Raw genomic sequence first — 72089 nt, 5'->3', positions numbered from 1 at the left:
TCTGGGCTGATTCCTCACCGTTCTCATGATCATTGCAACTCCCGAGGTGAGATCTTGCATGGAGCCCCAGGCCGAGGGAGATTGACAGTTATTTTGTGTTTCTTCCATTTGCGAATAATCGCACCAACTGTTGTTACCTTCTCACCAAGCTGCTTGGCGATGGTCTTGTAGCCCATTCCAGCCTTGTGTAGGTCTACAATCTTGTCCCTGACATCCTTGGAGAGCTCTTTGGTCTTGGCCATGGTGGAGAGTTTGGAATCTGATTGATTGATTGCTTCTGTGGACAGGTGTCTTTTATACAGGAAACAAGGTGAGATTAGGAGCACTCCCTTTAAGAGTGTGCTCCTAATCTCAGCTCGTTACCTGTATAAAAGACACCTGGGAGCCAGAAATCTTTGTGATTGAGAGGGGGTCAAATACTTATTTCCCTCATTTAAAATGCAAATCAGTTTATAACATTTTTGACATGCGTTTTTCTGGATTTTTTTGTTGTTATTCTGTCTGTCACTGTTCAAATAAACCTGCCATTAAAATTATAGACTGATCATGTCTTTGTCAGTGGGCAAACGTACAAAATCAGCAGGGGATCAAATACTTTTTTCCCTCACTGTAGGTATTCCTATATGATTAATTTAGAGTTATTAATGTAATTTTAGTTGTTCTACAAACATTGGGCTAAATGTTTTGATTTTTAATACATTGTAAGGCTGCATGATGCGACTGATGATTTGAAAAAAGTTGCTTGAAAGGCATGAGCTCTGCTTTATTTTTTGCGCAGGCTGTACACTCTACACCATTCACAATTTGACAAGCAACTAGAAGTTCACGGCGGCATCCCCATTTGTGTGGCTGTAATGCATATTGAAGATATTGGAAGTACTGTCCACATTTACTTTTCATCAGCCAACAAGATGAGTAGGCCTGTCAATCTACTATAGTACAAAGGTCGACCTATTCTGTGCGAGAAATAAATATTCCAAACATAGTCTGGGACAGTTGTGGGATGCGATAGATCCCAAATTAATACAACCACTAGCATCAAAAAAATTTTTTTACGCAATGTGGCTGACGCAACAGATCAGAACGTTTAGCTTAAAATGTTAATAAACCTTTAGGCTATTTCTTCACATTATAAGCGCAGCAATGCGCACATGGTAGTAGGCTATAAGCGCAAATGTTCCATTAGCGGAAAACACCATTATCAAAAGTGACCGCAATTTATGCATGTAATGCTTTTATTATAAAGGTGCATTTTTATGGTGAATATTATCTTCCCCAAACTTGAAACTCACGCTCTGTCTATGTATGCCAGTTAGGCAATACACCCCTTGTAAATCAGATTAATGTGCTTAATAAAAAAAAAATATTTGGCCACTTAAGTTGTGATATAAACCTTATTAAAACATATAGGCCTATGGGCTAGGCTACATAAGGTGTGCGACTATGATTTGAAAAAAAGACATTGTTTCTTATGCTGGGCATCATTCACAAGTGATAGGCTAATATTGTCACCCATCAGACTATTCTTGATTTAATCATGTCTTTACGTATACTAAATAATATGTGTGAAATTTGTTTTGATTTAGAATGGACCATTATCATACCCCTGAATCGAAACAGGGGCAGCGGGAAAAAATACATGTAATCTATGCACTTAAATAGCGAATGGAGGACGCTTTTCCCCGTGGTTTATTTTCATGCCAGCCAGGTAGGCTATACTCCTGTTGTAAATATACGCAATGTGCTTAATATTAGGAAAGTTGAAAAATAAATATAGTAGGCCTAGCCTATAGAAAGCTGATCCTCCTCTTTTTAGTAGAGGCCAACACTCTGTTTTCTCGCGCAGTTGCATAGCCTACTGAAATGTTGCGCAACATGAGCTCATGGGCTCTCATTAAGTATTTGATTTAGATTTTCGAATACATTTGTATTGATGTCAGAGTGATTAGAGGGACGATAGCGTGCTGAGTACTAGGCAGTTAGCAAGTTTGGTAGGCTACTAATGACCATCAGCAGCATCATAGCTTGGAGAAGCCTAATTACCGTGACTAAACGGTCACGTGGAATTTGACAGCCTTCATGACTTGTGACCGCCAGTGTGGCGGTAATACTGTCACCGCAACAGCCCTAGTCATACCTTCACACATTGCATTGAATTGTTAAAAGATGACACAATTTCTCATGGAGATTTTCCTGTGTTTCATAAGGGGATGGCTTGTACTGTATGGTGAATGGTTCATTGTTCTTTATTGTGCCTTGTCTGATTAGCCTGACGGATCACCAAGGACCCCAGCTGTGTTTGGGGCCATCCTCGCCTACATCAGGGAAACCTTTGAGGTCCTGGGGGTCGACCTGCTAGACAGAAAGGTCAGAGATTAAAGTTCATAGTTAACACATAGCTGACTGACATTATGACAACACCATGACAACACAATAGGAGTGTATCACCTCAAATACTCAGCGCAGCACCAGGGCCGGGGTTCAATCCGATCGGGCTTTGCACCTTTTTATAGGCAATGTTCCCTCGTTCGCGGAGACTGTATTCACAGTAAACGCTGTATATGTCGGCTCAATCAGAAATCTATTTAAAACCTCTTAAGGATCGGACCCTTTTTTTCAATTTTCGCCTAAAATGACATACACAAATCTAACTGTTTGTAGCTTAGGACCTGAAGCAAGGATATGCATATCCTTGATATCATTTGAAAGGAAACACTTTGAAGTTTGTGGAAATGTGAAATTAATGTAGGAGAATATAACACATTAGATCTGGTAAAAGATAATACAAACCAAAAAACTTTTTTTTTCATCTTTGAAATGCAAGAGAAAGGCCAGACAGTGATGTAGGATTCTAGATGTAATTTAGATGTTGTCCAACAGATGGCAGCAGTGTGTGTGCAAAGTTTCAGACTGATCCAGTGAATAATTACATCACTACACAATATTTTGTATGAAGTCTGCCAGGAGTTTTCCCAAATGTGCCGAATTGGTTTTCAAGTACATAACTATAGAGAACATACAAAAATGCTATGGTAATACAAAATGTAAGTTTGCACACTCCAAGGAATGTCATAAATGATGGATCATTAGCTTCCCTACAGAAAAGACACTAACCTTCACACATCTAGATGGCCGGGCGGGGTGGGTGTGGAGTCAAACAAAACTACACTACATTTCTATCTCTGGGACCCTCAGGATGACAAATCAGAGCAAGATTACTGAATGTAAGTACATTATTTACCTTCAGAGGTGAATGTACCAAACCAGTTGCCGTGATAAGTGTTTTGTTGTTGTGCACTATCCTCAAACAATAGCATGGTCTTTTTTAGCTGTAATAGCTACTGTAAATTGGACACTGCAGTTAGATTAACAAGAATTTAAGCTTTCTGCCCATATAAGATATTTATATGTCCTGGAAAGTTGGCTGTTGTTTACAACACCATTTTAGTCACATATCGCATATTGAGCAACAACCGTCGATTCGATTCCCTAGAGGTTAAATATCAAGAAGCACTATTACGCGGATCTACCACTTGATTGGATTGAATCCGGCCTTATTTCAGTGCAACATATGATTGTGTACATTGTGTGTCTGCACCATTTTAATGGTAAATGTCCATAAACGATTGCCACCATCTCATTGAAGTAAATGCCAGCTCTATTGGTAGTATGGGGTAGTATGTTGTCTTTTTGATGCAAGTGACACTTTTCTTCTGTGGTTAAAATGGCACCTATTATGGGCCTAAAATCAGGTTAATTATAACCATTTTACGTTACTTTTGACATACTTTAGTCATTTAGCAGACGCTTTTATCCAGAGCGACTTACAGTAGTAAGTACATACATTTTCGTGGCAATCCAAGCCACAACCCTGGCGTTGCAACCGCCATGCATGACCAACTGAGCCATAAGGGACCATAACCCTAACTGGTTTACTTGTTCCCATATCTCACCTCTCTTCATCTTCAGGAGGCTCATTCTGTAGATTCTTCGGGGACCCTAGAGAACGTGGTGGAGCAGTTGGCTCGTTTCCGTAGCGACGTGCGGGCCTTCGCTTTGTCCGTGGAAGACACGCCCCCTGGAGAGCCTGTCCCTGCCAGTCAAAGACCACGCTCAGAAAGGTTACCCCTCCTCAAGGCCTGCGACACCCTGCGGAAAGACCTTGCACCTTTGGGAGTGCACATAAGGGTTAGTGTGTGTAGGTCGGTGGAGGCTCCTCAAAGGATTAAGACCATCCTAATCAGTGAATTTCATAAAAATAGTGAAACATTAAGAAAGTTATCCTTTTTAGATAAAACTATACTAAATATATTTACACCAAATAGCTGATTAAAACACACTGTTTTGCAATTAAGGTCTACAGTAGCCTCAACAGCACTCTCTCGGGGAGCACCATGGTGTAGCCGGAGGACAGCTATTTTCAGTCCTCCTCTGGGTACATTGACTTCAATACAAAACCTAGGAGGCTCATGGTTCTCACCCCCTTCCATAGATTTACACAGTAATTATGACAACATATCAGAGCTCTTGCAACATGAACTGACATGTTATCCTACCAATCAAAGAAGTGTGGACATTTACAAGCGAAAGTGAACAAGAGAAATTGTGCAAATTACTTGTGCTAATTTTGTTGGCATTTTGGTAATAGACGCCCAATGTTCTTTTTGCATTTTTAGCGCCCCCTTGCATGCTAAGCTTGTGATAACGTAAATCCCGGAATGGAAATCTAGATAACGCCCAAGCTTACTGTACTGCGTGATTGTAGCGGGTTTACTAACGCGTTACTTCTAGTAGCTATGTTGACTATGACATTAGCTAATATGGTGACAATGATGTAGACTGTGTGTAGCGGTTAGCGGGTATGTTATGAAAGTTTGTCTTGGAGTTTTTTTTGCTGTGTCACAGACAGCTGTTGTGCACTGAAGTCCACAAGCAAAGAAGAAAGGTGAGAGAAGGAGAGCTCATAGATGCGAGAAGGAATTATACATCGAGCAAAGTGATGATGCTGTTTGAATGTGGCTGCTATGAAAGTGAAGTGTGTGTGTGGGTGATCAGGGGTGTATTCGTTCTGCCGATTCTGTTGCAAAACATTTCTTAAACGTAAGTAAAGACCGACCGACAATAAACTCTTGTTTTGGTTGCAAAACGGAACAACTGTTTGGACTAATGATTACAACCTAGATCAGCTAGGTGCAGGCAAGAGTGTGCGATACATTATTGAATGTGTCACTGTCACCTTTGTCGCTCAACCTCCTATGCACCTAAGTTAATACGTTATAAACTTACATACAGTACCTTCGGAAAGTATTCAGACCCCTTGACTTTTTCCACACTTTGTTAGGTTACAGCCTTATTCTAAAATTGATTCAATTGTTTTTTTCCCTCATCAATTTACACACAATACCCCATAATGACAAAGCAAAAACAGGTTTTTAGAAATGTTTGCGTTTAAATAAGTATTCAGACCCTTTACTCAGTCCTTTGTTGAAGTACCTATGGCAGCGATTACAGCTTCGAGTCTTCTTGGGTATGATGCTAGAAGCTTGGCACACCTGTATTTGGGGAGTTTCTCCCATTCTTCTCTGCAGATCCTCTCAAGCTCTGTCAGGTTAGATGGGGAGCGTCGCTGCACAGCTATTTTCAGGTCTCTCCAGAGATGTTACATCGGGTTCAAGTCCGGGCTCTTGCTGGGCCACTCAAGGACATTCAGAGACTTGTTCTTCGCCCCAGTCTGAGGTCCTGAACGCTTTGGAGCAGGTTTTCATCAAGGATCTCTCTGTACTTTGCTCCGTTCATCTTTGCGTCGATCCTGACTAGTCTACCAGTCCATGCCGCTGAAAAACATCCCCACAGCATGATGCTGCCACCACCATGCTTCACCGTAGGGATGGTGCCAGGTTTCCTCCAGACCTGACGCTTGGCATTCAGCCCAAAGAGTTAAATCTTGTTTCTCATGGTCTGAGAGTCTTTCGGTGCCTTTGGCAAACTCCAAGCGGGCTGTCATGTGCCTTTTACTGAGGAGTGGCTTCTGTCTGGTCACTCTACCATAAACGCCTGATTGGTGGAGTGCTGCAGAGATGGTTATCCTTCTGGAAGGTTCTCCCATCTCCATAGAGGAACTCTAGAGCTCTGTCAGAGTGACCATCAGGTTCTTGGTCACCTCCCTGACTAAGGCCCTCCTCCCCCGATTGCTCAGTTTGGCCGGACGGCCAGCTCTAGGAATAGTCTTGGCGGTTCCAAACTTCTTCCATTTAAGAATGGAGGCCACTGTGTTCTTGGGGACCTTCATTGCTGCATACATTTTTTTGTACCCTTCCCCAGATCTGTGACTCAAGAAAATCCTGTCTCGGAGCTCTACGGACAATTCCTTCTACCTCATGGCTAGGTATTTGCTCTGACATGCACTGTCAACTGTGGGGCCTTTATATAGGCAGGTGTGTGCCTTTCCAAATCATGTCCAATCAATTGAATTTACCACAGGTGGACTCCAATCAAGTTCTAGAAACATCTGAAGGATGATCAATGGAAACCAGATGAGCTCAATTTCGAGTCTCATAGCAAAGGGTCTGAATACTTATGCAAATAAGGTATCTTTTTTTATTTGTAATACATTTGCAAAAATGTTTAAAAACCGGTTTTCGCTTTGTCATTATGGGGTATTGTGTGTAGATTGCTGAGGATGTTATTCATTTTTTTTAATAAGGCTGTAACGTAACAAAATATGGAAAAAGTCAAGGGGTCTGAATGTTTTCCGAAGGTTGTAGCAATGATGGGTATAAGGCAAATTTGAGTATCATGTTGTAGCCTAAACCTATCGATGTTACATTGAGCTGTTTGAATGGAATGTGAATGACAGTCATCCAATATGCTGTAATAGAAATATGGCCATGCTCGTAAAAAAATTAGCATTTAATAGTCAGAGTTCCTTTAGGCAAGTAATATTTGAATGAAAAAAACAACAAAACATTTAACACTTGAAATATTTTTCCTCAAAGGTTGCAGCATAGGATAAAACTAACCCAAGTAGTGGGCGGGAGGTAGCTTAGTGGTTAAGAGCATTGTGCCAGTAACCGAAAGGTCGCTGGTTCTAATCCCCGAGCCGACTAGGTGAAAAATCTGTCTGTGCCCTTGAGAAAGGCACTTAACCCTAATTGCTCCTGTAAGTCGCTCTGGATAAGAGTGTCTGCTAAATTACTCAAATGTAAAACATTTAAACACTTGGATACTTTATGCCATCTAGTGTCCAAAAATACATCCTGCATCAATGAAGCACATTCATCTAATAAAGCCTTATTATACATTAAATTAACATATTTAGCTATGTACTGATATTGCAAAATAAACCATACTGTTATAGCTTGCTTGGAAGACGTGAGTGTTTGTAGTATGAAGAGGTCTAACTGGGTGACATTCCTTCATCATATTACTCAAGTTGTTCTTTTTTTCTGGATTCAGGACAGAGGCCCCAACTCCACTTGGGAGATTTCTCAGAAGAGGTCAGCTGGCCAGGACAAGGAAAAGTAGAACAGAATTGCAAACAGAATGTGCTTAGATTTTGAGTTTTGTATGTCCTGGTTTGGATGAAGATTGAGGACTACCACAAAGACTGAGAGACATGGAATTGTGGGTTGGAGCTGCTATTATGTTGTTGACGATTTACTCAAGACTTTGGAAGGATTGGTATAATGGAATTTCAGTCATAGGGCAGGTTGGACTATGACACTGGCAATGGATATGATACGATCGCATTGTTTTCTTAAATGGACATTCAAGTCATCATAAATGATACTGAGGTCTGCAGAAAGTTCTTGATAGAATTGTGTATTAACTATTGTGTTCATGTAAAATATTTTTCACCTTAAGCTATTTGATTCAAAGTACAATGTATTTCAGGGGAATGACTATCAAATATGTACATATTTTTAAATCAGAATTGTCACATTATTCCTGTGCAAAATGCCATTTAAATTATTACACACAAAAAATATATATAAACGCAACATGTAAAGTGTTGGTCCCATGTTTCATGAGCTGAAGAAGAAAATTCAAGAAAAATTCCATACGCACAAAAGGCTTATTTGCTCTAAAATGTTGTGCACAAATTTGTTTGCATCCCTGTTAGTGAGCATTTCACCTTTGCCAAGATAATATATCCGCTTGACAGGGTTGGCGTATCAAGAGGCTGATTAAACAGCATGGTTATTACACAGGTGCACCTTGTGCTGGGGACAAAAGGCCACTTTAAAATGTGCAGTTTTGAGGGAGTGTGTAATTGGCATGCTGACTACAGTTATGTCCACCAAAGCATTTGCCAGATAATTGAATGTTCATTTCTCTACCATAAGCTGCCTCCAAAATTGTCCAGTGGATGGCTTTTGCCTGCTATGTTTGTTCAGTATTTGTCTTTCTGTTGTTGCTACATTATACAATTTGCTACTGATTTCATAATTAGAGGGGGTGGAAATATAGAAGTAAAAGGATGCCAACCTTTGTGATTACATTTCTCAGTTTATTAATTGTTATCAAATAAAGGTCACAAGACTAAAATGTAGCAAAACAAATACAATAGCTACACACATGCATATATAAAGGGAAAACCCTTTTTGGCTTGGTGGAGTACATTTACATTTTCCAATCAAATCTCAGTTATTTGATTGATCCTGCATGCTCGTTGGCCAGATACTATAAAACGTCCAGCAGTCTTTCGCACAAGTTTCCCCAGTCGTCATTTTCTGAGTGAACTCTGAGCATTGAGCAAGCTGTGTCACAATTTCATTGATATATCCGTTCATGTAGAAACAAGTCATATGCCTTTTATTCTGCGGGGGATGCTAAATGGGTAGAAGTTGACTCACGGTTGGTTTGGTCAATCCTATGCATTCATTCACTTTAGACCTACACATGTTATATGCATGTCAAAACCGAAGGCCACATGACAGACTGTAACAGTAGTGAAGCTTAATTTGCGTTCTGACAATTTTATCAAACAGGTTTTTAATGAAAGTCAATTGCACTTTTGAGATATTGTCGCCTGTTCGGGTAACCAGACAGAGAATGAAAAGAACCATGCCTGAAACGAAAAGGGCGAGGAGGCCCGACGTGAAACTGGTTATATTGGGGGACATGAACGTTGGAAAGACCTCCCTGTTACACAGGTACATGGATAAAAAGTTAAGTGATACCATTAGTACTGTCGGCGGTGCGTTCTACTTAAAGCAGTGGGGACCCTACAACATATCGCTTTGGGACACCGCAGGTAGGTATTTTTTATGATAAAATCTATTATTTCTATTTTCATTACTAGTATAGCAAATGGGGAAAGTGCAGTGTGAATTTCTACCTTTATTTTGCATTTTTAAATGCACAGGCAGACTAATTGCAACAAATTAGGCTATACACATCAAGAGTTATTTGTTGACAGAACCAAGCTTCAATATATATTTTCCAAATTCACAGTAGGGTTTCAAGAAAATATTTTTGGAACTTATTTTATGTCTAAGTTTGGGGGGGATTTGTTTTCAGTGGGGGAATGAATGGGGCGGGGGGGGGGGGGGGTTAGTGCTTGACATAGTAGTTAGGCCTACTTTGCATACAGAGCTACACTGAAGATAACCTTCTCTTATCTTGAGTGACAAACCTCACTAGACCCTGCTCCTCAATCCCAAACTGGATTTTTCCATTCAATACAGCAATCAGTAGGTTTTGTGTGTGGAATACCCACAGCATAATGAAAATGGGTATATATGGTAAAAGTTTCTGACTGCCCATGTGTATATCTCTGTTGGTTTATGTCTGTTCTTACTGTATTGTAGAGTGACCCTGCGTTCATAAACACGTATATTGACTCCCCCAAGGGAGATCGGTGTCTTGGAGCAGTTGACAGCGTGCAGGTCTTTCGACCAGAAGGTTGAGGGTTCGCAGACCACCTTGGACAAGCATAATCTCCCTTCTTGTTTCATTACACTATGTAACCATCTAAACATGATTAATGTTTCACTACCAGGTCGGGAGCAGTTCCACGGGCTCGGCTCCATGTACTGCCGGGGCGCGTCCGCTGTCATCCTCACCTACGACGTGACCAACTGGCAGAGCCTGGCCGAGCTGGAGGAGCGCTTCCTGTCTCTCACCGACACGGCCAATCATGACTGCATCTACGCCGTGGTGGGTAACAAGGCTGACCTTACTGACCCCCCCAATGAAGAAGAAGACTATGAGGGGGGTTGCCCCATCCACAAACCGCACTATGCCTCCCACCTCACCCCTCCAGTCTCCCCCACTACGGGCTCCCCCGTGGCCAACCGAGAGGTTTGAAAGGAGGATGCCGTGGCACTCTACCAGCGTATCCTCCGGTACAAGGTGCTGGATGAGCGTTCGAGCCCACCTGCAGAGAAGATGTGCTTTGAGACGAGCGCCAAGACGGGTGCCAACGTGGACGTGTTATTCGAGACGCTGTTCGACATGGTGCTGCCGTCCATCCTGAGGATGAGGTCAGAGAGCGAGGCCTCACCCACCGTAGACCTGGAGGACTATGGGCCGGTGTCCAGCAAGCAGACCAAGGGGGGCTGCTGCTGAACGGAGTAGGGTGAAGTTGCCCCAAGACGCTGATCTTGGGTCTATTTTGCATTTCCCCACAAATGGGTAAGGTTAGGATTGGGGAGGGGAAACTGATCCTAGATCTGTACCTTGGGGAAAGTTTACCCCAGAGCCTGCTGAAGATGACAAGGAAGCCGTCTTGGGGAGAATCTCAATTGTATACTCCTCGCCTCCTCTCTCCTCATCTTCTTCTCATAACCCATTGGATGAGAAAGCCAGAGGTCCCTCCCCTCTGACCATCTCCTCCAATAGGTTTTGAGATGGAGGCGAGGACTATGTAATTGAGAATCTCCCCTGGGGTTGGGGGTTGGTTTTCACAGACACACACACACACACACGTATGTACACCCACATAGTTTCTACTTTAATACAGAGGGATTCCTCATCAAGTGAGCTCAACTGTTCAGCAGGGCCGGATGACCAAACAGGCACTCTGGGCACGTGCCCCGGGGCCCCCAACTCATGTTTTTGTTGCATATGATACCAAAATGTGTAGAATTTTAGGAAATTAACTTTAAAACTGCAAAATTATCTTAGCCTTATGGCAAAATGTGAACAAAATGAGATGAGCTATAAAATACCAAAAAGTAATCTCTGCCCAATGGCAAAAAGTGTAGAATTGCAGGAAATGTAAAACTGTATATGTCCACATATTCTCTTAGCCTCATGACAAAATTCGTAGAATAGCATTATAAAACGTTATCTTTGTTTACAATCTGCCTAAATTAAACACATTCTACCTCAATAATGGTTATTGAATTTCAGCTTTCTGTGAATAACATGGTTTTTAATTTTGAAGGCACAATGTTGTTATTCTACATAATGGTGTAGAATGCTACCACCAGGGGGTAGTGTAGAGACTGTTTTTATTCAGCTCCCATTGAATATGGAGGACTAAGAATATGGCCAAAGAACCAAAAGATCCTCTTTACCCCCAAGACATTCTGTTGCCACCATGATTAAGAAATAGAACAGAATTAATGTACTGGTGAGACCGAGTGACTGATGAGATTTCAAACTACTGTCCGTCATTTAACCAACATTTTCACACATACGCTTCTCAATAATGTTCTTAGAGCATTTTGATTCTCTGGGAATTTAGAACGCAAACATTTTGATATGTTCAGAATCCCAACGAGGGCTGAGTGACTTGTTATTGGGGCCACTTTACTCACCTGTCACCTTAGACATTGGAACAAGTGTTCTAGTAAGAGGTTTACGTGGCCGAGTGTCTGTCTAAAACTGTGCCATGGATATGATGGTGTTTGTTTCAGTGTCTTGAGCCGATTAAACTAAGCTCCCTACCTGACAATCTGGGGCGGACTGGGACCAAAAACAAACAACACTGTGAAGCATTTATTTGGGCTGCAATCTGAGGTGCAGTTAACGCTATTAAACGTATCCTCTGCAGCAGAGGTAACTCTGGGTCTTCCTTTCCTAAAGGAGGATTTTTAAGCCTTGAGACAATTGAGACATGGATTGTGTATGTGTGCCATTCAGAGGGTGACTGGGCAAGACCAAATATTTAAGTGCCTTTGAACAGGGTATGGTAGGTAGTACGCACATGTTGTGTCAAGAACTGCAACTCTGCTGGGTTTTTCAGCCTCAACAGTGGTCCACCTCCAAAGGACATCCAGCCAACTTGACACAACTGTGGGAAGCATTGGAGTCAACATGGGCCAGCATCCCTGTGGAACACTTTTGACCCCATGAATTGAGGCTGTTCTGAGGGTAAAAGGGAGAGTGCAACTCAATATTAGGAAGGTGTTCCTAATGTTTGGTATACTCAGTGGATGTCACATAGCCAAAGAAATGGTTCCTATTTACACAGTCAGCAATGACAGCTTCAAGAAGATGATAAACAAGCTGGACAGGACAGATACAAGATTCCATCTCGCACATATTTCTCCCAAGTCACCATCCCAACACTGTAAAACAAAATTAAGGGAGAAGTTCAAACAGAGCTCACACGTTGATAATTAAGCTATGAGACTACAACAGACCTTTGGTCTAGGAAAACAACAGAGCCCTACTGTACATTAGTTTGACAGTAGACTTCATTGATGAGGTGTTTCAACTGAACGGTCGGTGCTTGCAAACGTCATAGGCTACTTCCCCGGAGATCACACGGGAGAAAACATTGCTCTTGGGTTGAGAGAATGCCTGGGACCTGAATGAGGAGCAACAAGTGTGCATAAGGATAACGGCGCAAACGTTTTAAAGGCCATCACATTGAATGGACCAGACTCCATGTTTTGGACACAGGCTGCACCTTGCAATCGGTAGGCTACGTGTTACATGTTTTTAAGGCATTTAGATTCGTAATTTCAATTATAATAATGATTGAGCCTACACATACAGGGTAATTACACAATCATAAGCTTCCTATTCCATCTGATGCATATGGCTGCCTGAATAAATAACTGGTTATTTAAGAACTCATAATGGTAAAATAGGAAATATGAACTCAATGTTATTTGTTAATTAATGAACAAGTGCTGCGCCTATGGCACACTATATTTTGATGATCATGTTTGTTAATATGTACAGTACCAGTCAAAAGTTTGGACACACCTACTAATTCCAGGGTTTTTCTTTATTTTTACTATTTTCTACATTGTAGAATAATAGTGAAGACATCAAAACTATGAAATAACACATATGGAATCATGTAGTAACCCAAAAAGTGTTCAACAAATCAAAATATATGTTATATTTGAGATTCTTCAAATAGCCACCCTTTGCCTTGATGACAGCTTTGCACACTCTTGGCATTCTCTCAACCAGCTTCACCTGGAATGCTTTTCCAACAGTCTTGAAGGAGTTCCCACATATGTTGAGCACTTGTTGGCTGCTTTTCCTTCACTCTGCGGTCCGACTCATCCCAAACCATCTCAATTTGGTTGATGTCGGGGGATTGTGGAGGCCATGTCTTCTGATGCAGCACTCCATCACTCTCCTTCTTGGTAAAATAGCCCTTACACAGCCTGGAGGTGTGTTGGGTCATTGTCCTGTTGAAAAACAAATGATAGTCCCACTAAGCCCAAACCAGATGGGATGGCGTATCACTGCAGAATGCTGTGGTAGCCATGCTGGTTAAGTGTGACTTGAATTCTAAATAAATCACAGACAATGTCACCAGCAAAGCACCCCCACACCATAACACCTCCTCCATGCTTTACGGTGGGAAATACACATGCGGAGATCATCCGTTCACCCACACCGCGCCTCACAAAGCAACGGCGGTTGGAACCAAAAATCTCAAATTTGGACTCATTAGACCAAAGGACAGATTTCCACCGGTCTAATATCCATTGCTCGTGTTTCTTGGCCCCAGCAAGACTCTTCTTCTTATTGGTGTCCTTTAGTAGAGGTTTCTTTGCAGAAATTCGACCATGAAGGCCTGATTCACACAGTCTCCTCTGAACAGTTGATGTTGAGATGTGTCTGTTACTTGAACTCTGTGAAGCATTTATTTGTGCTGCAGTTTCTGAGGCTGGTAACTCTAATACACTTATCCTCTGCAGCAGAGGTAACTCTGGGTCTTCCATTCCTGTGATGGTCCTCATGAGAGCCAGTTTTATCATAGCGCTTGATGGTTTTTGCGACTGCACTTGAAGAAACGTTCAAAGTTCTTGAAATGTTCCGTATTGACTGACCTTCATGTCTTAAAGTAATGATGGACTTTGCTTATTTGAGCTGTTCTTGGACTTGGTCTTTTACCAAATAGGGCTATCTTCTGTATACCCCCCCCCCCCCTCCCCATAGACCAATCCCAGAGGTTTGCAGGAAGAGGGAGTTATGGTCGGGGGTCAAGTGTCTAGCACTGGCCCTATAATTCCTCAGTAGGATTATACAGAGCGAAATGGCCCAAGAGTAGCATGGTCCCAGATATGTTTGGTGTCACAATGACCATAGGAGTTGGCAAGGCAACACAAACAGATCTTCGACTACGCTAGCTCAAGGGTCCCCTTAAAACCAAATTATGTCATAGGGTCCCCATGGACTTGTGTCAAATGGCCACCCCCCTTGACGCCCTCTCTCGCTCTCTCTCTGGGTGAAGTCCCTTGTTCTGATCACAGTGTGGATTTAAGCCCACCCCACACTGGCACTATGTTCGGGCACCATATGGATGAATGAGGGGGTCAGTATCCTCAGATTGTATGATTAAAGCACAAGGGGTTAAACTTTTGTCTCCGTTGCGCTCCGCGATTACTGACGTTGAATAACCTTAGTAGGACTTCGCCTTAAACAAGCCGAGATTCGGTGTCCCGGACTGACCCCGTAAGTATGACCTGCTAGCAGGGCCATTGATTGCCCGGGCACTTGTTTACCACTGGGCCCCGGCCAAAGCCTCTGCTGGTGTGGACCTGGCATCCTGGCAGCCGAAAGCCACCACCCTGAAGGATACTTTCCTTCTCCCCCTTCCCCCCTGGTCCGTAGATCTAGTAGGGTTTTCAGCCCCTAAGCCTAACAGAGGTTAGTTCGGGTCACCCTCACCCATAAAACTCTCCTCCCAAATCATTGTGGTTGCCTTAAAATTAGATGGTTGGTGCTTAAGGCTTACAGTACGGGATGAATTGGATATTTATTATTTGGTTCTTCTTTGGTGTCTAGTAATTTGAGATCTCATGGTTCTCTGTGTCGTTGGATCTTGATTGCTGTGCAAGTTTGACAATCAGTAGAGTTGAGAGTGAGCTGATCTTCTCTGGTAATCTGTGACCACTCACCAGAAATGGGATAACATGCACAGAAATGTGTCTAGTCATAAGATATACAGTATATACAGAAATATGTATGCAAAAATATGCATGCAAAAATGTAAAATTTGGCACTCTGAGAAACACATTTTCACGAAATAAATACATAAGACGAGAACCACACAAACAACAGAATGTACATTCGGAAATATTTGGATTTTGCGTGCTCGTCCTCACTTAGCATATGCCCTCGACAGCTCCCCCATGGATCTCCTAACCTTACCCCAAACAACAACCCCCTCAACCCGCCCTCCCCCTCTCACCCCTCTGTGGTTTCTACCCTCCAAGCCGATCTCTGTCACGAACGCTTCACCATCAACCCCGCAGGAGAGAAGCAGCATACAGCAGCAGGCTAATTGGGAGGATGGAAAGGGAAGCCGGCATATAGGCAGCTCTCTGTATTTATGGTATTGAATGGAGAACTGGAGATATAAATTTATTTATCAATTGTTGGCTATTTGTAGTATTGCTTTAGATATTGTGTGTGTGTGTGTGTGTGTGTGCGTGTGTGCCTGTGTGTTTCTGTGTACGTGTGCCCCTGCATGTGCATGCATGTGGCGGAAAGTAACAGAATATTTTTAGATCAGTGGGACAAGGTTACACACACTGCCTGAAAATAACTGCTGTAACTTGATAGCATGTAAACAAAGTGGTGATTCCTAAATACTCTGCTGCTCTTGCTAACACGTCCAGTCACCTCCAGAACAGCTGGCTAGCCTCTCAATCACTGACCAGTCACTGAGCTGTCCTTCATCTGACATAGCCAGTGACGGCCTCTTTGTCTTTCCTTAACATTATCAATAAGGGCCTATAGATAGAGATACAACCCACAACAGAGACCCACAGCAGCAGGGACATGGATGATTGACAGTTAAGGGGGTGGTGGACCATCCTTGATACACATGGGAAACTTTTGAGCATGAAAAACTCAGCATCGTTGCAGTTCCCGACACACTCAAACCGGTGCGCCTGGCACCTACTACCATAGCCCGTTCAAAGGCACCTAAATATTTTGTCTTGCCCATCTGTCTCAAGGCTTAAAAATCCTTCTTTAACCTGTATCTTCCCCTTCATCTACACTGATTGAAGTGGATTTAACAGGTGACATAAATAAGGGATCATAGCTTTCACCTGGATTCACCTGGTCCGTCTATGTCATGGAAAGAGCAGGTGTTCATAATGCTTTGTACACTCAGTGTAGAAACATAGAGGAGGAGAGGAAATAGAGGAAGACAGGTGAGGAGAGTGAAGGGGATCAGAATTGTCACGAAATGAGTTGTGAGGTCAAAAAGGCAAGCCATGAACAAAGACAAGACAAGACAATGACTATGTCCCAAATGGCACTCTATTCCCTATATAGTGCACTACTTCTGACCTGGGGCTCTGGTCAAAACTAATACACTATGTAGGGAATCAGGTGACAGGTGTGTTGAATCCATCATCATATAGGTAATCGTAAACTCAGTTCACACTCAACTAACGGTTTTTGGAATTGATGTGTACTTAATGTGTTCTGGAACCATTCCAGCACTCTACATCTACATACTGTGCATACAAACTCACACATGCACGCACTCACCCCTCCTGTGGGCATGGCAGCATCTTCCTGTGATGAAGATTGATCTCAGTCTTATCTCAGTTAGTGTAAATCTCTTTATTTCATCACGGTTTATGTAAATGTATTTATGGTGGTGTCCAATACCCTCCTTACCAAACACGGGTCGGTGCTTCTGCCAAGTTACGCTAACAACCTTAGCTAAACTTCTGGCTGATAAAAAGAGGGTTAGAGCATGAACAAGGATCTTTGTCTTACATCCTAAATGGCACCCTATTCCCTATATAGTGCACTACTTTTGACCAGGGCCCATTGGGCTCTGGTCAAAAGTAGTGAACTATATAGGTAATAGGGTGCCATTTGGGACACCATCCATATTGCCAGCGGTATCCCTTAGCGGCTTAGCTGACGTCTCTTCATACAGTATGTATCTCGTGGACAGATGCACGTAACACAAATGGTAGTAGCATCTGTCGACAGACTAACAGACTGTGGGATGCGACAACTAACGAGGAACTTTGTTCTGGTACGCAGATTTTTCATTACTGTTCATTTTGACAAATCACGATTTCGCAGATACTCGCATCTTTAGAATTTCGGCCCATAACTTTACCCAAAACTGTCTCTGAGTTTTTGTTCAGAGGGTTGGAGACTTTGCTAGTCTCGTTAGTACATTTTCTAACACGTCTCCCCCCAGATCTTAATCGAGCATCTGACGCAATTACACAAGATTACTTCATATGAAGCTGATAATGAGTACGGGGTGATTCTCATTCAAATCAATCTGTTTAGAAGTCCATCACTGAGGACCTATACTCCCATCTGCTACCCTGAGCATGGGCTACCCAACCCAGACACAGTACATGTATGGCTGGGGTAGCTACCTAGGGATGACATGGGTTTCCAATGTTAAGCTGTGAGGCAGTGTGTGCCCCACATAACCTTTTAGAGAGTTATAGTAGAGATATTGTAGATGCACCAAAGTCACTCACTCACTCACTCACTCACCCAACCATGCCTCTCGGCACACAAGGCCTTGACAAAAGATGACCAATGCTTTGTGGACTGCTGGTGTCTCCAGCCTTCCTCTCTACCTATCCTCCACCACGTCTCTCTTTTCCCTTCAGTGCCTCTCTTTTCCCTTCAGAGGTGAGGAGAAAGGAAGCAAGGAATCAAGGAAAGGGTAATGAGATTGACCCAGAAGAGGCTGCAGACACTGCATATGGCTGCCGTACACACTTTAATCCCCATCCCAGTCACGTCCCAGCCAGGCCAGATGTACACCTGACATCAATACACGCTAATCAGACATGAAAGCAAATATGTAAATGACCCCAACCACCCACTTGAAGAGGTAATGCAGGCTGATTGGCACTGATGCATCCATGTGTGAGTCATGTCTTACAGTGAGTAACTGTGAATAATTAAGTAATTATGGTGCTGTGATTCACTGTTTGCGGTGACCCTGTCGTCATGCTGTGCCCGAACTCTCATTTGCGTCACAAGTCTGTTATGATTTGACTGTTCTTTTAAAAGCTTCATAATCATTTAAGAAACATTAGTTGGACGGGTTAAGTGTTTCTCAGCAGCAGTTCTAACTTGCGCCACCATCTTGTCCATGCTGATTGGTCCTTGGCTAAAGTAGAATGCTGTTTCTACTTATGCCCCAAATACTGCATCTCTTATGAGTCCACACCAGATGGGTGCAACACTGTGAGGAAAGGGGGCCTTCTGATTTGAATTTCAGACGGGATGGCCTGGCATAAACAAAATACTTGTTTTGAAATATCATCCGGGCTTAATGGTTATTGAATGTAGGGCACTGGTATAAATGACAACTAATAACCTGAATAAGTATAGAATACATTAGTGAGTGTACATTAGTACATTAGATGTAGTGGCCATCTGGCCATATTAGGATTCTAGGAAAGAAGAAGGCTCATGACTATTCAATGTTCACCATCCCCTTTTGAGGAAAACAGCACTTAGCCTTTTGCTATATACAGTGCATTCGGAAAGTATTCAGACCCCTTGACTTTTTCCACATTTTGTTACGTTACAGCCTTATTCTAAAATTGATTACATTGTTTTTTACCCTCATCAATCTACACACAATACCCCATAATGACAAAGCAAAAACAGGTTTTTAGAAATTATAGCAAATGTATTTAAAATACAAAACTGAAATATCACATTTACGTAAGTATTCAGACACCTTTACTCAGTCCTTTGTTGAAGCATCTTTGGCAGCGATTACAGCCTCGAGTCTTCTTGGGTATGATGCTACAAGCTTGGCACACCTGTATTTGGGGAGTTTTCCCATTCTTCTCTGCAGATCCTCTCAAGCTCTGTCAGGTTGGATGGGGAGCATCGCTGCACAGCTATTTTCAGGTCTCTCCAGAGATGTTAGATCGGGTTCAAGTCCGGGCTCTGGCTGGGCCACTCAAGGACATTCAAAGACTTGTCCCGAAGCCACTTCTGCGTTGTCGAGGCTATGTGCTTAGGGTCATTGTCCTGTTGGAAAATGAACCTTCGCCCCAGTCTGAGGTCTGGAGCAGGTTTTCATCAAGGATCTCTCTGTACTTTGCTCAGTTTATCTTTCCCTCGATCCTGACTAGTCTCCCAGTCCCTGCCGCTGAAAAATATTTCCACAGTATGATGCTGCTACCACCATGCTTCACCGTAGGGATGGTGCCAGGTTTCCCCCAGACGTGACACTTGGCATTCAGGCCAGAGTTCAATCTTGGTTTCATCAGACCAGAGAATCTTGTTTCTCATGGTCTGAGAGTCCTTTAGGTGCCTTTTGGCAAACGCCAAGTGGGCTGTCATGTGCCTTTTACTGAGGAGTGGCTTCCGTCTGGCCACTCTACGATAAAGGCCTAATTGGTGGAGTGCTGCAGAGATGGTTGTCCTTCTGGAAGGTTCTCCCATCTCCACAGAGGAACTCTGGAGCTCTGTCAGAGTGACCATCGGGTTCTTGGTCACCTCCCTGACCAAGGCCCTTCTCCCCCAATTGCTCAGTTTGGCCGGGCGGCCAGCTATAGGAAGAGTCTTGGTGGATCCAAACTTCTTCCATTTAAGAATGATGGAGGCCACTGTGTTCTTGGGCACCTTCAATGTTGCAGACATTTTTTGGTACCCTTCCCCAGATCTGTGCCTCGACACAATCCTGTTTCGGAGCTCTACGGACAATTCCTTCGACCTCATGGCTTTGTTTTTGCTCTGACATGCACTGTCAACTGTGGGACCTTATATAGACAGGTGTGTGCCTTTCCAAATCATGTCCAATCAATTGGACTTACATTTACATTTACATTTTAGTCATTTAGCAGACTTACCACAGGTGGACTCCAATCAAGTTATAGAAACATCTCAAGGATGATCAATGGAAACAGGATGTGCCTGAGCTGAATTTGGAGTCTCATAGCAAAGGGTCTGAATACTTGTGTAAATAAGGTAATTCCGTTTTTTATTTTTAATAAATGTACTAACATTTCTAAAAACCTGTTTTCACTTTGTCAATATGGGATATTGTGTGTAGATTGATGTAACGTAACAAAATGTGGAAAAAGTCAAGGGGTCTGAATACTTTCCAAATGCACTGTATATGTTTTATGAGATTGGAGAACACATTGGGAGGGATCTTAGACCATTTATCCATCCAGAATCTTTACAGATCCTTGATATCCTTCGGTCTGTGCTTATGGACTCTTCAATTAAAACCACAGGTGTTCAATGGGGGCAAGTCCAAGGACTTTGCAAAACATTGATTTTGTGGTCAATTAACCATTTATTTGTGGATTTTGATGTGTGCTTTGGGTCATTGTCTTGTCCACTTGCAGCTAAGTTTCAGCCTCATGGAAGAGGAAACCAGGTTTTGGACTAAAATGTCCTGATACTTGTTCATGATGCCGTTGAACTTAACAAGGGACCCTGGACCAGTGGAAGCAAAACAGCTCCATAACATCAAAGATCCACCACCATACTTATTTTATGCATATGCATCCTTCTTTCTAGGCAAAACCGACCACTGGTGTGCATGGCCAAAGAGCTCTATTTTGGTTTCATCTGACCATAGCACCCAGTTCCAATCCAAGTGCCAATGCCGTTTAGCAAACTCCAGGTGTTAAAATATTTTGGTTGCTCTCAATAAAGGCTTTTTTATGGCAACCATTCCAAATAGCCTATTGGCATGGAGGTGGTGTCTAATTGTAGATTTGGAGACTTGGTGACCCCAAGAAATGACCAAGTTCTGTATTTCTCCAACTGTGGCCCTTGGACTTTTCTTTACCTTCCAAACCATCTTCCTCACTGTATGTGGGGACAAGATACACTTGCGTCCTCTACCAGGCAAGTTTACCACTGTTCCAGTGGTTTTAAACATCTTCATTGTTGCCCTAATAGTGGTAAGTGGTATATTCAATTTTTCAGTTGTTATTTTGTACCCATTGCCTGATTTATAAAAGTCACAAACCATCTTTCTGTTTTTTAATTGTGAGTTCTTTGCCTTTCCGAATGGTGATGGAAGACAAAGGGATTGTACATGTGTGTTACCAAATTGTTACACCCCAGTGAAACAGGAAGCCATGGAAGGCCACATAACAGTTCCTTAAAATGAGATTAACCTAAAAAAGTAGAATGTTAATGCAGATTAAATGTTGTTTGATTTTATTTATAAAAATCTTTAGGGGTGCCAATCATTTTTACACCTATGCTCACATATGCTCTGTATAATTAACATACACACACACACACACACACACACACACACACACACACACACACACACACACACACACACACACACCCGCACACACACACACACAGTGCCACTAATCCAGTTCGCCAGACAGGAAAATGCAGTGTGGAAGATATTAAATGGAAGGTATTTTAGATTGGAGACCAATCGACTTCCTGAAACTGGGGGTGATCATTTGGTTATCAGGGAGGCCCGGTAAACTAATCCTATGAATCGAATGAAAACAAACAAGCAGCATCTGAAATTACACCCTATTCCCTATGTAGTGCGCTACTTTTCACCAGGGTCCATATAGGACCCTGGTCAAAAGGCTGCATCTGAAACGGCACCCTATTCCCTGTTTGCAGTTTTTAATATGATAATATGATCAATGGGCCCCACCCTGGTTGGTAATTCGACCAGACTTACTGCAAGTTTAGATAGTTGGCCCCTATCTAAAAGGTTTTAGCTGACATGGGCTAATTGAGTGACTGCTGATGCACAACCATATTTTGAAATTGCACATTGTGTATTCTATTATTCTAACTCTCAACAGTAAGTTGAGACCAACTGAGTCCCCCCCCCAAAAAAAAAAATATATATACACAGTATATATATATTTTTGGGGGGGGAATTGGTCCGTGGGCCTACAAAATGGGGACCACAGGTCGCCGCCAGTTCCCATTCCTGCCCTATATAGTGCTCTACTTTTGAGCACGGCCCATATAGGACCCTCGTCAAAAGTAGTGTATTATATAGGGGACAAGGTGACTTTTCAAATAAAATAAAATAAAATGTTATTTGTCACATGCGCCGAATACAGCAGGTGTAGACCTTACAGTGAAATGCTTACTTACAAGCCCTTAACCAACAATGCAGTTTTAAGAAAGAATAAAAAAATAAAAAAAGTAACAAATAATTAAAGAGCAGCAGTAAAAATAAGAATAGCGAGGCTATATACAGGGGGTACAGGTACCGAGTCAATGTTGTGTCATCAGCAAACTTAATGATGGTGTTGGAGTCGTGCAGTCATGAGAGAGTAGGGAGTACAGGAGGGGACTGAGCACGCACCCCTGAGGGGCCCCCGTGTTGAGGATCAGCTTGGCAGATGTGTTGTTACCTACTCTTACCACCTGGGGGCGGCCCGTCAGGAGGTTCAGGATCCAGTTGCAGAGGGAGGTGTTTAATCCCAGGGTCCTTAGCTTAGTGATGAGCTTTGAGGGCACTATGGTGGTGAACGCTGAGCTGTAGTCAATGAATAGCATTCTCACGTAGGTGTTCCTTTTGTCCAGGTGTGAAAGGGCAGTGTGGAGCGCAATAGAGATTGCATCATCTGTGGATCTGTTGGGGCGGTATGCAAATTGGAGTGGGTCTAGGGTTTCTGGGATAATGGTGGAAAGGCACACAGACACAGCCAAAGAAGGGGCTCAGCACATGGACACAATTGAAATGCTTAAATTAGTCCTAAATTAGTCCACATTCTTGTATCACCCTGGAGCTGCAATACTCTGAAATGTTAATCACATAGTTACTACAGCATATTACTTCCAATCTTTGGCTGGCCATAGCTAAAGCCCCACAAAGGGATGTTCATCTCAACAGCTAGACCCTGCTGCTTCCCCTGGCAGAGGGATTTTGCTAACCGTGCAGGCAGACTGTTAATAGGTGCCTTTCGATCTCATTGACGGCGGGGTGTCAGACACGCTAGTGTCAGGATTTATTACCGGTCTGTATTGAGCGTTCCTTAGTTTCCCTTATAGCTTTCCTCCTATTCCGTGATGGTGGGGATGACCAGTGATTAGGCTGTTGGCTGTGATGGACGGCCCCGATGAGGGGAAGTTATTTTGAGTTGTTGTTGTTACTAGTTGTTGTTGTGTAAGGGGATAGATCCCTCGATGCCCTATCTTTTTGTCCGTCTGACTTCCTAGCACCTACATACGCGCACATGCACACCTAAACGTGTGCATGCGAGCACGCACAAACACAGATGAAAAAGGAGAAATAGTGTCTGTCTACCCCCTCTGTTTTGGCCCTATTATTATTATTATTATTATTATTATTTATTTTTGATCGTGATCTTTGATCTCTGAGCTTTCTATTTTAGTTTTTCATTTAAGTTATTTCCATTCATTTGGATGGCCCTTTTCCATCTTACAACAAAATGTAATCCAACTCCTTATCATCTTATAATGCAATCATCTTCTATGTCATGATACAAAAAACAACTTATTATACTAAGTTGTTATGATATTACTACACTGTATTATGTTACTCTCTCTCTGTTTCTCTCTCTGTCTCTCTGCATATTATCCTTTGTTCATTCACACTACACAGCTCTATTAGTTTCCATATGTCACTTATGTCAACACTCCAAACACAACATGATATTTAACTGAAGAAAATAGGATTATGGCAGGCTAGCCCTATCAGGCCCTGCTCTCATGTGTAATTCTGCACCGCTGAAAAACATAAACAAAAACAGCCAGTCAAGTGGAATGTGAAGGGCTTAAAATGATCCTAACTAATCATACTCAAATAGAAATACCACTGGGCCAACACAGGAGGTTTATACACAACTTACCGCTGACGTGATCCACATTTCCTGATATACTACAATAGCTAGTGGCAACATGATTCTAGGGCCATTTTAAGTTCAATCAAATAAGGAAAATATTTTTTGTATGAACTATGACAGTTGTTTCCCAAATAAGATGAGAAAAGCATGGTCTTATTGTAGTATAATAACCAGAGAGGAATAACAGACTTATGTACAGTGCATTCGGAAAGTATTCAGACCCCTTGACTTTTTCCAAATTTTGTTACGTTACAGCCTTATTCTAAAATGGATTAAATAAATAGAATCTACACACAATACCCCATAATGACAAAGTGAAAACAGGTTTTTAGAAATGTTTGCAAATTTATAAAAAATAATAACAGAAATACCTTATGTAAATAAGTATTCAGACCCTTTGCTATGAGACTCGAAATTGAGCTTGGGTGCATCCTGTTTCCATTGATCATCCTTGAGATGTTTCTACAACTTGATTGGAGTCCACATGCTGTACATTAAATTGATTGGATATGATTTGGAAAGGCACACATCTGTCTATATAAGGTCCCAGAGTTGACAGTGCATGTCAGAGCAAAAACCAAGCCCTGAGGTCGAAGGAATTGTCCGTAGAGCTGCGAGACAGGATTGTGTCGAGGCCCAAATCTGGGGAAGGGTACTAAAAACATTCTGCAGCATTGAAGGGCCCCAAGAACACAGTGCCTTCCGTCATTCTTAAATGGAAGAAGTTTGGAACCACCAAGACTTCCTAGAGCTGGCTGCCTGGCCAAACTGAGCAATCGGGGAGAAGGGCCTTGGTCAGGAGAACCTGATGGTCACTCTGATAGAGCAGAGTTCCTCTGTGAAGATGGGAGAACCTTCCAGAAGGACAACCATCTCTGCAGCACTCCACCAATCAGGCCTTTATGGTAGAGTAGCCAGATGGAAGCCACTCCTCAGTAAAAGGCACATGACAGTCCACTTGGAGTTTGCCAAAAGGCACCTAAAGACTCTCAGACCATGAGAAACAAGATTCTCTGGTCTGACGAAACCAAGATTGAACTATTTGGCCTGATTGCCAAGCGTCCCGTCTGTAGGAAACCTGGCACCATCCCTATGGTGAAGCATGGTGGTGGCAGCATCATGCTGTGGGGATGTTTTTCAGCAGCAGGGACTGGGAGACTAGTCAGGATCGAGGGAAAGATGAAATGAGTACAGAGAGATCCTTGATGAAAACCTGCTCCAGAGCGCTCAAGACCTCAGACTGGGGCAAAGGTTCACCTTCCAACAGGACAATGACCCTAAGCACACAGCCAAGACAACGCAGAAGTGGCTTCGGGACAAGTCTCTGAATGTCCTTGAGTGGCCCAGCCAGAGCCCGGACTTGAACCCGATCGATCATCTCTGGAGAGACCTGAAAATAGCTGTGCAGCAAAGCTCCCCATCCAACCTGACAGAACTCGAGAGGAGCTGCAGAGAAGAATGGGAGAAACTCCCCAAATACAGGTGTGCCAAGCTTGTAGCTTCATACCCAAGAAGACTTGAGGCTGTAATCGCTGCCAAAGGTGTTTCAACAAAGTACTGAGTAAGGTGTCTGAATACTTATGTAAATGTGATATTTCAGTTTGTTTTATTTTATAAATTTGCTAAAATATCTAAAACCTTTTTATGCTTTGTCAATATGGGGTATTGTGTGTAGATTAATGAGGAAAAAACAACAATTTAATCAATTTTAGAATAAGTCTGTAATGTAACAGAATGTGGAAAAAGTCAAGGGGTCTGAATACTTTCCGAATGCACTGTATATACCACATGATGATTGGTATGTACTTGCAGATACTTTTACTTGATTTTTTTTTACTTGACAAATGGCACGCTATTCCCTAGTGCAGAACTTTTGACAAGAGCCCTGTACTATATAAGGAATAGGGTGCCATTTGGAACACAGCCTCATGCTACAGCTGTGAGGCTTACGGGCCCCTCTCTGCCCTATTCAGCTCTGTGATGATTACATGTATTGGGTTAGCAACATTGTGAATAATCATCATGGCATGACATTCCTCTGTCCTCCCTCTTCTATGGCTTTGCCATATATTCAAATCATAAAACTGTTATCACATATATGGAGAGAACACGTGAATAAAGAGGGTGAGGGGGTTGAACGAGGGACAAAAACAGACAGAAACATGGCCACGGGAAGATGTTTGGAGGTGGGGGTGCTGCGATTTTTTCCCGCCAACAGAGGACAGGACTAGTAAAGGACCAGAGCACTACTTTTGAGGAAATGTTTTTTTCCATTATTTTTTTTTTTTTAATGTATATATTTTTTCCATTCAGATTTTTCAAGGGGTGCTGCAGCACCCTCAGCACCCCTACTTCCCACAGCTATGGACAGAAATATATTTGCTAGACATAAATATATATTTGAATCATAAAACATAAATTTCTGTTATCACATATATGGAGAGAAAACATGTGATTATTGGCTAGATAGTGAGGGGGTTGAAGGAGGGACATTACAACAGAAACGGAGAAAAAAAAACGTTGAGGGAGAGAGTGTGTACATTCTGTTTCTCCTGGAACACTGTAATATACAGTGAGTGATGTGCATTCTCTGTAAACGTATGTATTTCCAGCTTGCTGTGAGACAGCATCTACTAGGGATGTTCCATTCCATATCTCTGTTCTGACGCCATGGCAACAAGCTAGGAATATTCAATTAAATATATCACCCAGTTCACAGAGTTCAGTCTCAATTCACAAGGGTTGCTATGGGTGTCTGCAGGTTTTCTCCTCTCACCTGGTACCTCATTGATCAATGCATATCATACATTGACCAGACTGGTCAGTTCACCTGTTTTCCCAGGTTTTAAATAAGTGACTGGTTCAAAAAACAAGGAATGAACAGAAGCAGATAATGCAGTCCTTGAGAGCCATGGGTGGAGACTCCTAAATCAAGATTGACTTTTCCAGTTTGTGGATTTAAAGAATTTCCTAAATACCAATACAAATGGTTTAAGTAACTGTTAATGGTTAATAACAACAACAACAATTGCCACAAAAAACAATGACACATAACAGTGTTTTCTGTTTGTCTCAGAAAGGCCAAGTCAGGCCAGGTTTCTCTTGGTGATTTACCAGTATCGTAGCTATAAGCCCTCTCCTCGGTACAATATGTTTTTTTTGTCCAATAAGTGGTGGTTAGTACCAAGAACACATGCTGTGATCAAGCTTAAACCTCTGAATCAACACTTTAATCGGAAACAGATAAATAGGCAATGGTCAAACGTCACAGGGATCACAAACACAATGCCATAAACAATAACACCCGAGAACAACACTTATTAGACACCCCTGGGGATTGTATTTAATCTGTTCTGACGTGAGTGTGTATGTATATGTGTGTGTGGGTGGTGGTGTGGGGGGGGTTAGAAATACAATAGCCAGATGCTCTATGGGGGGGGGGGCTGATGGCTGAATAGAATGGCAACATTCTACAGTAGCCTCACCCCCACCCCCATCCAGCTTGGCACCACTGATTGAAGAAAATAAAAAATAAAAAAGATTATGAAACCAATCAGGGCTGATGAGCCTGGGGGTCAGGGGGGTTAAATGGGGCGGTGAGTGGGGTTTCATATGACTGTTAGGGGGTTGTGGGTGCGGTGAGGGTGGGACATTAAAGTTCAGAGAGCAGGACAAGACAGATCAAAGGTAGCTAGTATTTAGCATCATAGCCCACAATTGGCAGGATGATCCAAGGGTTGGCAGATATCTGCTCCCCTGCTTATTGCAAAGACAATAATGCTGCTTTTCGACTGTAACACCAGTGTTACTCTAGTGTATACACCCTTATGTTATACTCAGTGGTGTAAAGTACCTAAGTAAAAATACTTTAAAGTACTACTTAAGTAGTTTTTTGGGGTATCTGTACTTTACTTTACTATTCATATTTTTGACAACTTTTACTTTTACTTCACTACATTCCTAAAGACAATTATGTACTTTTTACTCCATACATTTTCCCTGACACCCAAAAGTCCTCGTTACATTTTGAATGCTTAGCAGGACAGAAAATGGTCCAATTTGCACACTTATCAAGAGAACATCCCTGGTCATCCCTACTGCCTCTGATCTGGATAACTCACTAAACATAAATGCTTTGTTTTTAAATGTCTGAGTGTTGAAGTGTGACCCTGGCTATCCGTAAATTAAAAAAAAAAAAAATAATTGTGACGTCTGGTTTGCTTAATATAAGGATTTTTTTATTATTCGTACTTTTACTTTTACTTTTGATACTTAAGTATATTTTAGCAACCACATTTACTTTTGGTGCTTCAGTATATTTAAAACCAAATACTTTTAGACTTTTACTCAAGTAGTATTTTACTGGGTGACTTTCACTTTTACTTGAGTCATTTTCTATTAAGGTATCTTTACTTTTACTCAGGTATGAGAATGTAGTACTTTTTCCACCACTGGTTATACTGGCAAAATTGTGTTTCCATATAGGGCTGACAGTGTGGACTTGTGAAGAGCATAGCCCAAAGGCCGGGCAGATGGCGATATTGAGTCGTTTAATCTAACCGTCCAAAGGGAGTGCATGCAGTTGGCTATATACTCGTATCCCCCGTGAACCGGTTCGTACATAATACATTCTCCATTCATGCTGAAAAGGCGGCATTTCCTCCTTAACTCTTTAATGGCGAGGCAGACAAAAAAGGGGGAAATAAGCATACTTTCTTTATGAAACACTATTTTCTACCACCATGCTAGAGTGGCTAATGCCACTTCCTGATGTTGCGCCCTGCGTTCAGCCAGGGTTAAACAACAGACTGCTGCAACCTGATTGGCTGAACGCGATATGCAACATCCGAGACTAGCATTCCTAGGCATTAGCCACTCTAGCATGGTGGTGGAAAATGTTGTTTCATAAAGAAAGTATGCATATTTTCCCTGTTTTTTCTTCGCCTTCTCCCCATACAATTTAGTTAAGGAGGAAATCAACACCTTTGCAGCCTGAATGGAGAATGCTTTATGTACGAACCAGTCCACGTGGGGTACAAGTGTATAGCCGGCTGCATGCACTCCTTTTGGACGGTAAGAAGAAACGACTCAATATCGTCATCTGCCAGCCTTTGGGCTATGAGCAGAATCAACAACCTCTGTATAATCAAAACAGTTGCTTTGTGAGAAGATGTTGAACTTCACAGTTAACCATTGTTATATAAAGAACAGCTGAAAAGTACCAGTGGCCCCAAGTGAGAGCAGGTCCCCCGGAGCCATGGTCCAGTGAGACACGGGTGCCAGCCCGCATAGATGGAAACAGAAAGGTCTGAGCCTTTTGGGTAAAACACTGGGGTAAATTCTGTATGGAAATGCGCCACAAGACAAGTCAACAAAGCAGTAGTTTTAAAAACAGAGGTGTTTTTCTATGCAGGGACCATGAGCTTAGGTTAGCCTATATTAAGCACTTGTTTGTACAGCACAATGAATAACAAGTGTGTTGATGACGCACAGCCTACACACCGAATGGGAGTAGGGGGCATCATTTATCCATGACTGAGAATGTTGTGTTAGCTGAGAGATCAACTGTGCATGCAGATTTGTATTTAAGAGAAAACAGAATAGGGCTAAGGGGCCAATTAAGTCAATTAAATGAAATGAAATAAATTGTGTTAAATCTAGTCGAGTTGCTCCAGTAGGCCTATATGTAACATCCCCAGACTGGAAGTGTCTGGTAAGACTATTGCTACTTTTCACGGGAGAAATAAAGTTATTCTATTCTAATAAAAAAAATAGCCAGACGGTGGCAGCATTTCAGGCTTTTACGCGCAGTAGACGCTCCTGACGCACCAAGTAAATAGAACACAAAACAGCACACATCTCGTCCATGTCATCACTATCACGATTTAAATACCTATACTACAACTTAAACGTGATTCCCACACTACGACAAGCGATTTAAATGATTTTTGCTGAAAAACGATCTATATGCATTAGATATGTCTGCATAAAAACACAATTATCACAGGTCCATCTTGGAGATAAAATACAGTTTATTGCAGGCTTGTTGATGAACCATAAGTAGAAAGTAGAAAGAATATAGAGGTCTGATACGCAGCGCACTGCTGGACAGGGACAGGGATACCCAAGCGCGCAAATATATATAATAACGTACGGTCATTTAACAAGTGGGGCGACGCTTATTTAGCAAGTGTGGCGCTCCATGACATGAGGATGTTTTACACTTTTACAGTTTAAAGTGCTCTGCACTGCAGGCTCACAACAATATGAACGGTGCTCAGCTACATATTGTGCATTTGATAAATAATAAACATTCACAGTTTCCCACAATATAAAGGGTAGGCCTATTGTATTTCTACAGCAAAAAACTAAAACAAATGTAATCCTTTATATTATACACAGATGCTGAAGGCTATGCGCGTCTCTGCCGAAAGGATCAGAGTTCATTTCAAGAGGCAACACCTAGCCTATTTCTGCTATGTAGAATGCCTTCATTTGAACACTTACGCAGTTATTATATCGTTACAATGTAGCGGAAGGAGGCGTTAATTAGCTATTTTGATACATTTAGCCTACATTACAGTGATCTCTGCTGTCCTGTACATGGAAAGAAAAAACTGGCAATATAGGAGGCGGGCTTAAAAGAACGAGAGGGGAGGGATTTGGCTGCTGTGCGTCGGGGCCCGTTTACTAGCTGTTCGTTCATTCCACCAATGAGTCCAATGAGCTGGGCAGAAATGGCTAGATTGACAGGCACGCCTCTTCAAGGTCGCGCCGCCTTTTATGACTGTGTACTTTTCTTCTCTTTTTTACTGCAAACCAAATCTGGATGTAAAACGTCACATGTTGTTTTTCTCTCCAGCGCAGACACCGTGGTTTTATTTGGTGCTTAGCTGTTGCGGAAGGCAGACGGGGATACCGGTGTCGGGTAATGGAATAAGTAAAGCTGATTTACACTAGTATTTTCTGTGCTTTGGAAAATAGGACAAAACAACTTCTCTAAAAGTAAGTGAAGGGTGCACATCAGAATGGCGAGTCCTCCAACGAATGGAGGACACTTGTTGTCTAATGTGACCAATAACAGTAATAAAATTAAGAAATGTGGATATCTAAAAAAACAGAAGCATGGACACAGACGTTTTTTCGTGTTGAGAGAACCCAGCGAGAGCTTTCCTGCCCGGCTGGAATACTACGAGAGCGAGAAGAAGTGGAAAAATAAGTCTGCTGCTAAAAGGGTGATACTGCTGGACTCCTGTCTTTGCATAAACAAGCGAGCGGACTCCAAGCACAAACACCTAATCGCCTTTTACACCAAGGACGAATACTTTGCAGTGGCAGCCGAAAACGAGCAGGAACAGGAGAGCTGGTTTCGAGTGTTGTCGGATTTGATCAGAGAGGGGAAAGTCTATGACAGCCCCACGTCTAATTCCACTACCTCTCTTTTCAGTTTCGAGGAGGCGAATTACGGTGTGATCACGCTGACAACTGCCTTTTACAAGGAGGTATGGCAAGTGAATTTGAAATCCAGAGGACTGGGTCAAACAAAACATTTGACAGGGGTGTTTAGGCTGTGTTTATCCAGTCGGACTATCAGCTTCGTGAAACTGAACTCGGAGGTTGCGGCTGTCAGTTTACAGCTCATGAATATCCGGAGATGTGGCCACTCCGACAGCTTTTTCTTCATCGAGGTTGGTAGGTCGTCTGTCACTGGCCCCGGTGAGCTCTGGATGCAGGCGGATGACTCTGTGGTTGCGCAAAACATTCACGAGACCGTCCTGGAGGCGATGAAAGCCATGAAAGAGCTGTCAGAATTCAGACCGCGCAGCAAGAGTCAGTCGGCTAGCACGAACCCAATTTCTGTGCCCACACGACGCAACTTGAACAATCTGCCCCCAAGTCAGACAGGGTTGTTGAGGAGGTCGAGAACAAATAGCATAGTGGCCACATCCCCAATGAGCAAGTCCTGTCGGATAAGGACGGCCAGTGAGGGGGATGGCAGCATGGTCAGGCCAGTGTCTATGTCAATATCTATGAGCGGGAGCCCCACCAGTCCCCTCTCCAACCGGAACCCCCTGAGCCGGTCCAATACGCTCTCCAGCGGGCGCACCTGCCGGATACTGGAGTCCAGCCTCCAGCACAGCCGCTCCATGCCCGTCTCCAACTCCCCTCCCTCAGTCTGCAGTTCCATCAGCCTCTCCCCCATGAGTGGGACCCTCCCCACCCCTGATGTGGCCCACCGACCCTTCAGCTGCAGTGCATCTATCTCAGGCTCCCTCAGCGACGCAAGCTTCATACTATGCGATGAGTACAGCTCCAGCCCAGGCGACACCTCCAGGCTCCTACCCCTCACCAGGAGTGACACCCACGACTCCCTCTCCAGCACTCCCCCCTCCCGGGAGGCCAACGACCTGTGTGGCTACATGATTATGGACAAGACGAATGGCCAACGGCGGGCGTGCCGGGAGGAGGGCCTGGCATCGGAGAAGGCGTACAGGAAGAGGACATATTCCCTCACCACACCACGCCAACAGAGGGTTCCCGCCCAGCTGTCCTCTGCCTCGTTGGATGAGTACACCCTAATGCGGGCTGCCCACCACACCAACAGCGGGCACCACTCCAGGCACAGCTTCATCTCCGCCTCCCCGAAGGTGTCCTACCCCGAAGACTACGGAGATGTGGAGATCGGGTCCCTGATGGAATCCAATGGTAACCTAGGAGGTGACGATGGCTATATGCCTATGATGGCGGGGGTGGCAGCGCCGCCCAGGGGCAACCACAGCAAGGCAGACACTTACATGCCCATGAGCCCCATGTGTGTCTCGGCTCCCAAGCAGATCATCAACCCCTGGGCCCAAAACCAACAGGCCGGGGGCGGCTACCGGACCAACTCTCCCAGCAGCGGAGGCTCCTTGGAGGAAAGCGGCTACATGAGGATGTGGTGCGGCTCCAAGTCATCCATTGAAAGCCCCGACAGCCGCTCAACCTATATGAACATGTCCCCTCGCAACTCCGCCTACACCACCTCGCAGACCCCCCCGGACTACTTCCTGGACCAGCTTCCGGGTGGTGAGCCTTCCATCACACCCATCTACTCCGCAGACTCCCTGCCGCGCCCCACCAAACCCCACAAGGCCTCCAAGGAGGCGGGGGACAATGGTGACCAGTACGTCCTGATGAGCCCCCAGTCGCTAGGTGGGGAGTCAGACGACTACTACTCAGTGATGACCAATGCCCCGCTCAACTCCTCGGTGCCCTCGCCCATCAGACAGAGCCGGGGGACTGAGAGCCTGACAACCCACCGGGGGAGGGTGGGGCGACCCAACCGGCTGTCTCTGGACAGCTTTAGGATCCTGCCCAGCATGAACAAGCACCTCTTGCCTGGGGAACCCAGGAGCCCGGGCGAGTATATCAACATAGACTTCAGTGAGGGCACCAACTACTCCCCGCCGTCAGCATCCAATGAGAGCCAGGAGTCGTCTCTGGGCTCCAGCGGTGGCCAGCGGAGGTCCCCTCTCTCTGACTACATGAACCTGCACCACGTCGTCTCGCACTCACCCAAGGCCGGAGACACCCCTGCCGGACGGTTGGACACGGTCCCTGAGTCATCCCTGTGCCCTTGTCTGGATGGGGAGGGAGTGTACCGTCTCAGATCGAAGAGGGATTCCAAGTGCCCCCAGAGAGGCAAGGATGAGTACACCGAGATGACGTTTGGACTTGGAATGGCCAACATGCCTTCCCAGTTCGTTCCTCAGACCTCATCAAGGTACAGTACACTCAGTACTCTAGCCATAATGTCAGTTGTAATGACGTTATTCAGCAATGTTCTTTGGCTAGTTATAGACAAGCATCTCAAGCTATGAATAGGATTTAATAGATTCCCTTGGCACGGTAGGCACTTTATGTGGTGTTTGTAGGTGGACTGAGTTCATGATGAGGATTAAATATTTTCTATATCACATCTTTCTATGGCTGTTTTATAATAGACTGTGTATTGTAATACATATTAACTCTATGTTTATTATCTTCTATTATCTTCAGCCCCAGTGCCAGAGAGAAGAGGCTATCCTTGGGTGAGCAGGGCCTCCCGGGGGGCATGGGGGTGTTCCTCCTTGGCGCCGCCACCCCCGTGGACCCTGACAGGGCCGCCAAGGTGATCCGGGCCGACCCCCATGGGCGCAGGCGGCACAGCTCCGAAACCTTCTCCTCCACGGCTACCGTCACCCCTGTGTTCCCCTCGTTTGCCCATGGGGATGCCAAGCGCCACAGCTCGGTGGAGAACTTGTCGGTGCGGAGCAGCGAGGGCTCGGACGAGGAGTGTGGCAGCCCCATGAGTAGAGAGACCTCTGCAGGCTTCCAGAATGGACTGAACTACATCGCCCTGAACCTGATGGAGAACCGGGACAGGGACCTGGAGGGACCTTGTCGCAAAGACCTGACCACGGTCAGCATTAAGCCGGCCAGCAGCTGCAAGGGAGGCCTCCATGGATTACACGTCGCACCATATGTCTGTTTGGGGTTCAAGGAGGCGGCCACCACTGTCACAGGTGAGTGATTCTGTTTGTGTGTGTTTAGTAGCTGGCTGGCTTTAGCTGCCCATTTCATGGCTGGTCAGAGTTTGTAAAGGTAGGGTTAGGGTTAAAAGTCTGCAGTGGTCATATACTTATGGCAATGGTGCTGAAAACAACTTTCACTGACTCTCCATACTTTATGGGAAGAAAACATGATGATAATTAAATCAACACATTTTTTGACATAGGAGTAAATCATTTAAATGTTTGTTGACTGGCTGCCTTAGAGACTATACTTTGATTCTATGTTTGGGGTGAAAAACGTGTCCAGCTCTATGGTGAACATGGACATTTAGTTTATGTCTTCACTCATTTATACTGGAGGGTGCTGTCACTGTCCAGAACGATAAGGGGAGAACTGGCATTTATATTGCATGAGAGGAACATCTGAATGAAGGACTGGCAATGAGTTAAAAATGAATGTTATTTCAGTTAGTATAGTATAGGCCCCCTCCTAGTACTGTTCAGCTTGTTATTCTGCCATGTGTATTGCGATAGACGAGATAATGAAAAACACGTGAGGGGAAAAACATCTTTCGAAATGGACACGTTGAGATTATTTGCTGTGGCGCCCTTGGATTTCGACTGCACAAAATTAGATTGTTCTGTTTACCACCGAAGATGCGTAGGTTGTACATGAATTCAGAACGGGCCTGCAGCGTGACGAATGTTGGACTTTTGAAACCACTGAAGTAAACAAGTGGTGGGTGCGTAGGCACCATGACACTGCAGGACATAATGTTGCATCGTTGGCGTTATGCGCGTCCTTTTCCAAATATAAATTACAGCAAAATAGATTTTGGCCACCAGCCGTTTTATAAAACAAGTGAGAAGTGTTTATTCTCTGTGGCATATTAATTATATTAGAAAAGGCACACGAGCGAATATGGTTGATCGAATTACACACTGAAATTACTCACAGTGCGCAGGCGGACTGTATGCATGAACATGGACAGTGAAGAACGAAGGGTCGAAATAATGTCAATATAGATTAATATCGATATAATGGCTGAATCTTGGTTTGTTTACATTAAACTTACATTGATATTCTATTGACAAGCATGTTTATAGCAATTATCATTGCACTACATGTTTAATACATTGCGCAATGGCATCACCTTTAGGCTTGGGCGGTATAACGTATACCGGGGTATTTGCAAATAGCCACAGGATGGATTTTCAATACTGTTTAAACGATTATTTGAAATTTTGTAATAAATGTGAATATTTGTAGTTACTTTTTTAAAGTAAATACCTGCAGTCAACTTCTGCAATATGTTAGAAGATAAAGAACATTGCATTCTTTAAAGCTTATGGCAGTCACGTGTCACGTGGTGTTTGTTTACAAGCACACAACAACGAGAGACTGGAGCCTTGTGAGTCAATCACTGTTGTGCAGCACGCGCCAGGTGATCTAATAACAGTATGGAATTCACAACTAAATGTTTGCTAGCTAGATATCTTATAACTATTAAGTTAACTGTCTAACATCTTAGCATTTTATTGCCTGCCTTTCTAACTGAGGCATGGAAGGAACAGGCAGTGCATAAGGAACTGCCTAGGGTTGACGTTTTTATGACACGTCAACCCTAGGCAGTTCCTTATGCACTGTCTGTTCCTTCCATGCCTCAGTCAGAAAGGCAGGCAATAAAATGTGATGCAGCCCCAAGCAGCATCACTAAATCATCCAAGGCATGTAGTCCCGTGTAGCTCAGTTGGTAGAGCATGGCGTTTGCAACGCCAGGGTTGTGGGTTCGTTTCCCACGGGGGACCAGTATGAAAACCCCCCAAAAATGTAAGTCGCTATGGATAAGAGCGTCTGCTAAATGACAAAGAAAATCACAGGTCCATCTCACTGTCCTGGTGTCAGTATTCTGGCCCAGAATGGTCCCTGTGGTGGCTATAAACAAAGCAATGTTCCAGTCTCATGGGCAAGGCACACAGTCACAGTGTTTTAGCAGTCATTCACTCATTGTTCCTTGTAAACATTGAGGTGCAGGAGACTTGTTGACAGGTGAGGTTTTTTAGTTGCCCTCTCCTTGCACTGTTATCAAACACAATGACCCTGTGTGTGTGTGTGTGTGTGTGTGTGTGTGTGTGTGTGTGTGTGTGTGTGTGTGTGTGAGAGAGCGAGAAAGTGTGTGTGACTGTTTCTCTCTCTGTGTGTGTGTGTGTGAGGCCTCATCCATGTGCGTGTCCCTTGGAGGCGGCATCCGCGCCAATGTCTTTCATGAATTTGGCTAGTCCTTAGTCACTCCACAGGTCAGAAAAACAAGTGAGTTCGTTGTTTACTAGACGTCAGGTAATGGCGAGGTGTCACGCTCGGAATTCCTGTCTGTGTTGCAAAGGCTGCTGGGGGAGTCGGGAGGGACGGATCAACTGAACACTATTGTGTTTTTGTTCCCTATTGACCCAGTGAGGGGCCTGAATGGGGTGGTTTTGTGGCCCTTTTATTTCCCTCTGAGGCCCTGGGATGGGGCCCAAAAAAATCAAAACACGTACATGTGGATTCGCATGTACACAGTACATATGACAGAGGTGGTTGCTGTTGTTGTTGGCAGGTGACGTAATTGTTGTCAATGGTTACCTGTGTCAAACCTATTAGCTCTGATTTTATTTAAGTGATAATGCCAGAGAAGCCAGTGTTTGGAGGATATATTGGCACGGGTGTTGTTACCGTGCCAATATCAAATAAAATAAAATGTTATTTGTCACATGCGCCGAATACAAAAGGTGTAGACCTTACAGTGAAATGCTTACTTACAAGCCCTTAACCAACAATGCATTTTTAAGAAAGAATACCTCAAAAAATCACAAAAAAATACAAAATAAAATAATACGAATTAATAGTAACAAATAATTAAAGAGCAGCAGTAAAAAGAACAATAGCGAGGCAATATACAGGTGGTACCGGTACCGAGTCAATGTGCAGGGGCACCGGTTAGTCGAGGTAATTGGGGTAATATGTGCATGTAGGTAGATTTATTAAAGTGACTATGCATAGATAATAAACAGAGAGTAGCAGCAGTGTAAAAGAGGGGTGGGGGGCAATGCAAATAGTCTGGGTAGCAATTTGATTAGATGTTCAGGGGTCTTATGGCTTGGGGGTAGAAGCTGTTTAGAAGCCTCCTGGACCTAGACTTGGCACTCCTGTAACGCTTGCCATGCGGTAGCAGAGAGAAAAGTCTATGACCAGGGTGGCTGGACTCTTTGACCATTTTTAGGGCCTTCCTCTGACACCGCCTGGTATAGAGGTCCTGGATGGCAGGAAGCTTGGCCCCAGTGATGTACTGGTACGTACGCACTACCCTCTGTAGTGCCTTGCGGTCAGAGGCCGAGCAGTTGCCACACTAGGCAGTGCTGCAACCAGTCTGGATGCTCTCGATGGTGCAGCTGTAGAACCTTTTGAGGATCTGAGGACCCATGCCAAATCTTTTCAGTCTTCTTAGGGGGGAATAGGTTTTGTCGTGACCTCTTCACGACTGTCTTGTTGTGCTTGGACCATGTTAGTTTGTTGGTGATGTGGACACCAAGGAACTTGACGCTCTCAACCTGCTCCACTACAGCCTCGTCGATGAGAATGGGGGCATGCTCGGTCCTCTTCTTTTTCTTGTAGTCCACAATCATCTCCTTTGTCTTGATCACATTGAGGGAGAGGTTTTTGTCCTGGCACCACACGGCCAGGTCTCTGACCTCCTCCCTATAGGCTGTCTCGTCGTTGTCGGTGATCAGGCCTACCACTGTTGTGTCATCGGCAAACTTAATGATGGTGTTGGAGTCGTGCCTGGCCATGCAGTCATGAGTGAACAGGGAATACAGGAGGGGACTGAGCACGCACCCCTGAGGTGCCCCGTGTTCAGGATCAGCGTGGCAGATGTGTTGTTACCTACCCTTACCACCTGGGGGTGGCCCGTCAGGAAGTCCAGCATCCAGTTGCAGAGGGAGGTGTCGTTTGTTCTATTGGTTCGGTTTCCAGAGACGTGACCCATTCGTTCAGTCTTTTTGTTCTGTATCTGTGGACCCAGTCGTTCGTTCTAAATGTATCCATTGCTGTACTGGCTGGCAACATTCTTATCCCTTGCTTGCTAGCTAGCCAACTACGGCTAACTTAGTCACGTCAAAAAGTGCAGCCAGAATAACAGGAAAATAGCTGCATTTGCATTTGTTTAAGCTGTTTTCTAGTGACATTTATTTGGATACATCCATATCAATGAGCTAATGAGGCGAGATTTCGCCTGGCATAGAAAATGTGCTCACTCATCAGGACACTGTTGTTCAGAGCTAACCAACAACACAGCTAGCACAATAACTTCAAACTGAAACTGGAAAGACAGCAAACTAGCTGCACTTCGTTTCGTTTTACCTTTTTTCAATTGACATGTCTTTGTATATATCCCAAAAAATTATGCAAGCTAATTCATGATTTCGACTGACTGAGGTTTGCTGCCTGCCTGTCTGTCTCATCCTGACACGTTCATTACTATGGGACAGCTGGAGATCGAATTTGAATATTGAAACAAAGTTGCAAATGTCGGAGAGACAGACAGCAAGGTTTATAAAAATCTCTTCTGTTGAAAACTAAATGATATTCTAAAAGAAATGTGAGATAATGTCTAGATGCTTTTTATAGTGGAGATCAAGTTTATAAAGTGCCTGGCTGGGCTGATGAGACAGTGGATTGCGCAGTCAGATGGAACAGAGTAAATAGGCATGTTAAGGTCATAGATTTAGCCGGTGGTAACTTGTGGTATAGACACCGGCTGGAATGCGGTTTTAACCAATCATCATTCAGGATTAGATCCACCCATTGTATAAATAACAAAATAAGGTATCTGTTTATTGTTGGTCTATCTGTGGTTGATTCTTTTTCTTGTTTGTGTGAGTAAGGGCGAGGGTGTGCATACAGTGCCTTCAGAAATTATTAATACCCCTGGAAGTATAAAAAATGTTGTTACAGCCTGATTTTTTTCTCTCACACAATACTCCATAATAACAAAGTGAAAACATGTTTTTAGATAATACAGAAATATCTCATTTACGTAGGTATTTACACCCCTGAGTCAATACTTGTTAGAATCACCTTTGGCAGGAATTACAGCTGTGAGTCTTTCTGGGTAGAGCTTTGCACACCTGTATTGTACAATATTAGCAATATTTATTTCATTACATTTTAAATTTAAATGTGTGTGCTTTTTACCCCTTTTTCTCCCCAATTTCGTGATATCCAATTGGCAGTTAAAGTCTTGTCCCATCGCTGCAACTCCCGTATAGACTCGAGAGGCGAAGGTCGAGAGCCTTGCGTCCTCCGAAACACAACCCCGCCGAGCCGCACTGCTTCTTGACACACTGCTCGCTTAACCCGGAAGCCAGCCGCACCAATGTGTCGGAGGAAACACCGTACAGCTGGCGACTGAAGTCAGCGTGCATGCGCCTGGCCGCCACAAGGAGTCGTTCGAGCGCGATGGGACAAAGACATCCCAGCTGGCCAAACCCTCCCCTAACCCGGACGATGCTCGGACAATTGTGCGCCGCCTCATGGGTCTCCTGGTTCACGGCCGGCTGCGACACAGCCCGGGATCGAACCCGAATCTGTAATGATGCCTCTAGCACTGCGATGCAGTGCCTTAGACCGCTGCGCCCCTCGGGATGCCCCCCATTATTATTTTTAAATTTCTTCAAACTCTGTCAAGTTGGTTGTTGATCATAACTAGACAGCCATTTTCAATTCTTACCATAGATTCTCAAGACGATTTAAGTCAAAACTGTAACTAGGCCACTCAGGAACATTCAATGTCATCTTGGTAAGTAACTCCAGTGTATATTTGGCCTTGTGTTTTATGTTATTGTCCTGCTGAAAGGTGAATTTGTCTCCCAGTGTCTGTTGGAAAACAGACTGAACCAGGTTTTCCTTTAAGATGTTGCCTGTGCTTAGCTCTATTCCGTTTATTTTTACCCTAACAAACTCCCTAGTCCTTGTCGATGAGAAGAATACCCATAACGTTATGGAGCCACCACCATTCTTGAAAATATGAAGCGTGGTACTCTGGGATATGTTGTGTTGTGTTTGCCCCAAACATAACGCTTTGTATTCAGGACATAAAGTTAGTTTCTTTGCCAGATGTTTTTGCAGTTTTACTTTAAGATGCATATTTTGAAATATTTTGTATTCTGTCCAGGCATCCTTCTTTTCACTCTGTCATTTAGGTTAGTATTGTGGAGTAACTACAATGTTGTTGATCCATCCTCGGTTTTCTCCTATCACAGCCATTAAACTCTGTAACTGTTTTAAGTCACCATTGGCCTCATGGTAAAATCCCTGAGCGGTTTCCTTCCTCTCCGGCAGGTTTGGAGGGGCGCTTGTATCTTTGTAGTGACTGGGTGTTGGAAGCATTGGAAAACCTCCCTGGTCTTTGTGGTTCAATCTATGTTTGAAATTCACTGCTCGACTGAGGGACCTTACAATTATATGTATGTGTGGGGTACAGAGATGAGGTAGTCATTCAAAAATAATGTTAAACACTGTTTTACACAGAGTCCATGCAACTTATTATTTGACTTGTTATGCACATTCTGCCGTAACAAAGAGGTTGAATACTTATTGTCTCAAGACATTTCAGCTTTTCATTTTTTATTAATTTGTAAAAATGTCTAAAAACATAATTCCATTTAGACATTATGGGGTATTGGGTGTAGGCCAGTGACCCAAAATCTCAATTTAATCAATTTTAAATTCAGGCTGTAACACAACAAAATGTGGAAAAAGTTAAGGGGTGTGGATACTTACTGAAGGCACTGTATGTGTGACTACTGCACGCTTCACTTAGCAGAAGTAAGACAGGCAGAGAGATAGAGAGAACAAGAGAGAGGGGAGAAGGAGTGGTGGTGGAGGGGGCAGAGCCGGATGCTTTTAAAAGCAACAAGCAAACCCGATCGTGAGGCCCCCAAACAAGGTGTACAGCCTCGGAGGCAAATTGAGCTGATCGGTTGTTTACAGAACAGTTTGTCCGACCAAAACAACCATCACCGATAACGAACTGGAGGGGTCAAAATGCTCCAAGGTACACTATACAGTATATACAAAAGTATGTGGAGACCCCTTCAAATTAGTGGATTCGGCTATTGCTATTGTTGCTGACCGGAGTATAAAATCGGCCACACAGCCATGCAGTCTCCATAGACAAACAGTGGCATTAGAATGGCCTTACTGAAGAGCTCAGTGACTTTCAACGTGGCACTGTCATAGGATGCCACCTTTCCAACAAGTCAGTTCGTAAAATATATGCCCTGCTAGAGCTGCCCCGGTCAACTGTAAGTGCTGTTATTGTGAAGTGGAAATGTCTAGGAACAACAACGTCTCAGCCGTGAAATGGTAGGACACACAAGCTCACAGAACAGGACCATCGAGTGCTGAAGCACGTAGAGCATAAAAATCGTCTGTCCTCGATTGCAACACTCACTACCGAGTTCCAAACTGCCTCTGGAAGCAACGTCAGCAAGAGAACTGTTCGTTGGGAACTTTATTAAATGGGTTTCCATGGCCAAGCGGCCGCACATAAGCCTAAGATCACCATGCGCAATGCCAAGCGTTGGCTGGAGTAGTGTAAAGCTCGCCGCCATTGGACTCTGGAGCAGTGGAATTGCGTTTTCTGGAGTGATGAATCACACTTCACAATCTGGCAGTCCGACGGACAAATCTGGGTTTGGCGGATGCCAGGAGAACGCTACCTGCCCGAAAGCGTAGTGCCAACTGTAAAGTTTGGTGGAGGAGGAATAATGGTCTGGGGCTGTTTTTCATGGTTTGAGCTAGGCCCCCTTTGTTCCAGTGAAGGGAAACCTTAACGCTACACCATACAATGACATTCTAGACAATTCTGTGCTTCCTACTTTGTTGCAACAGTTTGGGGAAGGCCCTTTCCTGTTTCAGCATGACAATGCCCCCGTGCACAAAGCGAGGTCCATACAGAAATGGTTTGTCGAGATCGTTGTGGAAGAACTTGCCTGCACAGAGCCCTGACCTCAACCACATCGAACACCTTTGGGATGAATTGGAACGCCGACTGCGAGCCAGGCCTAATTGCCCGACCTCACTAATTCTCTTGTGGCTGAATGGAAGTCCCCGCAAAAATGTTCCAACATCTAGTGGAAAGCCTTCTCAGAAGAGTGGAGGCTGTTCTAGCAGCAAAGGGGGGACCAACTCCATATTAATGGCCATGATTTTGGAATGAGATTTTCGACGAGAAGGTGTCCACATTTTCGGTGACTTCTCGCTAGTCAGAGGCCTAATACAGTGTTTATCATTCAACTTCAAAGCCACACAATGAATGAGTGGGAGGAGAGGGAAAGAGACATGGCGGTTTTGCTAGGTACAAAGTACCAACCCAGCTCCAGCCCCAGCCATCCCAGGTATTTAGTGCCTCCCCGGCACCATGTGCGTCCGCCTGGAATGCCACCACGGAGTTGTTTTCAGACAAACTCCCAAACTCAGTCTTCTCTCTCCGTCACTGTCAATCAGTCAAAGGATTTGGGACTTGGCGGTGACATTGTTGACAGACAGATGTTTTGCGTGATTATCTAGACAAAACTATTACAGACTACAAAGGGAAGCACAGCCGCGAGCTGCCCAGTGACACGAGCCTACCAAATGAGCTAAATCACTTCTATGCTCACTTCGAGGCAAGCAACACTGAATCATGCATGAGAGCATCAGCTGTTCCGGATGACTATGTGATCACGCTCTCCGTAGCCGATATGAGTAAGACTTTTAAGCAGGCCAGACGGATTACCAGGACACGTACTCCGAGCATGCGCTGACCAACTGGCAAGTGTCTTCACTGACATTTTCAACATGTCCCTGACTGAGTCTGTAATACCAACATGTTTCAAGCGGACCACCATAGTCCCTGTGCCCAAGAACACTAAGATCACCTGCCTAAATGACTACCGACCCGTAGCACTCATGTCTGTAGCCATGAAGTGCTTTGAAAGGCTGGTCATGGCTCACATCAACACCATTATCCCAGAAACCCTAGACCCACTCCAATTTGCATACAGACCCACAGATGATGCAATCTCTATTGCACTCCACGCTGCCCTTTCCCACCTGGAAGAGAGGAACACCTACGTGAGAATGCTATTCATTGACTACAGCTCAGCGTTCAACACCATAGTGCCCTCAAAGCTCATTACTAAGCTAAGGACCCTGGGACTAAACACCTCCCTCTGCAACTGGATCTTGGACTTCCTGACGGGCCGTCCCCAGGTGGTAAGGGTAGGTAACAGCACATCTGCCACGCTGATCCTCAGTCCCCTCCTGCACTCCCTGTTCACCCATGACTGCATGGCCAGGCACGACTCCAACACCATCATTAAGTTTGCAGACGACACAACAGTGGAAGGCCTGATCACCGACAATGATGAGACAGCCTATAGGGAGGAGGTCAGAGACCTGGCCTTGTGGTGCCAGGATAACAACCTCTCCCTCAATGTGATCAAGACAAAGGAGATGATTGTGGACGACAGGTGAAAAAAGAGGACTGAGCACGCCCCCAATCTCATCGACGTGCTGTAGTGGAACAGGTTTAGAGCTTCAGGTTCCTTGGTGTCCATATCACCAACAAACTATCATGGTTCAAACACACCAAGACAGTCGTGAAGAGTGCACGACAAAGCCTATTCCCCCTCAGGAGACTGAAAAGATTTGGCATGGGTCCTCAGATCCTCAAAAAGTTCTACAGCTGCACCATCGAGAGCATCCAGACTGGTTGCAGCACTGCCTAGTATGGCAACTGCTCGGCCTCTGACCACAAGGCACTACAGAGGGTAGTGCGTACGTCCCAGTACATCACTGGGGCCAAGCTTCCTGCCATCCAGGACCTCTATACCAGGCGGTGTCAGATGAAGGCCCTAAAAATTGTCAAAGACTCCAGCCACCCTAGTCATAGACTTTTCTCTCTGCTACCGCAAGTGCAAGCGGTACCGTAGCGCCAAGTCTAGGTCCAAAAGGCTTCTTAACAGCTTCTACCCCCAAGCCATAAGACTCCTGAACAGCTAGTCATGGCTACCCAGACTATTTGCATTGTCCCCCCACCCCACCCTACCCCCTCTTTTACGCTGCTGCTACTCTCTGTTTATTATCTATGCATAGTGACTTTAACTCTACCCACGTGTACATATTAACTCAATTTCCTCGACTAAGCTGTGCCCCCGCACATTGACTCTGTACCGGTACCCACTGTATATAGACTCCCTACCTTTTTTTAAATTTTTACTACTGCTCTTAAAAAATTGTTTTACTTTACTTATTTTTACTTCACTTATTTTTCTCATAACTTCATTGTTGGTTAAGGGCTTGTAAGTAAGCATTTCACTGCAAGCTCTACAGCTGTTGTATTCAGTGCATGTGGCAAATAAAATTTGATTTAATTTGATTTGAAAGTTGGTTGCATAAATAGAGGTCACAGGGATGGTCACTGTGTTTGTTTACTTTCTGCCTCATCAGCAGGCCAGGGCACTTGGGCACCAACTCTGTTTACATCTCAGAGTGTGCTAATGCTAACCCTATCACAATTACCTGAGAGTGTGCTAACGTGAGCTAACCCACTTTACCTCCATAACTTGCTACATTTGAACACACTGTATATATATATTTTCTGTTGTATTTTTGACTTTATGTTTTGTTTTACCCCATATGTAACTCTGTGTTGTTGTTTTTATCGCACTGCTTTGCTTTATCTTGGCCAGGTCGCAGTTGTAAATGAGAACTTGTTCTCAACTGGCTTACCTGGTTAAATAAAGGTGAAATAAATAAAAATAAAAACCCCAACCATCCCCATGACCTGAGGCAGGCAGAGGCTAGGTTTAGGGACGTCTCTGTCTCTTCCTCTCTGGGGGCTAATAGCCTTTTATCTGATCAGGTCTGTCTTCTTGTTTTTCATCCTCTCTCTCATTTGACATCACTCTCAGTGATTTGACGTCAGGTGTTTTGCCCTAATGGCCGGCAGCAGCGAGGGTAAACACCCAGAGTGTTTTTTTGTGCGGCCACACACACACTCGGCCCTCCTTGAGAGGGGATTGAGAGCTCCTATGAGCGGCGCCCGGTGAAAACGGCAAACTCTCCTTGAGTGGTGGCAGATGGCTCTGCATCCGGGAGAAGGGGGGGTAATGCACCTGCCGTGCACCACTATCTTCCCCTCAACCCCCACCTTTGCCCCCTCCTCCACCCCCACTACCTACACCTCATTACCGATGGACCATTAGCATGTAGCACAGACGTGTCTGTGTCCCAAATTGCACCCTATATGATACACTACTTTTTACCAGAGTGCAATGGGCCCTGGTCAAAAGAAGTGCACTACATAGAGAATAGGGTGCCATTTGGGACGTAGTCACGAGCAGCAGTCACTGGTGAGCACTGAACAGTGTCTTGCACGCCAGTCAAGGCAGGCTAGCACCACCCACAACTATACACTAATGACTGCACACCATCTGCTGCCTCTGCTGCTGCTGCAGGAGCAGCCCAGGGGCCAGTCTAATGTCCATCATCAACCCAGGGAGAGGGGAGGGGGACAGGGATGGGGGGAGAGAGGTGGGGGGTGAAGCAATAGCCAGTAGCTCACACTCTAGCACAGCTCTCTCATATATCCATCCTGTCCGTGACTGTGAATCCGAGCCGCAATTGTTCTTTATCTCCAGAGTGCGTGTTGAATCGGATGTGATCAAAGATCATCATCGTCAGCATTTGTCAGTGCTGCTTTCGGTTTAGAACACGCAAATGCAGTAGAATAGTGGAACATCACGCACGTAGCAGGCACGCCAGATGCAGATTATTTTCGCTCTGGGCCAGGTCCAGTGTGTGTGTGACGTGTTTTGTTTGTTCTTAGAAGAGCTGATCTGGTTTCACATGCATAACACACACTCTTCCCCTCCCCACCACTTTTAATTTTTCTCTCGCTCCGAGATCAGAAGTCAGGGAGCATGCTCAAGAAGATGAGATTATAGAGAAGAGAATATTAGAGGCAGTTCGACCCTCCCTCTCTTCGCTTGTTTTCTCTTTCTCTCTCTGCTCCCGCTCTTTTCCGCTGGCCTATTTTCTCTCTTACTTTCCCGTTCTTTTCCTGTTCTACCTTTCCTCTTTTGATGTTATTTTTTCTCATTTTCTTGTAGTTCTTTTTATTTTTTGCTTACTCCCTGCTGCCGCTCTTTTCATGCTTGTCTCTCACTCACTCTGTTTAGTAGCACACACACAAACATCCCTCCCCCCTCCCAACACACGCACTGCTGTGTCAGAGTTTCCAGTGGGGTGGCGTTGCAGTGCAGACGCTGTGACACGGTGACTAAACTAGGCCGGGATGTTCCCGGTTCCAGATAACCCACGCGGCAGGCGTCGCCAGGCAGCGCTCCCCTATATTTAGCCTCCGCAGCAGCAGCCAGGGTTAGAGTTAGAGATGAGATTACACACTGTGTGTGGCTGGGGATTAGACACTGCCGCCGTGTCCAGGTTGCTCGTTATGGAGGTGGGATGAAAGGGTGTGTGCATACACACTCTCAATCTCTGTCTGTCTCTCTCTCTCTGCCTTAGACTCACGTAAACACACACCATCTTCCTAAACCATTCACAAATTTGCTTCAGTTGTTAGCTGCTCTGCAGTTCAGTTTCGGCATTGTAAACTGCCGAAGTCCACCATAGTGGCACGTGTATTATATGTGAATAAGCAGTCTATAGGGTGTACAATCACTGAACAGCAACATATCAGAGCCTTTGCAGTGAGGTACAAGGACATCTGCCTCTGCCACAACCCCAACCGTGCCCTCTGTAATCAGGTTTGCAGGGCCACTCTGCTCTCCTGCTCTGCTCTCTAAGCCCCCACCACCATCACCGCTGGCTGGGCCCATTACTGGAAGACCCAGATGGCATAGAGGAGCTCCACAGCTGGAGGTGCTTTATCCCCCTACTGCAGTATTCCTAACCCCCATCCTCCCTCCTCAGCCCCTACAAAGCTGCTGCTGCTTGCTTGGCGTGATACCGTCCCAAACGCATCGCCCCGCTGAGCTAGCGACAACGACGTGTGTGTCCATTATTTTTCAGGGAAGGGGGGAGATGGAATGAGAGAGCAATTCACTTCAGCTCATCTCACATGCGATCAGGTATGGGTGGGTCATGTGTGCACTGTTTTCCTCATTTCATCTTTTCCTCTCCTCTCTCTCTTCCCCCTGATAGTGGAAGCAGTGACCCGAAGTGACATGGCGTTTTCCCTCTCTCTCTCTCTCTCTCTCCCCCCTCCCCCCTCTCTACCCTGGCTAAATATAGTAAATAGGAGATAAATAAGTAATGAGGATGTTAACTAGACATGTTGCCTTGCTAAACGTCAGTCCCCTTAGTACCTACACTATACCCCCTTAGTGAGACCAGCCCAGAACCTCACCTCCCTGCCTCAGAGGGCACTGATCTGCACTGCGCTTCGGTCGTTATAGTCTCTCAATTCTCCACTCTCCGTGATGCGACTCGATCCCCCTCTCGTGATTATGTAATTATTGCCGCTAAAGACAACCCCCAGGGTGGCTAGGCAAAAGCCAACGCTCACAGAGGCTAGCGAGGCTAACATATCTCCCCTCTGCATGTAATTGCAATAGGATTATGGCAGAGGGATTAGGCCATCTGGCTAACAGTCAGGACTGTGGTCATGGAGCCACTAGAAGGCGTGTGGTCTGGTGGCCAAGGCCCTTATGGTTTAGCTAGCCTTAGAACACCCTGTCTTCTATGTCTGAGACCTATTTGAATTGAAAGGTAGCTAAATTCTATAGTTGTTGGTCAGTATGGGAATGCAAATGTGTTAATCTTCTGAGTGGAGAGAGGACATTGGCTCTGTGTCTGACAGTGACGTGTGTTTTCATTGTGGCGTGTTGTTGTTTTTCCCATCAAGCGTACCTAGGAGGGATAGAGCCTCCACAGGGACAATACGTCTGAGTACTCTGTGTACTACGGTTGAGAACTGGAGCAGTTGGCCTATTGGTGTGTGTGTGTTTGTGTGTGAGAGAGAGAGAGAGAGAGAGAATCTTCATTTGAGCCAGTTTGCTACAGCAGGACAATTATCCTGCAGCAACAGGAAATGTGGATTGTAATTAATGGAAATGTTTTGTAGGGCTTGATACATTTCTTTGTTAGTGCCCTGACCCAGAGTCTGACATTTTAAAGTGGAAATTACAAACTTTAGAAGCCTTCTTAAACCTTGAATACAGTAGAAGTTTGTATTTCCTTCCATGCAGGAAAATTCTCAGCAACAAAAGACTGATCAAATTAAGATCCTACATATATAATTCGGAGTGTGTTGTTGTGACACACAAACAGGCTCAAAACTTTATTCTCTCCAAGGATGGAATGAATGGTAACAGGAGGCTGTTTTACATATATCTCTCTCCCAATGTTAGATACAGCGTGGGTTTTTTGGTCTATAAGAGTTGTTTGTGGTAGCAGTGGAAACTAAGAACCCTAACTTGAGGTAGCTTGACTAACTAATCATAGGAAATCTACGAGATTTCAAATCAAATCAAATCAAATTTTATTGGTCACATGCGCCGAATACAACAGGTGCAGACATTGCAGTGAAATGCTTACTTACAGCCCTTAACCAACAGTGCATTTATTTTAAACAAAAAAAGTAAGAATAAAACAACAACAAAAAAAGTGTTGAGAAAAAAAGAGCAGAAGTAAAATAAAGTGACAGTAGGGAGGCTATATATACAGTAAAATAAAGTGACAGTAGGGAGGCTATATACAGTGGGGAAAAAAAGTATTTAGTCAGCCACCAATTGTGCAAGTTCTCCCACTTAAAAATATGAGAGAGGCTTGTAATTTTCATCATAGGTACACGTCAACTATGACAGACAAATTGAGAAAAGACATTCCAGAAAATCACATTGCAGGATTTTTTATGAATTTATTTGCAAATTATGGTGGAAAATAAGTATTTGGTCACCTACAAACAAGCAAGATTTCTGGCTCTCACAGACCTGTAACTTCTTCTTTAAGAGGCTCCTCTGTCCTCCACTCGTTAACTGTATTAATGGCACCTGTTTGAACTTGTTATCAGTATAAAAGACACCTGTCCACAACCTCAAACAGTCACACTCCAAACTCCACTATGGCCAAGACCAAAGAGCTGTCAAAGGACACCAGAAACAAAATTGTAGACCTGCACCAGGCTGGGAAGACTGAATCTGCAATAGGTAAGCAGCTTGGTTTGAAGAAATCAACTGTGGGAGCAATTATTAGGAAATGGAAGACATACAAGACCACTGATAATCTCCCTCGATCTGGGGCTCCACGCAAGATCTCACCCCGTGGGGTCAAAATGATCACAAGAACGGTGAGCAAAAATCCCAGAACCACACAGGGGGGACCTAGTGAATGACCTGCAGAGAGCTGGGACCAAAGTAATAAAGCCTACCATCAGTAACACACTACGCCGCCAGGGACTCAAATCCTGCAGTGCAGGACTTGTCCCCCTGCTTAAGCCAGTACATGTCCAGGCCCGTCTGAAGTTTGCTAGAGTACATTTGGATGATCCAGAAGAGGATTGGGAGAATGTCATATGGTCAGATGAAACCAAAATATAACTTTTTGGTAAAAACTCAACTCGTCGTGTTTGGAGGACAAAGAATGCTGAGTTGCATCCAAAGATCACCATACCTACTGTGAAGCATGGGGGTGGAAACATCATGCTTTGGGGCTGTTTTTCTGCAAAGGGACCAGGACGACTGATCCGTGTAAAGGAAAGAATGAATGGGGCCATGTATCGTGAGATTTTGAGTGAAAACCTCCTTCCATCAGCAAGGGCATTGAAGATGAAACGTGGCTGGGTCTTTCAGCATGACAATGATCCCAAACACACCGCCCGGGCAACGAAGGAGTGGCTTCGTAAGAAGCATTTCAAGGTCCTGGAGTGGCCTAGCCAGTCTCCAGAGCTCAACCCCATAGAAAATCTTTGAAGGGAGTTGAAAGTCCGTGTTGCCCAGCGACAGCCCCAAAACATCACTGCTCTAGAGAAGATCTGCATGGAGGAATGGGCCAAAATACCAGCAACAGTGTGTGAAAACCTTGTGAAGACTTACAGAAAACGTTTGACCTGTGTCATTGCCAACAAAGGGTATATAACAAAGTATTGAGAAACTTTTGTTATTGACCAAATACTTATTTTCCACCATAATTTGCAAATAAATTCATTAAAAATCCTACAATGTGATTTTCTGGAAAAAACATTCTCATTTTGTCTGTCATAGTTGACGTGTACCTATGATGAAAATTACAGGCCTCTCTCATCTTTTTAAGTGGGAGAACTTGCACAATTGGTGGCTGACTAAATACTTTTTTCCCCCACTGTATACAGGGGGGTACCGTTGCAGAGTCAATGTGCGACGGTACCCCCCTGTATATATAGCCTCCCTACTGTGAGTAGATTTCTAAGCTAATTGCACTTGGTACTGACTCAAAGCTATATGTAATGCAATGATACTTAACATGCTCTGCTCTCTTTCTCTCTCTCTTTCTTTCTCTTTCTCCCCCCTCCCCCCAGACTGAACAGGACAGTGGACGATCCAAGCCCTCCTCATCCTTGCTCTGAGACGGACAGTCATACATTGGGGTTGCCGTGACAACCTGCTGCTGTAAATGAACTCTGACAACCTGCTGCTGTAAATGAACTTGAGAAGTCAGGCTGTGCCTCATGTGACCCCACCAACACCTCCCAACACCCTCACCATGACTCTCCCTCACCCATGGACGGGAATCCTAACACTGTCCTAGAGACTGTACTAAAAAGGAGACTGGGCCAGAGGCTCCTGTATGTGGGGGGCCTCTGTATGTGTCTAGAGGCTATATTTCTGGCTCGGTTTATTTGTTTTGAATTTTCCCTCTGGTTTTAGGTTTTGGCTCGTGGACTGTGAGTAGCCTGTCTGTTGACCCACAAGACAGGACATGTAAAGCAAACCCTGGTAAGGCACAGTACGTGTACTTACACCCTCCTCAAAAGATGAGTCAACAACCCCCCCCACATCCCCACATCCCCACACACACAGTACGCAGATATTATTTATTTGCTTACATGAGTATGGATGGGTCGAAGTTTGTGTCTGTGTGTGTAAAAACAGAGACACCATGATCGTTTCAGTAACACATTCACTAACAAACCATTTAAAATAATCCAATCCCTACCTCAGAAAGAGCAAGGCCGCATACTGAGTAATATATAGATATATTTAGATTGTATTTATTTTGGAATGTTTCATAAATACCAACCCAAAGCCTTACTCTCTCTACTGTGGTTGTATTTGTACGGCACAACAAAGAAAATCTGATTTATTCTACTGATATTAAAGTATTTTCTTAATTCTAATTTATTTCATTTTAGTATGCTAACTTTATCATGCTATATGATATTGTGAGGATAATAATATAATAATATAATAATATGAATTTAACCTTTGGTGCCCTAATGAACACTACCCAGTTTTCACACCTATTTCTCACAACTCGTTAGATTGTAACACACTAGAGACACATCTGAATGTAGTAGAGCACTCAGTGTAGTAGAAATTGACCATTGAAAATTAAGTGGGAGGGGAGGGGGAGACATTATCAAACGGTATTATTTAATATGTACTACACTTATGAAATATTTTCTCTGCAAAGGCCTTTTTGTGTAGATTATGTACATAAGATTTTAACTGAAATAGGCTGTCTATTTTGAAGAGAAACTTAGTCATGTTGCAATGAAATTACTAAACAATGTAAAGAAAATATTTTTGAAAACAAGATATGTTTTTGGATTGTAATGTATGCTTTTACCCCCTCACAGTTAATTGTGAATACGTCTATAATTTTTAAAAAGAGAAATACCTTCAGTATATTTTGTTATCTTTGCCTTGTCGATAACACTTTACCCATATGGCATATGCAATAGTGAAATACATTAACTTAGTTTACAAAGTGGAACCAAATGTACACATTGTGTTGATATATTTTTGAAGAAAGGAAACTATTTTGCTCTTTGTATATTTCTTTCTGCCAACTTTTGATGCTTTTTTTGTCACTGGAAACTTATAGTATATATATTCAACAGTGCTCTCACTTTTAGTGTATATCTACGGTTTCTTACTCGAGATCATTGAAATGAGAACTATACTGAGAGGGCACAGATTGAACATGTTGTCTTCCATTGTACATACTTCATAAAAACTGTTTATTGTGATGCTCTAAAGAGATGATAATTTTATTATAAGTAGTTAAGTATTGCTATCGTTTGTATTGATTATGGATAACAACAGGCAATAATAAATAACTATTTAAAAAGATATACATCTCTCTCTCATACAACACACAGGATTGTAAACCCCCCCCCCCCCCCCCCCCCCCCCCACACACACACACACTCTCATTTACAAATTTTTCTTCCACGTGGGTAATTCAGTTCACATGTTTGTGCCAGTCTATATATAGAGCGAACCCTCTTTGGCTTTGAGGACAATCGCTATTGTGAGCACGCCGCGCGACTACAGTACCTATCCCAATTACCTCTGCTTTGTTTTTCAGGGAAGGGAGAGGTTACAGAACGAAAGAGAAAACAACCCTGTCTCAAAGGGTGACATGGCAAAATATACATAATGAAAACAAAGCATGAATAAAAGGAGATAGAGAAAAGGGCTACATCCCAAATGGCACCTTATGCCCTTTTTATAGTGCACTACTTCTACCATAGGGCTCAGGTCAAAAGTAGTGCTCTCCAAAGTGTTGCTTTCAGATTAATGCATGCCAGAGCTAACATAAAAAGGCTTTATCAGCCATATTGTTGAGTTAATAAATGTAATAGATTATAAAATATACATAGTCAAAGAATTTATACTGTACATCAGTGGAGGCTGCTGAGGAGGACGGCTCATAATAATGGCTGGAACGGAGCTAATGGAATGGCATCAAACATGGATACCATTCCACTGATTCCGCACCAGCCATTACCACGAGCCCATCCTCCCCAATTAAGGTGCCACCGACAACCTGTGCTGTACATTCTGCATTGCTGGCATTCTTCTCTGATCATACTAGGAGGAAAATGAATACAGTCAGTATCACCAACTAACAAGTTTTTTTTTTTGTCTCAAACGGCACCCTATTTCCTATGTAGTGTACTACTTTTGACCAAGGCCCATAGGGCTCTGGTCAAAAGTAGTGCACTATGTAGGAAATAGGGTGGCATTTGGGACTCAGAAGTGGACAAAGCTGTGGACAAACTCATGACATGGGTTGAAAGAGAAAGGAAAAGAGAGAACCAACGCTCCCATCAGGATATTCCAGGCTTCTGCGAATTGCTGCCTTTTCCTGCTGCTTGCAAACATTTCTCCTTTTAGAGGAAGACCATAGGAAGCTTATATTCAGCAAATAACTTCCTTCCTGATTAGTGTCGACACAGGGCTTAATAGGACAGCCAGAGAGGGTCAAGAGGGTTCTCTCTCTCACTCTCTCTCTCTCACACACACACAAAACAACACACCACTCTCACATCAATAGGCCAACTTCTCCTGTTCTCAACCATAGTGCACAGAGTACACCGCTGTATTGTCCCTGAGAAGGCTCTATCCCTCTTAGGTACGCTTGATGGGACAAACAACACACCACTATGAAAAAACGCATCACAGAGACAATATCCTCTCTCCATTCAGAAGATACCAACACATTTGCATCCCCATACCTCCCATTAGGATATTCCCGGGCTTCCGAGTATCGTTGCCTTTTCCTGCTGCCTGCAAACATTTCCCCTTTTAGAAGAAGACCATAGGAAGCTCATGTTCAGCAAATGACTTCCTTCCTAGTTATATTGTTGGACATCGGACACAGGGCTTAATAGGGCAGCCAGAGAGGGTCTCTCTCTCTCACACACACACACGTGCAGTACTAGATGACTGGGGCTCAGCAGCCAGGCAGAAAAGCAGTCTTATGCAACAACACCTGTCATCATATCAAGTACAAAGTGTTCCGTACCCCCACTGAGCTACTGTTCTGTTCCAGTCTCACAGGCCTTGTTTATGGGCATATTTGTTTGAATGAGCAACAGGAAAGAAAGGATGGATAAGAAAAGAAAAGAAAGGGGGCCTTGAGTCTTCTTTTAGATAGTGTGTTCAAAATGTGTTGTCCTTTGATAAATACAAGGGTATGACCATAGGTGGAGTGTGTTGGAGAAATAGTTTCCTCCGATCACTTTATCAGCATCTGGAGGATATGGGAAAACATGATTGTTTACTGCTGTGGCGCACACACACACACACGCACAGACATACACACACATAAAATTACAACCAAAATAACCGAACCCTTTCTCGGTCTCATTCTCTTTTGCTCTCACACCTACGTACCCAGCTGAGAGGAACACAGAAACACAAATAGAACCCCACTTGAAACAACCCCCACAACCCCAGCTGGCTCGGTTTTCTTTTGACCCTAGGGCCGGACTGGAGGTTCGACCACATGACCGAATGCGGTCACAGAGCGCCGACCTCCACAAAAGGACCACACCACGACTACAGAGTGACAGTGACATTCGGCCCCTCAAATTAGGGTTCCTGTGGGTCCCTTCAAGGGTCCTTCAAGTTCTCTCCATCTCTCGACATCTGGTCAAGTAAACTCCACTGCTAAATCAGAGTTTTCCAAACAGTTCCAGACCATTAACCATAAGAATACACATCTACCATCTGCCATCCGCCTTTGAAGGCGCTACGTCCCCCCTCCCCCCACCCCCCAAAACAACTGTCAGGCTTTCAACTTACTCAAGGTACATTTTAGAAATTGGGAAGTGCATGAGCAATTTTCATCTTGTCATGGCAGACCTTAGAGATTATTTATAAATGTCCAGATCAACTATCCACTGGGCACAGACGTCAGTTCAATGTCAAGTTTTGATTTAATTTGGTTGAGTTGTCAACTAATGTGAATTTAATGTGAAATCAACAAAAAATGACACCATGTCATTGGATCTAGGTTAAAAGTTAGGTGAAAAAAATACGAAATTCCCATACGTTGATGACTTTTTTCATATCCAATCAGTTTTCCACGTTGATTCAACGTCATCACATTGCATTTATTTGTTGAAATGACATGGAAACAACGTTTATTCAACTCGTTTTTGCCCAGTGGGTAGCCCATATCTACCCTCAAGCCATAAGACTGCTAAATAGTTAACCAAATAGCTACCCGGACTATCTGCATCAAACTATTTTTACTCATCACATACACTGCTGCTGCTGTTTATTATGTATCATGCTGCCTCGTCAATTTACCCCTGACTATATGTACATACAGTGCATTCAGAAAGTATTCAGACCCCTTGACTTTTTCCACATTTTGTTACGTTACAGGCTTATTCTAAAATGGATTAAAAAAATAAATAATCTTAATCAATCTACACACTACCCCATGACAAGGCAAAAACAGGTTATGATTTTTTTTTTCTACTTTTTTTTTTTTGAACACAGTTATTTTTATTTATTTATTTTATTTCACCTTTATTTAACCAGGTAAACCAGTTGAGAACAAGTTCTCATTTACAACTGCGACCTGGCCAAGATAAAGCAAAGCAGTGCGATAAAAACAACAACACAGAGTTACATATGGGGTAAAACAAAACAAAGTCAAAAAATACAACAGAAATACATATATATACAGTGTGTGCAAATTTAGCAAGTTATGGAGGTAAGGCAATAAAATAGGCTATAGTGCAAAATAATTACAATTAGTATTAACACTGGAATGATAGATGTGCAAGAGATGATGTGCAAATAGAGATACTGGGGTACAAATGAGCAAAATAAATAACAATATAGGGATGAGGTAGTTGGGCGGGCTAATTTCAGATGGGCTGTGTACAGGTGCAGTGATCGGTAAGGTGCTCTGACAACTGATGCTTAAAGTTAGTAAGGGAGATAAGTGTCTCCAGCTTCAGAGATTTTTGCAATTTGTTCCAGTCATTGGCAGCAGAGAACTGGAAGGAATTGCGGCCAAAGGAGGTGTTGGCTTTGGGGATGACCAGTGAGATATACCCGCTGGAGCGCAGACTACGGGTGGGTGTTGCTATGGTGACCAATGAGCTAAGATAAGGCGGGGATTTGCCTAGCAGTGATTTATAGATGGCCTGGAGCCAGTGGGTTTGGCGACGAATATGTAGTGAGGACCAGCCAACAAGAGCGTACAGGTCACAGTGGTGGGTATTATATGGGGCTTTGGAGACAAAACGGATGGCACTGCGATAGACTACATCCAATTTGCTGAGTAGAGTGTTGGAGGCTATTTTGTAAATGACATCGCCGAAGTCAAGGATCGGTAGGATAGTCAGTTTTACGAGGGCATGTTTGGCAGCATGAGTGAAGGAGGCTTTGTTGCGAAATAGGAAACCGATTCTAGATTTAACTTTGGATTGGATATTCTTAATGTGAGTCTGGAAGGAGAGTTTACAGTCTAACCAGACACCTAGATATTTGTAGTTGTCCACATACTCTAGGTCAGACCCGTCGAGTGTAGTGATTCTAGTCGGGTGGGCGGGTGCAAGCAGCGTTCGGTTGAAGAGCATGCATTTAGTTTTACTAGTGTTTAAGAGCAGTTGGAGGCTACTGAAGGAGTGTTGTATGGAATTGAAGCTCGTTTGGAGGTTTGTTAACACAGTGTCCAATGAAGGGCCAGATGTATACAAAATGGTGTCGTCTGCGTAGAGGTGGATCTGAGAGTCACCAGCAGCAAGAGCGACGTCATTGATATTCACAGAGAAAAGAGTCGGCCCAAGAATTGAACCCTGTGGCACCCCTATAGAGACTGCCATAGGTCCAGACAACAGGCCCTCCGATTTGACACATTGAACTCTATCTGAGAAGTAGTTGGTGAACCAGGCGAGGCAGTCATTTGAGAAACCAAGGCTATTTAGTCTGCCAATAAGAATGCGGTGGTTGACAGAGTCGAAAGCCTTGGCCAGGTCAATGAAAACGGCTGCACAGTACTGTCTATTATCGATCGCGGTTATAATATCGTTTAGGACCTTGAGCGTGGCTGAAGTGCACCCATGACCAGCTCGGAAACCGGATTGCATAGCGGAGAAGGTACGGTGGGATTCGAAATGGTCGGTGATCTGTTTGTTGACTTGGCTTTCAAAAACTTTTGAAAGGCAGGGCAGGATGGATATGGGTCTGTAACAGTTTGGATCTAGAGTGTCACCCCCTTTGAAGAGGGGGATGACCGCGGCAGCTTTCCAATCTCTGGGGATCTCAGACGTTACGAAAGAGAGGTTGAACAGGCTAGTAATAGGGGTTGCGACAATTTCGGCGGCTAGTTTTAGAAAGAAAGGGTCCAGATTGTCTAGCCCAGATGATTTGTAGGGGTCCAGATTTTGCAGCTCTTTTAGAACATCAGCTGTCTGGATTTGTGTGAAGGAGAAGCGGGGGGGGGCATGGGCAAGTTGCAGCGGAGGGTGCAGAGCTGGTGGCCGGGGTAGTGGTAGCCAGGTGGAAAGCATGGCCAGCCGTAGCAAAATGCTTGTTGAAATTCTCGATTATTGTAGATTTATCGGTGGTGATAGTGTTTCCTAGCCTCAGTGCAGTGGGCAGCTGGGAGGAAGTGCTCTTATTTTCCATGGACTTTACAGTGTCCCAAAACTTTTTGGAGTTAGTGCTACAGGATGCAAATTTCTGTTTGAAAAAGTTAGCCTTTGCTTTCCTAACTGCTTGTGTATATTGGTTCCTAACTTCCCTGAAAAGTTGTATATCGCGGGGGCTATTTTATGCTAATGCAGTACGCCACAGGATGTTTTTGTGCTGGTCAAGGGCAGTCAAGTCTGAGGAGAACCAGGGGCTATATCTGTTCTTAGTTCTGTATTTTTTGAATGGGGCATGTCTATTTAAGATTGAGAGGAAATTACTTTTAAAGAACAACCAGGCATCCTCTACTGACGGAATGAGATCTATATCCATCCAGGATACCTGGGCCAGGTCAATTAGGAAGGCCTGCTCGCTGAAGTGTTTTTGGGAGCGTTTGACAGTGATGAGGGGTGGTCGTTTGACCGCGGACCCGTTACGGACGCAGGCAATAAGGCAGTGATCGCTGAGATCCTGGTTGAAGACAGCGGAGGTGTATTTAGAGGGTAAGTTAGTCAGGATGATATCTATGAGGGTACCCATGTTTACGGATTTAGGGTTGTACCTGGTAGGTTCGTTGATAATTTGTGTGAGATTGAGGGCATCTAGTTTAGATTGTAGGATGGCCGGGGTGTTAAGCATATCCCAATTTAGGTCACCAAGCAGTACGAACTCTGAGGATAGATGGGGGGCAATCAATTCACATATGGTGTCCAGGGCACAGCTGGGGGCTGAGGGGGGTCTGTAGCAAGCGGCAACAGTGAGATATTTATTTCTGGAAAGGTGGATTTTTAGAAGTAGAAGCTCAAACTGTTTGGGCACAGACCTGGATAGTATGATAGAGCTCTGCAGGCTATCTCTACAGTAGATTGCAACTCCACCCCCTTTGGCAGTTCTATCTAGACGGAAAATGTTATAGTTGGGGATGGAAATTTCAGAATTTTTGGTGGCCTTCCTAAGCCAGGATTCAGACACTGCTAGAACATCAGGGTTGGCGGAGTGTGCTAACGCAGTGAATAACTCAAACTTAGGAAGGAGGCTTCTGATATTTATGTGCAGAAAACCAAGACTTTTACGGTTACAGAAGTCAACAAATGATAGCTCCTGGGGAGTAGGAGTGATACTGGGGGCTGCAGGGCCTGGGTTAGCCTATACATCACCAGAGGAACAGAGGAGGACTAGAATAAGGATACGACTAAAGGCTTTAAGAACTGGTCTTCTAGTGCGTTGGGTACATAGAATAAAGGGGGCAGTTCTCCGGGCGTTGTAGAAAATATTCAGGGCATTATGTACAGAAAAGGATATGGAAGGATATGAGTACAGTTCAGGTAACCCTAAGCGTTGGGTAACAATGAAAGAGATAGCGTCATTGGAGGCACCGATTGAGCCGGTCTCGGCGTGTATTGGGGGTGGAACAAAGGAACTATATGAGGCAGTTTGAGAGGGACTAGGGGTTCTACAGTGAAATTGTATAATAAGAACTAACCCAAACAGCAATAGGCAAGGCATAATTGACATGGGAGAGAGGCATAAAGCAGTCACAGGTGTTATTAGAGAGAGCTAATAACACCTGAACACGACCAGAAACTAGAAACTAACAAGGACATTGGGATCTCTGGTGGGCAAACCAGAGTCCTACATCATCAACTCAACTATCGAGGACAGCTACACATAAATACATGTTGCATTTCTAATCCGAATTAGCGTTATTAGGCATAAGTATTATGATTACTGTGAGCATAGTCTCCAAAGTAACCACGATAGTTTGAATCTCTGTCTCTCCCTTCCACTCTGACCCTCCTTCTACACAAGCAGTCATGCGATTGTTAGTCCAGTCCACAAGGGACCTGTTTTCATTGTATTATGTCAGTAATTTACATAAGTATTCAGACCCTTTACTCAATACTTTGTTGAAGCACCTTTGGCAGCAATTACAGCCTTGAGTCTTCTTGGGTATGACACTACAAACTTGGCACACCTGTATTTGGGGAGTTTCTCTCATTCTTCTCTGCAGATCCTCTCAAGCTCAGGTTGGATGGGGAGCATCGCTCTTCAGCTATTTTCAGGTCTCTCCAGAGATGTTCGATCGGGTTGAAGTCCGGGCTCTGGTTGGGCCACTCAAGGACATTCAGAGACTTGTCCAGAAGCCACGGCTGCGTTGTCTTGGCTGTGTGCTTAGGGTTGTTGTCCTGTTGGAAGGGGAACCTTCGCCCCAGTCTGAAGTCCTGAGTGCTCTGGAACAGGTTTTCATCAAGGATCTCTCTGTACTTTGCTCCATTCATCTTTCCCTCGATCCTGACTAGTCTTCCAGGCCCTGCCGCTGAAAAACATCCCCACAGCATGATGCTGCCACCACCATGCTTCACCGTAGGGATGGTGCCAGGTTTCCTCCAGAAGTCACACTTGGCATTCAGGCCAAAGAGTTCAATCTTGGTTTCATCAGACCAGAGAATCTTGTTTCTCATAGTCTGAGAGTCCTTTATGTGCCTTTTGGCAAACTCATGTGCCTTTTACTGATGAGTGGATTCCGTCTGGCCACTCTACCATAAAGGCCTGATTGGTGGAGTGATGCAGAGATGGTTGTCCTTCTGGAAGGTTCTCCCATCTCCACAGAGGAACTCTGGAGCTCTGTCAGCCTGACCATCAGGTTCTTGGTCACCTCCCTGACCAAGGCCCTTCTCCCCTGATTGCTCAGACGGCCAGCTCTAGGAAGAGTCTTGGTGGTTCCAAACTTCTTCCATTTAAGAATGATGGAGGTCACTGTGTTCTTGGGGACCTTCAATGCTGCATAAATGTTTTGGTACCCTTCCGCAGATCTGTGCCTCGACACAATCCTGTCTCAAAGCTCTAAGGACAATTCCTTCTACCTCATGGCTTAGTTTTTGCTCTGACATGCACTGTCAACTGTGGGACATGGGTTGAGGATCAAACATTCCTGCTAGGCAAAGGTTTGAATACCCCTTTCTTGGGGGCCAGTTTTATGACTTAACAACCGGTCATAAATAGTTTGCAGCTAAAGTGTGAGCTAAACGTTGCAAATGGTTGAATTTCTACAGACCAGCAGACGTGAAGTGTGAGCTAAACGTTGCAAATGGTTGAATTTCTACAAGACCAGAAAACGTGAGACGTTAGTCAACACGTTTGAAATGGAGAAACTCTTAAACTGTCAACCTCTACACGAGGTGAAGAAGAAGACAATGCACTAGACCTTATCATTTCAGTCTGCAGCTGTCATGTATAGTCGTCTAGAGAACTTTCACTTAAGACACGAAGTGGGAAGGACAATCCCTCTCAGACAACCGCTGGTACATCTGAAGTAACCATTCTAACCAGCACTACGACCAGAAACTCTAACAAGGACATTGGGATCTCTGGTGGGCAAACCAGAGTCCTACATCATCAACACAACTATCGAGGACAGCTACACATAAATACATGTTGCATTTCTAATCCGAATTAGCGTTATTAGGCATAAGTATTATGATTAGTGTGAGCATAGTCTCCAAAGTAACCACGATAGTTTGAATCTCTGTCTCTCCCTTCCACTCTGACCCTCCTTCTACCCAAGCATTCATGCGATTGTTAGTCCAGTCCACAAGGGACCTGTTTTTATTGTATTACGTCAGTAATCAATAACCTATGTGTGTTTGTATTGTGTTGTTATTTAGTTAGTTAGTAAATAAATAATTACGCCAATTTGTGTATTGCTGATTCATCAATAAGGTTAGGGTTCTTGCAGGTTCAAGGATTATGTGACGTTCAGAATGAGACTGATAAGAGGTAATTATTTAATAAGTGACTGTTATCGATATATATAACATATATATTCTAAGAGTTTAATTCGGGAGATGGCAATTCAAACATCTCAAGGATGATCAATTGAAACAGGATGCACCTGAGCAAAATTTCGAGTCTCATAGCAAAGGGTCTGAATACTTATGTAGATAAGGTATTTCTGTTTTTTATTTTTAATACATTTGCTAAAATTTATTAAAACCTGTTTTAGCGTTGTCATTATGGGGTATTGTGTGTAGATTGATGAGGGAAAAAATAATTTAATCCATTTTAGAATAAGGCTGTAACGTAAAATTTTTTAGAAAAAGGGAATGGGTCTGAATACTTTCCGAATGCACTGTATCTACTTCAATTACCTCGTACCCCTGCACATCAACTCGATACTGGTACCACGTGTATATAACCAAGTTATCGTTACTCATTGTGTATTTATTCCTTGTGTTATAATTGATATTTTTCTCTCTGCATTGTTGGCAAGGGCCCGTAAGCAAGTATTTCACTGTTAGTCAACACCTGTTGTTTACGAAGCATGTGACAAATAAAATTAGATTTGATGTCAGCTAATGCCGGGTGTACACTACACAACTTTTACAATTCTTACATCGCTGAGCCTCTCACATTAAACAACTGTTTTTTCTGTAGTTATTTGTCTTGCCAACATAGTGGTGCGCACACTACACAATTCTTCACTTGGTAGTGAGGATTCTCCATACTGTCTAGCGAAAACAATAATGTGATAAAGTGATTAGATTGTTAACATAGCTTGAATGAGCTGTGGCTCAAAGTAGCCTTATAAAAGTTTTCAGTCAGACATTCACGGATGCCTTACAGAGTTGAAATTTCTACACTGTTAGAAAAAAGGGTTCCAGAAGGGTTCTTCGGCTGTCCCCATAGGAGAACCCTTTTTGGTTCCAGGTAAAACCCTTTTTGGTTCCAGGTACCAAAAGGGTTTCTACCTGGAACCAAAAAGGGTTCTTCAAAGGGTTATCCTATGGGGACAGCCGAATAACCTTTTTGGGTTCTAGATAGCACCTTTCTTTCTAAGAGTGTAGCCAACACTTTGGAATTGAATAACATTGCTTGTGAACTTCAGAGCTGTAACAATTTTACACTTTGGCTTTGGTTAAATGCAAGTATAAATGCATACTAGTAGTCATTGCTCCTGCTCGAGAGTACACATTCTGGGTGATGCAAAACAACATCAGCACATCTCACACTACAAGAGCATTGCAGATTTTGTGCCAATAAAATATCGGGACATCTGGGACTGCTCAAAGACGGGATCGGTAGCTCTCAGATTGCGTCTCTGACCCGCTCACTTTAAACGAGCGTCGGTGACGGCTGTTCGCGGCGAGTAGGCAACAACATGGGGATTTTGTCTCATATCTCAAAAACTTATCTGGGACAGCTAATCCGGGGCCAAAATAGTATAGTGTACACCTGGCTTAATGTTTTTTAGCTAGGTTTTTATGTAATGTTTGATGAAAGAAGTGGGGCCTGAGTGAAAAAGTTTGGGAACCCCTGTTCTGGACTGTTAAAGGGGCAGTAGTGAACATGCTACTAAATATAGTGTTAAAATGTTGCTTCTGTGTTCCTCAACACTTATTCTCTCATCACTTGGAGTGTTTTATTTATTTATTTAATTATATTACATGGACAGTTTGGTGGCATTCCCCAAATCCCAAGTCAGTGATGTTCCAGAATAGCTCTCTGGAAATACAGTAGAATTTCTAATGAGAACAATATCAAGTGATGCAAATTATACAATTATCCCCTCTCATTCGCAATTCATAACATGAACTACTAATGTGGTCTGCTGCCTCCTCCACCACAACCACTGCTAGTTATCTATGAAAGAGACATGTAGGGTTAAAAAAATCTGGTATCTTTCTCAAAATACCCAGGTTTTCCCACAAATCTCAGTTGAAAGATTCCTGGAATCAGTAGGGAATAAGAGGAAATCCGGGAATCCTTCAAACGAAAGTTACCACAATTTTGTAACCCTAAAAACCCCTTTATGCAAACCTGTATAAACAGTCCCTATGAACATTGACTATATTGACTCAATATAATCTCCTTTTGACCTGCACGAGACTATGGTTTTCTTGTGTCATTTGACTAAGACCATTGAAAGTGATAGATTATTTGATGACATTTAAACAATACAATTGCATGTGCATGGGAGCAGAGAAGAGATACAGTTTGTAGGGTTTTGCTTGTAGACTATTTGTCTTTGGATCCCAATGTCCTATAGCTAAATTCCCAATATGTATGTCATACCATCATGGCCACCCAGTTTCCATTTGGCTCCATTTGGCTCATTCAACTCTTCTCATCTCCCCTGAACATTGATGACTCAATAGTTTATTCCTGTGCCTCTATAATTGAGGATGCTTTTCAGAACTTACAACAAGCATTTGACGACATTCAGAAACAACTTCACCAACTGAAACTTGTGCTGGGTGCCAGAAATAAAGTTTTTTTTCCAATCTCAAAGCAGACAAATGGAGTCACTTGCAAATTTGAACTGTAAATGATCAACTAATTGAAAGGGTTTCCTCTTATAAGTATCTCTGTATCTGGATAGATGAAAAGCTGAGTTTCAAACAGCACACTGAAATGTTATCCAAAAAGCAGAAATTGAAGTTGGGTTTTTATTTCAGGAATAAATTGTGTTTCTCTATGTCAGTCAGGAAAGACCTAGTTGAAGAGAACTTTGTTTACATGCAAGCCTCAGCTGTGTATCATGGGGCGCTTAGATTTATAACTAGCAAGACCACTCACCCATCATTGTGACCTATACGACATGGTGAAGTGGCCCTCCCTTCCTTTGAGAAGGATGAAGCATTGGTACATATTTGGTACAAAGCAGTGCTTGGACTATCACTTACAAGGTCATCACAAACATATAGTCTCCATTCTCAGCTGATACTATCTTTCACGGTTCCTAAGGCCAGAACTGAAATGGGAAACATTACATTTTCCTATAAAGCTCCTTGGTCTTGGAACAAGCTGCAAAGACTTTAAAACTGGAAAAGAGGGTATCACTTGTTGAGTTTGAAGCTCTGATAGAAGAAAACGTTGTTGACCATTATGATTGTTTTTAATGTATTGTATTGTATTGTGCTCTTTGTATGTACACGCTGACTACTTCCTGCTGACCTCTTGGCCAGGTCCCTTACCAGGTAAAATAAGTGTTAAAGTCCCACTAAAATATTTTTACTTTGAATGATAGGCCTTCATGTCTTATTGCTGCAGAAATAAAGTCAGAAACGGCGTTTGTATCCACGTACCTTTACAACAAGGCTACCATTCAATAGATGTATTGTGCGCTGTTGCTCATCAGATTGTGGTATGTGTTATATCACAGCTATACATGTAAACTGCTTCTATATCCACGTATGCACAAGAATTACCTGCGTACATGTGACGCCTGCTGGACAACGAAGCGTGGGCGGTAAGACGTCAATGACGGCTATAAAAATAACAGTACACGCACATGCGCACACACGCACACACACATACACACACACTACATAAGCACTGGAGAAGTGCTTAACATCCCACGAACCCATCAATATGATGTAGCAATCTACTGAGATGACTGCAAAAAAGATAACCTGGAACGTGCCACCACTGGCTTTAGGTGTGGGAGCAACTGGACTGGAGAGCCTAAACGGCACTGCATCCACACACCAAGCATCACCTGCTTCCTATGTGTGTTCGTGTATGTGACAATAGGCTAGTGGTGCATGTCAGTGTGGATGCTGGCTGCATACTAATGAGCTGGAGGAGGAGGGTATCATATGGACTGACCCAAGAGACCTGCAGGGAAGGAGAGTGAGGGGGGAAGGGAGCCCCACGTCTGGGAGAAATGGTACTGTCACAGATATTGCAGTCCCCCAGTATCAGGCTGGTGAAATATGAGGAATGGTGGTGTGATACTGAGACCAGTAGAGCAACAATGTAACTGGCGTAGTGATTGTTAAAGGTTTTCGTTTTTTTCCATTTATATTTTCGAGGTTGGAGGTTAGCACGTTGGGTGCATCGATTGGTGTCGTTAGTCAGAATGTGTAACGCGTGCAGGCTTGTCATCTCGTTAGTCAGAAGGTGTTTCACCTGTGCTGGGACAGGTGATATTTAAGAGCAGCTGGCCCAGTGTTCCAGTTGGCTTGAGAAATGTTGCCTCTCCCTATTTGATAAAAAAATAACTATCCTTTATCTTATCTTCCCTGTTTTTGTTTTGCTCCACTTTTTGGTTTGCTTCCTATCTTTAAGTTTGGTGTGGGTTTTAATTTTGTTTGCTTTTTCTTTGCCAAATTGTGTGAGCACTCATGGTGGTTGTCTTTTAGGTCCCAGTTGTTGTTGCTTGTCAACTTTCAGTTGACACCCATGAGTGTCTTTCAGAACCCCTCCTAGAACCCCACCTGTTTCGTTTTGGTTGTTGTTAGTGACTCTTTGTTAGTTGCTCTTTCTGTTTGAGCGTCAGTTTTTGGTTTCTTGCTGGGGAACGTAACAAGATGGAAGCTTGTCGTGATCTTGTTTCCCAGGAGTATGGTAATTGCTCTAATCACCTACTCTGAAGTTCTGCTATGCCCAGATATTTTAGTGTTCAAAATACACTTTTGTGGTAGAGTTTGTCACTGACATCCACCCAGATGGGTTATAAGATTGGTGGAGTCATTTTGGAAGTTGCATAAACAATAAACAGGCTAATAATACAATTTCTTAAGTTGGAAGCATTTGTGGAAAACCCTACATGGGAGATGCTAGATAAATGTATGAAGGCGAATCTGCTCGTCATTGCAAAGCATTATGACATCAAAGTTGCACATGCCTATTCAAAAGCAGTAGTCAAAGAGTTGGTCTATACTGCTTTGGTGGAGGAGGAAATTCTTCCGGAGAGGGAGGATGATGAAAAGGGTCCTACGGGTGGTAGAGTACACCCCATAGACGTGCAACTGCGAGAGGTAGAACTAAAAGCAAAATGGGAGCAACATAAATTATAGTTTGAGCACAAGGAAAGAGAACGTGTAGCCACACAACAAAAACAGGAATGTGAGCATGCCATTCGATTCAAAGAGATGGAGCTGGAAGCACGACAAAGAGATAGATCTGGAAGTACGTCGAACAAGTCAGGCCATCCTGCACCCTCAACAGTGTTTGATATTGGTCGGAACAGCCGGCTTGTATCGCCTTTCAAAGAAAAGGAGGTGGATGTATATTTTGACACATCCCTAAAATGGCCGGGGGATATTTGGTCACTGCTCCTCAAGTGTTGTGGGAAAAACTAGGAAAGTGTACACCGCTTTATCTCTTGTCCAGAGCTCAGATTATGACACTGTTAAAGCTGCTATCCTTCAGGCTTACGAGTTGGTCCCAGAGGCATACAGACAACGGTTCCGTAAATTACGAAAAACAGAATTACAAAGCCATGTTGAATTTGCAAGGGAGCAAGCATGTCTTTTTGATCGGTGGTGTGGTTCTCAAGAGGTCAAGGACCTTGAGGATTTAAAAGGCACTCATACTTCTCGAGCAGTTCAAGAATTGCCTTCACGAAAGGGTTGCTACCTACATTTATGAGCACAAGGATCTCACTCTTGAGAAAGCTGCAGTCCTTGCAGATGAGTTTGTGTTGACACGTAAAACTACCTTCACAAACAAAGCATCCAGTAGTTATCCCTATGCAAAAAGAAATCCAGAGAAATCACCACCTACTGCGAGGTTTAATAATTTTTCTACAGTGCTCAAAGATAAGGATCAGCAGAAAACTGGTTTTTCATATCCGCCAGTTTGTTATTACTGCCGTGAGAAAGGACACATTGTCTCTCAGTGTCCTAATTTGAAACAGAAAAATGAGAGAGACTGGTGTATCACTTACACAAGATTTTGCATCAGATATATATTAATCCTTTGTTTCAGACGGGTTCGTGTATCTGCAGAATGGTGATGCTGTTAAGCAGCCGGTGAAGATACTGTGAGACACTGGGTCAGCCCAATTCTTCATTTTGGAGAATGTTTTGCCTTTCTGACACTTCAGCAACTGGTTACAGTGGCGTGGAGATGGGTTGTATGGAAGTTCCTTTGTATAATGTGGAACTCCCACCATGTTCGATCTGTCTGAGACGTTTATGTGTGATTCTGATTTCAGTAAATCTCGTGAGTTGACCTCCCCTTTGAAAACCGCAAAGGTGAGCAAATTTGTAGGACCAATGAAGGAAGGCAGGGTCCCTACAGTTGTCACTTCGATGTCAAGGAAGCAGCTGATTGCTGAACAGAGTAAAGATGTTTCCCTCTCCCCTCTTTTTGCTGAGATACAGTGGCTTGCGAAAGTATTCACCCCCCTTGGCATTTTCCTATTTTGTTGCCTTACAACCTGGAATTAAAATGGATTTTTGGGGGTTTGTATCATTTGATTTACACAACATGCCTACCACTTTGAAGATGCTGTGATGAGTACTGAGGATATGAAGAGGCAGGACGCAGACGCAGGAATCAACAATGTAAAGGTTTACTTAACACTGAGCAAGAGAACAACAAAGAGTGAGTACACGACAAGACACTAACAATCACAAACAACACAACACTGAACAGTCCAGGGCTATATAGGGGTGGTGATGAGATGATGAGGTGCAGGTGGGCTGGAAGTGATTAGGGTGCGTTGGGTTTCCATTCCGGTGTTGCCGAGGTGGTGCGCTCAGACCGGTGGCTCACTAGACCGGCAAATCAGAGCGCCGGAGGGGAGCAATGGGAGGAGACGTGACAGTACCCCCCCGGACACGCGGCTCCCGCCGCAGGATGGCACAAGCCGAGAGGACGACCCAGATGATGAGGAGCAGGCCGTTCATGGCGGCGATGGTGAAAGTCCCAAATTAGATTGGGGTCCAGAACGTCCCCAGCCGGAACCCAGCTCCTCTCCTCAGGACCATACCCCTCCCAGTCCACCAGGTAACAGAGCCGTCCCCCACGGAACCTGGAGTCCAGCAGGTCCCTCAACGCATACGCCGGACTCCCGTCAATGTCCAGGGGTGGAGGGGGTCTATCCGATGACAGACGGAGGCAGGATCCCCCAGATCCTTGCTTTCTCTGATATGGTGCATCCTGGAGACTGCGTCGGCTTTCACATTCTGTGATCCTGGGTGGTAGGACAGAATAAACTGAAAGCGAGTAAGAAATTGGGCCCATCTGTCTTGACGAGAGTTCATCCGTTTCGCTAACCGTATGTGCTCCAAATTCCGGTGGTCAGTGAGAATCCGGAATGGATGGACTGCGCCCTCCAACCAGTGTCTCCATTCCTCCAGAGCAAAGACTACCGCCAACAGCTCCCTGTCTCCAACTCCACAGGTCCTCTCTGCGGGGGTAAGCTTTTTTGAGAAAAAGGCACAGGGATACATTTTCTCTGGCTTACCTTGCCGCTGGGAGAGGACCCCACCCACGCCCTCCTCAGATGCGTCCACCTCCAGGATGAAAGGACGAGCTTGATCTGGGTGTTTTAGGAGGCGAGCTGTAGTGAACCTCTCCTTCAGCCTCTTGAAGGCAGCGTCAGCCTTAGGGTTCCAGGTCAGCTTCTGAGGCCCCCCCCTTAAGGAGAGAGGTGAGCGGGCTGCTATGGAGCTGAAGAACCTGATGAAACGCTGGTAGATATTTGCGAAGCCCAGGAAGCTCTGTAGGCCCTTGATGGTGGTGGGGACTGGCCGTGACCTGACGGCATCCGTCATTCGCTCTTTCCATGAACACCCACTGAGGACTGATCCTGTATCTCAGGAAAGAGATGGCCTGTTGGTGGAATTCACATTTCTCCCCCTTCACCAACAGGCTGAGTTCCCGGAGGCGGAGTAGGACCGCTCTGATGTCCCTGACGTGCTCCTCGAACGTAGCCGAGTAGATCAGGATATCGTCGATGTACACCACCTGTCTACTCAGCATGTCTCGGAACACGTCATTGACGAAGGACTGGAACACGGAAGGTGTGTTGGCGAGGCCATAGGGCATGACACCGTATTCATAGTGGCCTGAGGTAGTGCTGAATGCCGTCTTCCACTCGTCTCCTTCCCGGATTCAGATCAGGTTGTAGGCACTCCTCAGGTCCAACTTGGTAAAGTACCGGGCCCCTCGCAGCTGCTCGATGGCCAACGGAACCAGAGGGAGGGGGTACCGGTACTTGGTGGGGACTGCGTTCAGCCCCCGTTAGTCAATGCATGGCCTCAGTCCGCTGTCTTTTTTGGCCATGAAGAAGAAGCTGGCGGAGGCAGGAGAGGTAGAGCGTCTGATGAACCCCTGTTTCAGTGTCTCCGCCACATACTTCTCCATGGCCTCAGTCTCCGCTATGGAGAGGGAGTAAATGCGACTCTTTGGGGGTGTTGTCCCTCCAGCAGGTCAATGGCGCATACACAGGGCCTGTGAGGAAAGAGACACTTAGCCTTGGCGGCAGAGAAGACATCGGAGAGATCTGCATACTCACGTGGAATGTTGGGCTGGAGGGCGGACTCCGGACTCTCCACTGACGTGGAACAACAAACCACCGGCAGGAAGCTCCTCCGGCATGAGGGGGACCAGGCTGTGATCCTCTTGGTGATCCAATTGATGGTGGGGTTGTGTAGTCTGAGCCAGGGCAATCCCAAGACGATCCGGGGGAAGGGGTGACGTGACGATGTGGAAGGACAGCTCCTCGTGGTGCTCCGGTAGTGTGGGAATGGAGATGGGGAGAGTGACGTGCGTAATGGTGCCTGATCCAAGTGGTTTATTGTCCAAAGAGATGACGTGTAGCGGAGAAGGCAGGGCACGGTGGGCAACGCCCATTCAGAGACCAGCTCCCTATCAATAAGGTTCCCCGCTGATCCAGAATATATCATTGCCGTGGAAAGCGAAGAGAAGGAACAACCATTCACCGTTAGTGGAACTAAAAACTATGGTTTGGTGACAGGTGATGACGGAACACTCACGGAGCGGCGACGGGAGTCATACCGCCTAGATAGGGAGCTGCCAGGAGATCTGTGGTCCGTGGTGGTGTAGGGGGTGCTGCCCACCTCCATGGGTGAGGACTCAGAGGCAGGGCGGCTTCCATAGCTCAGATGGGGTGAGCGTTGAGGCTCTGGGAGGTGTTGGGAACGCCGTCTGTCTCTCAACATGTCGTCAAGATTAATGGACATGGCGATGAGGGTGTCAAGGTCCATCTCGTCATCCCGACATGCGAGTTCCTTCGTGATGTCCTCCCGTAAGCCTCTCCTGAAGGCCGTGCGCAGAGCACGCTCATTCCAGCTGGAAGATGCCGCCACCGTGCAAATCGCTCTCCCTGTTGTAGCCGTAGGAGACGCTCACCCCCGTCCTTTCCCTCCATGGGATGATCGAACACCGCCCTGAACCGAGCGAGGAAGGTGGAGTAGGGAAGCGCCGCGGCCTCACCTCCTTCCCAGACTGCCGTGGCCCAATCCAGCGCCTTTTCCTTCAGTAGCGAAATCACCAGCGCTATCCTGGCTTGGTCCGATGGAGATGCCCCACGCTGACGCGCCAGATACAGTGAGACCTGTAGAAGGAAGCCTCTACATTTAGTTTTTTTCCCGTCATAGTGCTCCGGCAGGGCAAGGGGTCCCTCAAATGTTGGTGATAGCACGGGTGGACTGGGTGCACTCGCCGCTCCCTGAGGTGGAACCGGAGCGATGGTCAGTTTATACAGCGTCTGGAGCTCTTCCTGCATGGCGGCGTTCAGCTGGGCAATCTGCTGCTTGTGCTAGTCGAGGCGCTGGGAAACTCCAGGAGGATTACCTGCTGCATCCATCTTCATGATTGGTGTGTGATTCTGTGACCAGTACTGAGGATACAAAGAGGCAGGACACAGACGCAGGAATCAACA

At 44.3% G+C, this 72089-nt stretch overlaps 2 protein-coding genes and 1 pseudogene across 3 annotated transcripts in view; all 3 read left to right on the top strand.

Moving 5' to 3' along the window:
* Positions 1 to 8008, top strand: part of LOC311112506 (putative cysteine--tRNA ligase, mitochondrial) — a gene marked incomplete at its 5' end in the record, with an annotated part of 11968 nt that extends 3960 nt beyond the window's left edge. The window contains 3 exons of the mRNA XM_084155639.1: positions 2269 to 2367; positions 3970 to 4188; positions 7456 to 8008. Of these exons, the coding sequence (XP_084011765.1) occupies positions 2269 to 2367; positions 3970 to 4188; positions 7456 to 7524 (387 nt within the window). The 3' untranslated portion in view covers positions 7525 to 8008. The remainder of the gene's footprint in view (positions 1 to 2268; positions 2368 to 3969; positions 4189 to 7455) is intronic.
* Positions 8009 to 8997: 989 nt separating this feature from the next.
* LOC311111991 (ras-related protein Rab-20-like) lies at positions 8998 to 10572 on the top strand (annotated as a pseudogene). Its single transcript has 2 exons — positions 8998 to 9256; positions 10004 to 10572. The product of its transcript is annotated as a ras-related protein Rab-20-like (transcript).
* A 19661-nt stretch (positions 10573 to 30233) lies between these two features.
* On the top strand, positions 30234 to 53134 carry LOC311112525 (insulin receptor substrate 2-like). Its single transcript, XM_084155660.1, has 3 exons — positions 30234 to 33984; positions 34260 to 34765; positions 51358 to 53134. Exons 1-3 carry the CDS (start codon positions 31250 to 31252, stop codon positions 51360 to 51362), a joined length of 3246 nt encoding a protein of 1081 aa, XP_084011786.1. The 5' UTR covers positions 30234 to 31249; the 3' UTR covers positions 51363 to 53134.
* The last annotated feature ends 18955 nt before the right edge of the window (positions 53135 to 72089 follow it).

The sequence above is a fragment of the Coregonus lavaretus genome (genome assembly GCF_964263955.1).
Source record: "Coregonus lavaretus genome assembly, chromosome: 38".
NCBI lineage: Eukaryota > Metazoa > Chordata > Actinopteri > Salmoniformes > Salmonidae > Coregonus > Coregonus lavaretus.
This window is presented reverse-complemented; position numbering and strand designations above follow the sequence as displayed.

What these genes read in the sequence shown, in the direction of transcription:
- LOC311112525 (XM_084155660.1), top strand. Translation starts at nt 31,250, where the DNA reads ATGGCGAGTCCTCCAACGAATGGAGGACACTTGTTGTCTAATGTGACC. An exon ending in GTTCCTCAGACCTCATCAAG is followed by an intron (nt 33,985 to 34,259) that starts GTACAGTACACT and finishes TATTATCTTCAG; the next exon opens with CCCCAGTGCCAGAGAGAAGA.